The sequence below is a fragment of the Rattus rattus genome, chromosome 1 (assembly GCF_011064425.1).
Source record: "Rattus rattus isolate New Zealand chromosome 1, Rrattus_CSIRO_v1, whole genome shotgun sequence".
Taxonomy (NCBI): domain Eukaryota; kingdom Metazoa; phylum Chordata; class Mammalia; order Rodentia; family Muridae; genus Rattus; species Rattus rattus.
In genome coordinates this window covers 156556304-156628392 of record NC_046154.1, presented here as the reverse complement: position 1 = coordinate 156628392, position 72089 = coordinate 156556304, and the positions used below count along the sequence as shown (strand labels likewise).

The following is a 72089-nucleotide window of genomic DNA, read 5'->3' as shown; positions in this document are numbered from 1 at the left end:
AGATCGGAGACCGAGGGAACTTCTAGCGAGGGAGATATGTCGAAAGATGATCTGGAGAGCATTGCAGACAGCTTAGAGAAAGTAAAATTGAAGGTAGAGCCATCAGCTCCGGGGCCGCCTCATCCACCGCCCTACATTCTGGTGGGGCAGAAGGACATAGTCTACACCCGGAAACCTGGAGGGAACTGCGAGCCCAATGCTTCCCTGTATTTCAGGATGCTCAGGGCAATCGCACACATGAGCCGCTAGATTGGAAGATCGTCCAAAGACTGGCCGAAGGAGTTCGCACATACGGTGTTACTGCTGCTTATGTAGTGGCGCAGTTAGAATCCTTACATCGCTTTTGTATGACTCCTAGCGATTGGCAGAATCTGGCTCGTGCCTGTCTGACATCAGGCCAGTATTTGGACTGGAAAGCATACTTTATTGAGTTTGCCGCCGAGCAGGCTGTGGTCAACGCTCGTAACGGGCAGCAAGCTTGGGATCAGGACATGTTGCTAGGACAAGGGAGATTTGCGGCAGCTCAGATCAATTATCATCTTCAAGTATATGAACATCAAGTATATCAACATCATAGGGACCAGGGCATGGAAATCCCTTCCTAATAGAGGAGAGGTGAGCGGAAACTTGACTAAGATCATCCAGGGACCCACTGAGCCCTTTGCAGATTACGTGGCTCGTATAGTGGAGGTGGGAGGCTGGGTCTTTGGGGATCCTGATACCGCCATGTCACTGTTGAAACAGCTTATCTTTGAGCAGTGTACTAAAGAGTGCAGACAAGCTATTACTCCGTATAAGGGAAAAGGCTTAGAGGTGTGGATGAAGCTCTACAGGGACTTGGGGGAGGGGGGCTTTGTCTAATTCAGGCTGCTGCCGTCATGCAGATGTCCCAAGGACGGAATGGCCAAAAGAATAATAACTGCTTTAAATGTGGGCAGCCTGGCCATATGAGGCGCCAATGCCCACAGCTAAAAGGAACAGGGGATCAACGGCCTAAGATGCCTGGACTATGCCCCAAATGCAGAAAAGGTAATCACTGGGCCAATGAGTGCAGGTTGGTTAAGGACATTCACGGGCAGCCACTTTGGCTGGTGCCCGGCCAAAAACTTGAGGAGGGGCCCCCAACCACAGGGCCCCCAAGTATATGGGGCGGTGTTGGAAGGATGGCCCAACCTGAATCCTCCGATGCACTGGGCCGCCCCGGAGAGCAACAAAAGGAAGTGCAGGACTTGACCTTAGTTCCACCACCAGACTCATATTAATGCCCCTAATGGGAACTCAATTAGTGGATACAGATTTTAAGGGCCCTTTACCTGCTGATACAGTGGGATTGACTTTAGGAAGAAGCTCTGTTAGCATGCAAGGGTTAATAGTTCATCCCAGGGTGATTGATCCGGATTTTACTGGGCAGGTTAAAATAATGGTGTCTTCCCCTAGAGGTATCGTTGCGATATCTCCAGGGGAAAGGATAGCTCAATTGCTCCTTTTACCTAGCTATCACTCTAAATTTCCTGCTAAAGATTTGAAATGAGGAAGTAAGGGCTTTGGCTCAACCGGGGTCTCTAACATCTTTTGTTCCTTGGACCTTGACACCCAACTACTGTTAAAACTGTCTATTGAAGGGAAATCCATATCTGGCCTCCTAGAAACTGGTGCTGATCGTAGTATCATCAGCATCAAGGATTGGCCCATTGGGTGGCCAAGACAACAGTCAGAGCAAACACTGAGAGGACTAGGATATGCTCAGATGCCAGAAATGAGCTCTCGTATCCTACATTGGAAAGATGACGAGGGACATTCTGGTGAATTTCAACCATATGTATTGGCCATTCCAATGTCCTTATGGGGTCATGACCTGATGAAAGAAATGTGCTTTATTTTAACTAATGAGGGGTGCTACAGCACGCAGGCCCGGGATATGATGATGGGAATGGGCTATGTCCCTGGAAGGGGGCTAGGCTGCTTCACAGGGCAAAGCCTCCCCTGTGACGGTCCGCAAAAAGACTGATCGTGGTGGGCTGAGTTTTTCATAGGGGCCACGGAGGGAGCTTTACCCATTACATGGAAAACTGAGGATCCGGTGTGGGTTCCTCAGTGGCCACTTCCCTCAGAAAAGTTGAATGCTGCCCAGGAATTGGTACAAGAAGAGCTAGAATTGGGCCATATACGCCCTTCTACTTCCCCCTGGAATACTCCTATATTTGTTATAAAGAAAAAATCAGGAAAATGGAGACTTTTACATGACCTGAGAGAAATAAATAGACAAATGGTTTTGATGGGCTCGGTATAGAGAGGGCTGCCATTGCCATCTGCTTTGCCCAAAATTGGCCTATAATAGTTTTAGATATTAAAGATTGTTTTTCTCAATTCCTTTGCATCAGAATGATATGGTTAGGTTTGCCTTCACTGTTCCTTCTCAAAATCATGAAGAGCCTGATAAAAGGTTTGAGTGGACGGTTCTGCCACAGGGTATGGCAAATAGTCCTACTATGTGTCAACTCTATGTTGATACAGCCTTAAAAGGGGTTAGTCAGAGATTTCCTAAGGTGAAATGTTATCATTACATGGATGACATCCTTATTGCGGCTCCCAGAGAGGAGTTGCTTGATTAAGCATATAGCTTCGTGGTTACACAGCTACAGGAAAGGAACTTAGTTGTGGCCCCGGAAAAGGTACAAAAGGACTTAGTAGTAAACTATTTAGTGACAAAAATAACTGAAGATTCAGTGACCCCACAAAAGATCCACATTCGTACTGATAAGTTATGTACCTTCAATGATTTTCAAAAATTATTGGGAGACATTCAGTGGGTTCGACCTTATTTGTCTTTAACCAATAAACAATTGCAGCCACTATGTGACCTTTTGCCAGGTGATACTGACTTGAATTCTCCCAGACATCTTACTGACGCTGCCAGAGCAGCTTTGAGTTTGGTGGAACAGGGCATTCAAGTTGCTGCTTTGAAGTGCCGAGATGAGTCACAGCCTATTGCATTGTGTATCCTGCCAACAGAATTACAGCCAACGGGGGTCTTATGGCAAGGGGCTCCCTTGCTTTGGATACATCCAAAGATCTCCCCAGCTAAAACGCTTGTTCATGATCCCACCTCGGTGGCCCAATTAGCTTTGCTTGGTATTCAGCAATGGGTACAATTTTTTGGCATCCCCCCAGGAACTTTGATCATTCCTTATAATGTTAAACAGTTACAAGTGTTGTCAGCCACAGTAGATGATTGGGCTATTGTGAGGTGCAGTTTTCAAGGTAACATTGATAATCATTTTCCCAAGGATCCAATATTGTAATTGATTACAGCTCATCCTGTGATTTTTTTCCCCTCATATTACTTCTAAACATCCCTTAACGGATGCTCTGCTCATCTTTACAGATGGTTCCAAGACAGGTTGTGGAGCATAAGTAGTTGCAGGAGCAGCACCAGTTACTATACAATTTCCCCCTGCATCACCCCAAATTATTGAGTTACAAATTGTGATTAAGGTGTTTGAATTATTTCCAGGCCCTTTTAATTTGATCTCTGATAGCCAATATGTTGTTAATATGTTACAATGTTTGGAGGTGGTGGGCAAAGTTAATTTAAAATCTACCATTGGAAAATAGTTCTAGCATTACAAGACTTAATTTTGCATAGGTCTTCGCCTTTTTTTTGCACAACATATCCGTGCTCATACCGGGTTGCCTGGACCCCTAGCTGAGGGGAATGATATAGTAGATAAAGCCTCAAAGGCATGCGTGGCCTTTTTCATTGCTTCACCTGTTGTATTGACTCAAGATTTTCATTCACATTTTCATGTTAATTCAAAGACCCTGTCATCCCGCTTTAATATTTCTCGAGCAGAGGCAAGGGATATTGTAAAAATGTGCCAAACATGTGCCCCATTATTGCCTCAGACTGGAGTGGATGTCAATCCACGTGGGTTGCGCCCTCTACACCTATGGCAAATGGATGTTACCCACTTTCCAAATTTGGAAAGTTAAAATATCTTCATGTTTCCATTGATACAGTTTCTGGAGTTGTTTTTGCCTCTCTACATACAAGAGAGAAGGCACGTCACGTGATTGCACATCTCTTTGAAGCTTGGAGTGCCTGGGAGCAGCCTAAAGAATTGAAAACTGATAATGGGCCGACTTATACCTCTGCCTCTTTTGTGTCCTTTTGTAAAATGATTGACCCATGGATTACTTTATAACCCTCAGGGTCAGGGCATTATTGAACGAGCCCATCGCACCCTAAAGAATGTTTAATTAAACAAAAGGGGGAAATTGCCTCCGCTGGCTTCACCCCTAGGGAAAGATTAGCCGTTGCTCTCTTTACCTTGAATTTTTTTAAATGAAGATAAGCAGGGTCGGGTTGCAGCCAAGTGTCACCTCAATCCTGATGTTTCTCCTAAGGGCCTGGTGATGTGGAAGGATGTTTTAACTGGTTGTTGGAAGGGCCCTGACCCAGTGTTGGTCTGAGCAAGAGGGTCTGTTTGTGTGTTTCCCCAGGATCATCGACAGCCACTGTGGGTCCCGGAGAGGCTGACCAGAGCGGTCCAAGATGAACGGAAGGAGGATACTATGGATGTTCCTAGTGTTGCCAATGCTTCCTGCAGTGATGACTGAAGACCTACTACGCTGAGGACTTTTATCTGTATTTCCCAAACCCCTGCCACTGACGCATTCCGCACAAGTGTTTCCCCAGTTTTTCTCTTCTAATGCTTCGTTACAGTCACCCTTTTTGCCATGGGATGGAGAAATAGCACCTGTCAATGATTCATTGCAGCTTCAGCTGAAATGATAATCAATCAGCTGCATGGTTTGACATGCCTATCAATAGTTCTACCAAAGCTAATGCCACATGGATTTGAGGGGTGTTGCCTGCCAGTATTTCCAAAGGCAATGATACCATGCCTTCCCAACCTAGATGGGCTCCCTTTTGCAAGGGTACCCATGAGTCACTTCCGCCATGGACTGGGTGTCAGGCTAGAAAGGCAACATGGGCTGTAAAGAAGTATTTTACCTTTTATCCTTATATTAGCACAGCCCATAATGGCTCGTTTTCAGGGTATAATTGGACCTATCAGGATCCTGCTCAGGCAGTAACTAGTAATCCTTTCAATGTGTGGTTGTTATGTGGAGTGAATGGTATTTACACAGATATCTCTCCTCTGAGCATGTTAGTGGGAGGGGGTTGGGTTAATGTAAGCTTTCATTGGAATGGATCTATAGGGTTTGAAACCTCTGTTTCTCAGCTTGCTTATGGGCTTAATGTTTCCTTTAAGGCTACGCCTGTCTGTATGTGGTCTCCTTTTGTGTTTATTGTACTGGTTCAGGAGCTTAGACAATCTATCATCTATATCAACTCCACCCGTGTGGCCATGTCTTTAGCTGGAGGACTGGCCGATTGGATCATCACAGCTGCCTCTCGACTAAAAGAATGGGCAGGACTCGCTGGACTCGCCCTGTGCCTGATTCTTATGAGCGTCCTGGCCTTTTGGTGCATTTGCCATATGCGGTTTCATCAACGCAGAACTCAAGCCTTAATGATTCAGGCTTTTGCAGCAGTGGGGACAGAACAGTCTCCTTAAATGTGGCTTGGCATGCTAGAGAAGTAGTCAATGACGGGTAAGACTCCCTGGGCGTGTCACCAACCTAAGACAGGGATCAAACCTAAGCTGTTTGTCTCCCGATGACGGGTAAGGGGCATTGCTGCAGGGGGCAACCTAAGACAGGCATTCTCTCTGCCAAAAATATAAAGAAGGGGGAGATGTGGGGAGCGGGCGTAGCGGCAATCCCAAGATAGTGCCCGGGACTGCTGCCGAGTCTTTCGACTAGCACCTGAAAGTAAGCCATGCCCCATCGTGAGAGCTGCGCAGGCACACCATGATGATAGATCAGGCCATGTGACGTGGACCTATGAACGGAGGTTACACAGACTGGACGGTTGAGGCAGTTGAGGGAGGTTATAAGGGAGTGCACTCGGGGGCTGGAGAGAGATTGTTGCTGCTTGCATGCAAAAATGGTTCCTGAATAAACTGCTTTGAGAAGAACGTCGTGGTGTTGCTCCTTTCCTGCTGGTCGGGGTTGGAAGCGACACACCCCCACTCCACCATCCTGCCAGGCTTCGCCATTCCCAGGGGCCTCAAGTCTCTTGAGGGTTAGTCTCTTTTCTTATTGAGGCCAGAGCAGTCAGTGCTCTGCTGTGTATGTGTCCAGGACTTCATACCAGCAAGTGTATGCTACCTGGTTGGTGGCTCAGTATCTGAGACATCTCAGAGATCTGGGTTAGTTGAGACTGCTGGGCTGTTAGTTGATCCTATGGGATCGCTCTCCTCCTTGTTTTCTTCTAGCTCTTACCCAATTCAACCAAAGGTGTTCCAGACTTCAGTCCACTGGCTACATGAAATTATCTGTGTCTGTCTCAGGCAGATGCTTGTTGGGCCTCTTGCATGACAGCCATGCTAGGCCCCTATCTGTAAGCACAACTTAGCATTAGTAATAGTGTCAGGCCTTGGAGCCTTCCCTTGAAATAGATCACAACTTGGATCTCCTTTCTCTCAGTCTCTTCTCCAACTTTGTCTCTGCAGATCTTTTAGACGGCAACAATTTTGGGTCAGTGTTTTTGACTGTGGGATGGCAACCTCATCCCTTGATGCCCCGTCTTTCTACTGGTGGTGGACTCAACAAGTTCCTTTTCCCCACTGTTGGGCATTTCATGGAATGTCCCTCCCTTTGAGTCCTGAGAGTCTCTCACCTCCCAGTTTTCTGGTACATTCTAGAGTGTCCCCCCCCCCACCTCCCACACCCAAGGTTGCATATTTCCATTCTTTTTGCTGGCCCTAAGGACATCTCTCCTGTTCCCTCTCACCCCTAATATCTGATCATGTTCCCCCTTTCCCCTTCTGCTCTCCACTTCCATCCAGGTGCCTCCTTGGCTCCCCCATCCCCATGAATGCTTTTGTTTCCCAAGTGGGATTGAATCATACTCACTTGTGCCCTTCAGTGCTTCTTTACATTCTTGAGCTCTGTGGATTGTATACTGGGTATTAATGTACTTTTATGGCTAATATTCACTTATTAGTGAGTGCATAGCATGCATGTCCTTATGGGTCTGAGTTACCTCACTCAGGATAATATTTTCTAGTTCTATCCATTTGTACCCAAAACTCATGATGTCTTTGTTCTTAATAGCTGGGTAGTACTCCATTGTGTAAATGAACTACATTTTCTGTATCCTTTCTTCAGTTGTGGGACATCTGGCATGTTTCCAACTTCTGGCCATCACAGGTAAGGCCACTGTGAACATAGTTGAGCATGTGACTCTTTGGTATGGTGAGAATCATGCATGCTCAAGAGTGGTATAGCTGGGTATTCGAGTTTCCAGAGTTTTGTACTAGTTTGCAATCCTACCAGCAATGGAGGAGTGTTCTTCTTTTTCCACATCCTCACCAAAATGTGCTGTCACCTGAGTTTTTGATGTTTGCCATTCTGATTAGTGTAAGGAGTAATCTCAGTGTTGTTTTAATTTGTATTTCCCTGAAGACTAAGTTCTTTAAATATTTCCTTAAGTGTATCTGGGCCATTCGAGATTTCTCTGTTGTGAATTCTCTGTCCAGCTCTATACTCCATTTTTGCTTAGGTTGTTTGGAATTTTGGAGGTTGCTTCTTGTGTTCTTTATATGTTTTTTATATTAGCCCTCTATCGGATGTGTGGTTAGTGAAGTTTTTTTCCCAATCTGGAGGTTGCCAATTTGTCCTACCGACTATGTCCTTTGTGTTACAGAAGTTATTTTCAGTTTCATGAGGTCCCACTTGTCAATTCTTTTCTTAGCAACTGAGCCATTGGAGTTCTGTTTAGGAAATCCACCCCCACCCCTGCCCGTGCCCATGAGTTTGACACTCTTTATGAATTACTCTTCTGTTTGTTTCAGTGTATCTGATTTTATGTTGAGGTCCTTGATCCACTTGGACTTGAGCTTTATGCAAGGTAACAAATATGGATCTATTTTAATTTTTCTCCATACAGACAGCCTGTTAGACCAGCACCATTTATTGAAGATTCTTTCTTTTTTTTCTGTTTTATATTTTTGCTTTTTTGCATTTTTATTTTTCAAATAATAAGTATCCATAAGTATGTGGCTTTATTTCTGGGTTCTCAATTCTCTTCCAATGATCAACCTGTTGCCTCTATAAAAATACAATGACATATTTTTATCACTATTGCTATGTGTATAGCTTGAGGTCAAGGATGTTGATTTCCCCAGAAGTTCTTTTATTGTTAAGGAATATTTTTGCTATCCTGGGTCTTTTGTTTTTCAATATGAAATAAAGAAGTGCTTTTTCCATATCTTTGAAGAATTGCATTGGAATTTTGATGAGGATCTCATTGAATCTAAAAATTGCTTTTGGTAGGATAGCCATTTTTACTATGTTAATCCTACCAGTCCGTGAGTGTGGGAGATATCTCCATTTTCTGAGGTCATCTTTGAATTCTTTCTTAAGAGACTTGAAGTTCTTGTCATACAGATGTTTCACTTGTTTGGTTAATGTCACCCCAAGACATTTTATATTATTTGTGATTATTGTGAAGTCTATTTCACTATTTTCTTTCTCAGATCATTTAGTATTTGTATAAAGGAAGGCTACTGATTTGTTTGAGTTAATTTTATATCCAGCCACTTGGCTGAAGTTGTTTATCAGCTGGAAAAGTTCTCTGGTAGAAGAGTTGGGGTTGATTATGTATACTATCATATCATCTGCAATTAGTGATACCTTGACTTCTTTGCCAATTTGTATCCCTTTGATCTCCTGTCATTGTCTTATTGATCAAGCTAGAAATTCAAGTACTATATTGAATAGATACAGGGAGAGTGGGCAGCCTCTTCTTGTCCCTGATTTTACTGGGATTGCTTCAAGTATTTTTTCCATTTAATTTGATATTGGCATTTGGTTTACTGTATATTGCTTTTATTATGTTTATGTATGGGTCTTGAATTTCTGATCTGTCTAATACTATTAACATGATAGTATGCTATATTGTGTCAAATGTTTTTATAGCATCTAATGAGATGGCCATGTGACATTTTTAAATTTATTTATATAGTGGATCACACTAATGTACTTTCATGTATTGAATCAACATTGTATTCTTGGGATGAAGCCTGCTTGATCTTGGTGGATGATGGCTTTGATGTGTTTTTGGATTACCTTTGCTAGAATTTTGATGAATATATATCCATTGATATTTATAAGCGAAATTGGTCTAAAGTTCTCTTTCTTTGTTTTGCCACTGTGTGGTTTAGCTATCAGAGTAATTGTGGCTTCATAGAATGAATTAGGTAGTGTTTCTTCTGGTTTTATCCCTAAAGTGATCTGGTCCCAGGCTTTTTTTTCAGTTGAGAGGTTTCTAATTTCTATTTCCTCAAGGGATATGGATCTGTTTAGATAGTTTACCTGTTCTTGATTTAACTTTGGTACCTGGTATCTGTCTAGATAATTGTCCGTTTCTTCCAGATTTTCCAGATTTGTTGAGTATAGACTTTTGTAGTAGGATCTGATGATTTTTTTAATTTCCTCAATTTCTGTTGTTATGTCTCCCTTTTCATTTCAGATTTTACTAATTTGAATTCTGTCTCTGTGGGCTGTAGTTAATTTGGCTAGGGTTTCTCTAACTTGTGGATTTTCTCAAATAACCAGCTTTTGTTTTTGTTGATTCTTTGTTTATATTGTGTTAATTTCAGTCCAGTATTTGACTATTTTCTCCAGTCTAGTTTCTCTTGGTGTGTTTGCTTTCATTTGTTCTAGGGCTTTTAGGTATCCTATTAACTTTGGGGTAAGACCCCAAAGTTTCTTTAAAAGTGAACTTAGTGCTACGAATTTCCCTCTTAGCACTGCTTTCATTGTGTCCCATATGTCTTTGTAAACTGTGTCATCATTATTATTGAATTCCAGGATATCTGTAATTTCCTTCTTTATTTTTTTCCTGACCAAGTTATAATTGCATAGAGTGTTGTTCAGTTTCCATGGAATTTCTGTTGTTTTTGTTGTTATTGAAGTCTTCTTTCTCTTGTATTCTGTCGTGATGCTTACTTCCGTAATTCCTGACATCATTCCTAGGTTCTCCATTTCAATGGTTGCCTCCATTTTGGCTTTCATTATTGTTACTAATTCCATTTTAAGGTCTCGGACTGCTTTATTCAATTCCTTCACTTGTTTGATTGTATTGTCATGTATTATTTGAAGAGATATGTTTGTTTCCTCTTTAAGGGCTTCTACCTGTTTATCTGTGTTTTTATATATTTCTTTCAGTGAGTTATTTGTATCCTCTTTTTTTCATCTGTGACTCCAGACAGGATCCAAAGAGGAGGTGCAGTTTTTCTCTCTGGGTTTTATGGAGACTTCCTTTACCCTTCTGTGTTAGCCTCTTAAAGTACTGGGGCAATATTTATATCCTCTTTAAAGAACAATATTATCTTCACGATCTAGGATTTTAGATCAGCATTATTGTTCTCAGGTGTTTTGGGTTATCCAAACTATTCTCCACAATAAAAGTACTTCTGGGGAATCACCATCTCTGACCTTGAGTGGTATTACAGAGAAATAATGATTAAAAACTGTATGGTATTTGTACAGATATAGGCAGGTAGATCAAGGGAATAGAATAGAAGACCCAGAAATGAATACACATGTCTATGGTCATGTTATCTTCAACAAAGGAGTTGAAATCATCCAGTGGACAAGTTAGAGCATTTTTTAACAAATTAGACAACAAAAGAAAGTCAAAGGGATACAAATTGGAAAGGAAGAAGTCAAAATATCACTATTTGCAGATGGTAGGATAGTATACTCAAGTACTGTGACTCCAAAAATTCCACCAGAGAAATTCTACAGCTGATAAACAACTTCAGCAAAATGACTAGATATAAAATTAACTCAAACAAGTCAGTAGACTTTCTTTACTCAAAGGATAATCAGGTTGAAAAAGAAATTAGGGAAATGACAGCCTTCACAATAGTCAAAAATAACATAAAATACCTCAGTGTGACTGTAACCAAACAAGTAAAAGATCTGTATGACAAGAACTTCAAGTCTCTGAAGAAAGAAATTGAAGAAAGTCTCAGAAGATGACAGTTCTATGCTCATGGATTGGCAGGATTAATATAGTAAAAAGGGCCAACTTGCCAAAAACAATATACACATTCGATGCAATACCCATATAAATTCAAACTCAATTATTCACAGAGTTAGAAAGAGCAATTTGCAAATTCAATTGGTATAACATAAAACCCAGAATAGCAAAAACTATTCTCAACAGAAAAAAAGAACTCCTGGGGGAATCACTATCCCTAACCTCCAGATGTATTACAGAGCAATAGTAATACAAAAAACTGTATGATATTGGTACAGAGACAGGCAGGTAGATCAATGGAACAGAATTGAAGACCCAGAAGTGGATCCATACACCTATGGTCACTTGATTTTTGACAAAGGAGCTAAAACCATGCAGTAGAAAAATGACAGCATTTTCAACAAATGGTACTGGTTCAGCTGGAGGCCAGCATGAAGAAAAATGCAAATAGACCCATTCTTATTTCTTTGTAAAAAGCTCAAGTTCAAGTGGATCAAGGACCTCCACATCAAACCAGATACACACAAACTAATAGAAGAGGAAGTAGGGAAGAGCCTTGAACCCATGTGCACAGGGGAAATTTTCCTGAACAAAACATCAATGGCTTATGCTCTAAGATCAAGAATCTACAGATGGGAACTTATAAAATTGCAAAGCTTCTATAAGGCAAAGCACACTGTCATTAGGACAAAACAGCAACCTACAGATTAGGAAAAGATCTTTCCCACCCTACATCTGATAGAGAGGTAATATCCAATATATATAAAGAATTCAAGATGTTAGACTCTAGAGAATCAAATAACCTTATTAAAAATGGGGTACAGAGCTAAAAAAGAACTCTCAGCTGAGGATTTCAAATGGCTGAGTAGCATGTAAAGAAATGTTCAACAATCTTATTCATTAGGGAAGTGCAACTCAAAACAACCCTGAGATTCCATCTCATATAAGTCAGAATGGCTAAGTTTAAAAACTCAGGTGACAACAGATGTTGGCAAGGATATACAGAAACAGGAACACTCCTCCATTGTTGGTAGTATTGTAAGCTTGTACTGCCACTCTGGAAATTAGTCTGGTGTTTCCTCAGAAAATTGTACATAGTCCTACCAGCTATACCACTCTTGGGTATACCCAAAAGATGCCCCAACATAAAACAAGGACACATGCTCCACTATGTTCATAGCAGCCTTATTTAAAATAGCCAGAAGCTGGAAAGGATGAAGATGTCCTTCAACAGAATAATGGATACAGAAATTATGTTACACTTACACAATGGAGTACTACTCAGCTATTAAAAACAATGACTTCATGACATTCTTAGGCAAATCAATGGAACAAGAAAATATCATCCTGAGTAAGGTAACCAAATCACAAAACAACACACATGGTATGCACTCACTGATAAGTAGATATTATTCCAAAAGCTCAGAATACCCAAGATGCAATTCACAGACCATGAGAAGCTCAAAAAGAAGGAAGTCCAAAATAGGGATGTTTCAGTCCTTCCTAAAAGTGCAACAAAAATTTTCACAGGAAGAAATATGGAGACAAAGTGGGGAGCATGGACAGAAGAAAAGGTCATCCAGAGACTGCCCCACATGGGGATTCATCCCATACACAGTCATGAAACCCAGACACTATTGTGGATGCCAAGAAGTGCATGCTGACAGGAGCCTGATGGCTGTCTCCTGAGAGGCTTTGCTAGAGCCTGACAAATTCAGAGGTGGATGCTCGCAGCCAACCATTGATTGGAGAATGGAGTCTCTAATAAAGGAGTTGGAGAACTGAAGGAGCTTAAGGGCTTTGCAACCCTGTAAGAAGAATATCAATATCAACCAACCAGACTCCCAGAGCTTCCAAGGACTAAACCACTCTCCCAAGAGTACACATGGATGGATCTATTACTCCAGCAGCATATGTAGCAGAGTATGGCCTTGTCAGGCATCAATGGAAGGAGAGGCTCTTGATCCTGTCAAGGCTCAATGCCCCAGTGTAGGGGAATGTCGGGCAGGGAGCTAGGGAGGTGTGTGGATAGGGAACACCCTAATAGAATTAGAGGAGATAGTGGGTTCTGGATTGGAAACTGGGAAAGGGGATAATATTTAAAATAAAAATCAAAAAGTATCCAATAAAAGAAAAATGTAAAAACAAATCAAATATAATGTCTGTGTATGAGTATGTTTCATTTGTAAACATAAACTTTTGAGGCAAGTAGCAACACTGGTCAGGATTTGTAATTAATATTTATTCAACAGTTGGTCCCGAACATGTCTGGCAAGAACTCACTATTAAATGTTACTTTGAGAGCCTCCTGGACACAGGAACTTAGGAGCAGTTGAAAGAATAAAGATTTTAAACTATCCCCCACTGACCCTACTGTGAGTACAAGTGCACCTCACAGCAAAGAATAACATCACATGTTATGGGGAAGTAGTCCAGCCACAGACCACCTGGCCTCGATAAGGTCTGGCTCAACATAAACCATCCGGCCTCGATAAGGCCTGACTCGATGTAAACCATCTGGCCTCAATAAGGCCTGACTCAACAGTGCTGAGAAAATCAAGAGTTGGGGTCAGCTCGCCCCAGATGCAGGGTGGCCTGGAGTTGAACTGAGCCCAAGTTAGATCATGTGCGCCAATGTAAACAAACCAATAAAATTGCTTTGCTTTGTGTAACTGTTGCCAACTACCTATGTAATTTTCCCTATAAATACCTTCCCCTAATTGGGCTCGGGGTCGACTCCTCTGTCTCCTGTGTGAGATACGTGTCATCCCTGAGCTCTGGTTCCTCAAATACACCTCTTGTTTATTACATCAAGACTGGTTTCTAGTGAGTTCTTGGGGGGTTGTGTCACCTCGAGATTTGAGTGGGGGTCTTCCCCACCCTGCTGGTCTTTCACAGCCAGGGGCAGGATTATATCTGGCCTGCAACCAGATCAGAAAGCAAGTTGACAAGGGCGCTGCCACATCTGAGAGCAGAGGTAAGACCACCTCTTCTGCTCTAAGGGACCTGCCTAGAGCCCTCAGGACATAGCAACCCAGGAGCAGTCTGGGATGGGACCCTTCTGGTTTCTGCCTGGGCCTGGAGATGATCCGGTCCCACAGCTCTCTGTATCAAGATCCTGCTGGAAGAAAGCCAGTCTCCAAGAGTACTGACACACAGTCTTACAGGAGAGTCCAGGCACTGTCAGAGACGGCAAGACCAGGCAATATCAGAGACAACTAGATGGTGAGAGAGGCAAGTACAGATACCTAAGCAACAGAAAACAAAACTAACTGGCATCATCAGAGCCCATTTCTCCCACCAAAGGAAATACTGGATATCCAAATACACCAGAAAGGCAAGATTTGGATTTAAAATCACATTTCAAGATGATGATAGAGGACTTTAAGAAGGACATGAATAACTTTCTTTTTTAAAAAAAATACAGGTAAACAAGTAGAAGCCCTTAAAGAGGAAACACAAAAATCCCTTAAAGAATCATAGGAAAACACAACCATACAGGTGAAGGAACAAACAAAATCATCCAGGATCTAAAAATGGAAATAGAAACTATGAAGAAATCACAAGGGAGACAACCTTGAAGATTAAAAACCTAGGAAAGAGATCAGGAGTCATAGATGAATGTATCAACAACAGACTACAAGAGATAGAAAAGAGAATCTCAGAGGCAGAAGATACAATAGAAAACATTGGCACAACAGTCAAAGAAAGTGCAAAATGCAAAAAACTCCTAACCCAAAAGATCCAGGAAATTCAGGACACAATGAGAAGATCAAACCTAACGACAATAGACAGAGAAGAGAAAATTCCAAATTTCAAGGCCAGTAAATGTTGTGGTTTGCCCTGGAGTTATTATATTTTGATGCTGATTCCACTGCCCCAAGGACAGCTGCCTAGTCACATACTCAGGAATCAGGTGACTTCACCAGAAACTTCTCCCCCACTGAATTTGTAAAATACAGGTGAGGGGCAGGTACAGGATAGAAAGAGGCCTGTCATTGGAGGAGAAGGATGGGTGGGAGAGAAGTTTGAAGGAAGAGGAGGAGACTGGGATAGAAAAGGAAGAGAGAGAGAGAAGGGGAGAAGCCGTAGCAGGATGATGGAGGCTGACTTAAAGATCTCGCTCTGTGTATTTACAGATTGTTATTAATGGTCTCAAGGGATGGATACTGGGATTTGTATGTTTAAGTGGGCAATTATATCTTACCAATTGGGTCAAACATTATTGTGTTGTGTGTTCTTTTATGTGACAGTTTGAATGTAGGAAAGTGTGTGGTGGCAAGAGACACTGGGCCACCATGGAGTTGGGATGTGTTTCCACCCAGATATCTTGGGGCACTGCGGTGTTGGGAGCGATGCCCTTGAGGCCCTCCATTATTAATGTTATTATTATGGTTAGAACTAAGTATGACTAGGTTCTTGAAAAATCCCCAGCCAGCTGCAGAAGACTAATACAAATCTGGTGGTCAAAATAAATAAAAATACGATAAAGCTGTGACCTTGCTGAGAAATACATCTGACGTCAAGAATGTGATGATCTGTAACCTTTCTGAAAGACCAATATCCTGCTGACTAATAGATATGACAAACCTGTGACTTTTCTGACAACCTGTCAACACCAGCCCACTCCAAGACTACATGAATATTGTGTCCTTGGCCTGCATAAATGTTTCTTACTTTCCCCCTCCCTCTGTTACCCATGTTATGGTATAAATTCAGCGTTGGGGAAAAATAAAGTTGTTGCCTTGATCAGACTCTTGTCTTGGTGTCCTTCTTCGCGACCCTTGTCCCCCATTCTCTTCCAGGTACCCCAGACCCCTCATTAACTGTCCTGTAGGACCTGACACTGCAGCATGACCTAGTGGGAGAAAAGACACCTTACTTTTTTTATTTTTATATTTTTACAACAACAAGTAAATATCTTCAACAAAATTATAGAAGGAAACTTCCCTAACCTAAAGGAAGAGATACTCATAAATATACAAGAAGCCTAAGGAACTCCAAATAGATTGTACCAGAAAAGAAACTCCTCCTGTCACATAATAGTCAAAACACCAAATGCACAAAACAAAGAAAGAATTTTAAAAGCAGTAAGAGAAAAATGTCAAGTTACATATAGGGGCAGACCTGTCAGAATTACATCAGACTTCTCACCAGAGACGATGAAAGCCAGAAGATCCTGGGCAGATGTCATATCTACCCTAATAGAACACAAATGCCAGCCCAGGCTACTATATCCAGCAAAAGTCTCAATTAACATAGATGGAGAAACCAAGATATTCCACGACAAAACCAAATTTACATAATACCTTTCCAGCCCTACAAAGGATAATAGATGGATAACTCCAACACAAGGAGGGAAACTACATCCTAGAAAAAGCAAGAAAGTAATCTTGCAACAAACCCAAAAGAAGAGAGCCACAAAAACATAATTCCACCTCTAACAACAGAAATAGCAGGAAACAACAATGACTATTCCTTAGTATCTCTTCACATCAATGGACTCATTCCCCAATAAAATGACATTGAATAACAGACTGAATACTTAAAGAGGACCCAGAATTTTGCTGCATACAGGAAACACACCTCAGTGACAAAGGCAGAAACTACCTCAGAGTAAAAAGCTGGAAAACAGACTTGCAAGGAAATGGTACCAAGAAACAAGCTGGAGTAGCCATTCTAATATCAAAAACAAACAAACAAACAAACAAACAAACAAAAAACATCGACTTTCAACCAAAAGTTATCAAATAAGATAAGAAAGGACACTTCAGGCTCTCTTGCTCCTGCTCTTCCCCTCTTCCCCTTTGTCCCTTCTCTCCCCATTCCCCTCCCCCTGCTCATGGCCAGCCTTTACTCCTCTCCTCTTCTACTCTTCTTCTCTCATTCATATTCATATTCTTCATATTCATCAAAGGAAAAATCCACCAAGGTGAACTCTCAATCCTCAGAGCACACATCGCTACTCACACAATAATAGTGGGAGTCTTCAGCACCCTATGCTTATGAATGGAAAGATTATGGAAACAGAAACTCAACAGAGACACAGAGAAACTAAGATAAGTTTTGAAACAAATGATGTTAACCTATCTACAGAACATTTCATCCTAAAACAAAAGCATATACCTTCTTCTCAGGTCCTCATGGTACCTTCTTCAAGATTGACCGTATAATTGGTCACAAAATATGCCTCAATGGGTACAAGAAGATTGAAATAATCCCATCTGGTCAGATCACTACTGACAAAGTTGGTCTTCAATAACAACAAACAACAAACAACAAAAATGACAGAAAGCCCACATACACATGGAAGTTGAATGATGTTCAATGATAACTTTTTAGAATATAATGAAAATGAAGGAACAACATACCCAAACTTATGGGACATTATGAAAGAAATGTTAAGAGGAAAACTCATAGCTCTGAGTGCCTCCAAAAAGAAACCAGAGAAAGCATACACTTGCAGCTTGACAGCACACCTAAAAGCTCTAGAACAATAAAAAAAAAAAAAAAGGAAATACACCCAAGAGGAGTAGATGGCAGGAAATAATGGAACTCAGGGATTTAATCAACCAAGTAGAAACAGAGAAGAACTAAACAAAGAATCAATATAACCAGGAGCTGGTTCTCTGAGAAAATCAATAAGATAGATAAACCCTTAGCGAGACTAACTAGAGGGCACAGAGAGTACCCAAATAAACAAAATCAGAAATGGAAAGGGAGACATAACAACAAAATCTGAGGAAATTTGAAAAATCATCATATCCTACTACAAAAGCCTAAATTCAACAAAATTGGAAAATGTGGATGAAATGAACAATTTTCTAGACAGATACCAGGTGCCGAAATAAAATCAGGATCAGATAAACCATCTAAAAAGAAACCCCATAACTCATGATGAAATAGATGCAGTTATTAAAAGTCTCCCAACCAAAAAAAAAGGCCCAGATGGGTTTAGTAGACAATTTTATCAGACCTTTCTTAGAAGACCTAATACCAATACTGTCCAAACTATTCCACAAAATAGAAACGGAAGGAACACTACCAAATATCTTTTATGAAGCCACAATTATACTTATACCTAAACTACACAAAGACCCAACAGAAAAGAGAAATTCAGGCCAATTTCCCTTAAGGACATTGATGCAAGGGTTTGGGGATTTAGCTCAGTGGTAGAGCGCTTGCCTAGGAAGCGCAAGGCCCTGGTTGGTCCCCAGCTCAAAAAAAAAAAAAAGGATATTGATGCAAAAGCACTCAATAAAATTTTCAGAAACTGAGAGAAACAAGCCGAGAAAGAAATTAGGGAAACGACACCCTTCATAATAGTCCCAAATAATATAAAATACTTTGGTGTGACTTTAACCAAGCAAGTGAAAGATCTGTATGGTAAGAACTTCAAGCCTCTGAAGAAAGAAATTGAAGAAGACCTCAGAAGATGGAAAGATATCCCATGCTCATGGATTGGCCAGATTAACATAGTAAAGATGGCCATTTTACCAAAAGTGATCTACAGATTCAATGCAATCCCCATCAAAACACCAATCCAATTCTTCAGAGAGTTAGAAGAATTTACAAATTCATCTGGAATAACAAAAACCCAGGATAGCTAAAGCTATCCTTAACAATAAAAGGACTTCTGGGGGAAATCACTATCCCTGAACTCAAGCAGTATTACAGAGCAATAGTGATAAAAACTGCATGGTATTGGTACAGAGACAGACAGATAGACCATTGGAATAGAATTGAAGACCCAGAAATGAACCCACACACCTATGGTCACTTAATTTTTGACAAAGGAGCCAAATCCATCCAATGGAAAAAAGATAGCATTTTCAGCAAATGATGCTGGTTCAACTGGAGGTCAACATGTAGAAGAATGCAGGTCGATCCGTGCTTATCACCCTGTACAAAGCATAAGTCCAAGTGGATCAAGGACATCCACATCAAACCAGATACACTCAAACTAATAGAAACTAATAGAAGAAAAAGCGGGGAAGCATCTTGAACACATGGGCACTGGAGAAAATTTCCTGAACAAAACACCAATGGCTTATGCTCCTAGATCAAGAATCGACAAATGGGATCTCATAAAACTGCAAAGCTTCTGTAAGGCAAAGGATACTGTGGTTAGGACAAAATGGCAACCAACAGATTGGGAAAAGATCTTTACCAATCCTACAACAGATAGAGGCCTTATATCCAAAATATACAAAGAACTCAAAAAGTTAGACCGCAGGGAGACAAATAACCCTATTAAAAAATGAGGTTCAGAGCTAAACAAAGAATTCACAGCTGAGGAATGCCAAATGGCTGAGAAACATCTAAAGAAATGTTCAACATCTTTAGTCATAAGGGAAATGCAAATCAAAAGAACCCTGAGATTTCACCTCACACCAGTGAGAATGGCTAAGATCAAAAACTCAGGTGACAGCAAATGCTGGCAGTGGATGTGGAGGAAGAGGAACACTCCTCCATTGTTGGTGGGATTGCAGACTGGTACAACCATTCTGGAAATCAGTCTGGAGGTTCCTCAGAAAATTGGACATTGAACTACCTGAGGACCCAGTTATACCTCTCTTGGGCATATACCCAAAAGATGCCCCAACATATAACAAAGACACGTGCTCCACTATGTTCATAGCAGCCTTATTTATAATAGCCAGAAGCTGGAAAGAACCCAGATGCCCTACAACAGAGGAATGGATACAGAAAATGTGGTACATCTACACAATGGAATATTACTCAACTATCAAAAACAATGACTTTATGAAATTCAGAGGCAAATGGATGGAACTGGAAAATATCATCCTGAGTGAGGTAACCCAATCACAGAAAAACACACATGGTATGCACTCGTTGATAAGTGGCTATTAGCCCAAATGCTTGAATTACCCTAGATGCACAGAACACATGAAACTCAAGAAGGAAGACCAAAATGTCAATGCTTCACTCCTTCTTTAAAAGTGGAACAAGAATACCCTTGGGAGGGAATAGGGAGGCAAAGTTTAGAACAGAGGCAAAGGAACACCCATTCAGAGCCTGCCCCACATGTGGCCCATACATATACAGCCACCAAACTAGATGAGATGGATGAAGAAAGTAGTGCAGGCCGACAGGAACCAGATGTAGATCTCTCCTGAGAGACACAGCCAGAATACAGCAAATACATAGGCAAATGCCAGCAGCAAACCACTGAACCGAGAACGGGACCCCCATTGAAGGAATCAGAGGAAGGACTGAAAGAGCTTGAAGGGGCTTGAGACCCCATATGAACAACAATGCCAAGCAACCAGAGCCTCCAGGGACTAAACCACTACCCAAAGACTATACATGAGTCCATGGAACCCTGGGTTCCAACCTCATAGGTAGCAGTGAATAGCCTAGTAAGAGCACCAGTGGGAGGGGAAGCCCTTGGTCCTGCCAAGACTGAACCCTCAGTGAAAGTGATTGTTGAGGGGAGGGTGGTAATGGGGGGAGGATGGGGAGGGGAACACCCATAGAGAAAGGGAGGGGGAGGGGTTAGGGAAATGTTGGCCCGGAAACCGTGAAGGGGAATAACAATCGAAATGTAAATAAGAAATACTCAAGTTAATAAAGATGGGGGAAAAAAGAAAAAAAAAACAAAAAAGTGTCTAAAGCAAAAGACAGACAAAATATTTATATGCAGATATGTATGTGTCATAATTGGAATGGTCGCTGAATCTTCAGACACATACTTATTGTAATATCATTAACATTAAACATGTCTCTTTAATGTAGATTGTGAATATCTTCATAGGTCTTTCCTTGCTTGTTCATCTTATTTTTTTTCAATCATGTCTTCCTTGGATTTGATATGTCTGCATTGTCCTCAAGGACTCTCACATTAACTTTTTCTTGCTAAATCATTTTGTCCCAATACACAGAAAGGGAGTCCAACCCTGCCATCATTCAGTCTTAAAGGAAATAACTGAGATTTCTTTCCTGGGGAAGAACATAAGTCATCTTGTGTAATAACTTGTTTTCCACTGAGTGAGTTGCGTCAGATGCAGAGCCTGAAGGAGAAAGTGACACAGAATTCTCAAGGGGGTGGAAAAAGAGTCCTTGAGTTTATGTCAGGATGAATAGACTGACATACTCAGTCATAAACCACATTATAAACAGACATACGCAACTCACAAGAATATTAATCGTATATATACCGTACAATATACTTCACCAACTCAACACTTATGGGTTGGCACAAACATCTAATATGATCTTCTCCTGGCTTTTTATCTCCTGGTTTCTGCAGATGCCAACTTCCTTCTATATCACTGTAACCTCTTCTTGCCTCTCCAAATCAAAATACCAGTTGCACTACGACGGGGATGTGGTGATTGCTGCCTTTTTCCCCATTTTTTATTCATTATCACTGAATAAAACGGTAGACTGGACAACATTATCTTTTGATACAGATGATGAGTTACAGTAAGTGTTTCGTACTGATTTGTTTTAAAGATACGTGTGTCCTAGGTTCAGTGTCATTGTGTGTATTTACCATCATGAAGCTGCCTATCTTCCCTTCCCAGATCCTCTCATTGATTTTATTTTCTGGTTGCCTGTTTTTGTGCTCTGACGTGGGAATAAAGAGGCTTAGTTTCAGTGCTTCATGTTCCATACCTGAGAGTTGCAATTTGTCCACTTTTCTTTGTGAACAATTCCTCTAGTTCCCCAGACTCTTAGCACATAAGGTGCTAGTTCTGCATGAACATGTGTGTGTGTTTCTCTTTTTCTTTTTTTAGATTTTTTTCTCCATCTTTATTAACTTGGATATTTCTTATTTACGTTTCAATTGTTATTCCCTTTTCCAGTTTCCGGGCCAACATCCCCTTAACCCTTCCCTCTCCCCTTCTATATGAGTGTTCCCCTCCCCATCCTCCCCCCATTACCGCCCACCCCCCAACAATCACATTCAGTGGGGGTTCAGTCTTGGCAGGACCAAGGGTTTCCCCTTCCACTGGTGCTCTTACTAGGCTATTCATTGCTACTTATGAGGTTGGAGCTCAGGGTCAGTCCATGTATAGTCTTTGGGTAGTGGTTTAGTCCCTGGAAGCTCTGGTTGGTTGACATTGTTGTTCATATGAGGTCTCAAGCCGTATGTCCCTTTTAAAAAGATGTTATTGTCATTTGTTACATCTTGGAAATTTGTGCATCTTCCCTTAAGCCCTCCTTGTTAGATAGCCTCTCTGGGTCCTTAAATTGTTGCTTGATTATCTTTACTTCGTAGTTACTATCCACTTATAAGAGAGTACATGCCATATTTGTATTTCTGGGTCAGGGTAACATCACTCAAGGTTTTTTTTTTCTAGTTCCAAATTCCATGACATCATTTTTAACAGCTGATTAATACTAAATTCCATTCTTTGGTTGAGGTACAATTAGGTTATTTCCAGATTCTGGCTATTATGCATTAAGCTGCTATGAATACAGTTGAGCAAATATCTTCTTGTAGAATAGAGACTACTCTTAGTATGTGGTATGGTAGGCTCTTGAGATAAATAAACTCCAAATTTTCTAAGGAACTAACATATTGGTTTGTGAGGTGGCTGTACAAGTTTTTTCTTCCAGCAACACTATGGTCCCTATGCACCACATCCACAACAGCCTGAACTGTCAGTTGGGGTCTCAATCTTACCCCTGCTCACATGATGAAATCTCAAATAGACATTTCGATTCAGATTTTCCTGATGGATAAGGATATTGAACATTTTTCTAATTGTTTCTCGGACATTTGTGATGCTTCTCCTGAGAATTTTGTTTAGATCTCTACCACATTTCAATTTAAGTATATAGTTTGACGTTATCTAATTTCTTGAAATACTTAAATATTTTGGATATCAGGTCTATATCAGATATAGATTTGGTGAAAATCTTTTTCCACTCAGAAGACTTTTTTTTTTTACTACTGATAGTGTACTTGCATGAAGTAAGCTTTTCATTCTGGTGAGGTTTCCTGTTATTAACTGCTGATCGTACACCCTTGATGACTGCTGCTCTGTTTAGAAAATGGGGCTCGAGACCCCATATGAACAACAATGCCAACCAACCAGAGCTTCCAGGGACTAAGCCACTACCCAAAGACTATACATGGACTGACCCTGGGCTCCAACCTCATAGGTAGCAATGAATAGCCTAGTAAGAGCACCAGTGGAAGGGGAAGACCTTGGTCCTGCCAAGACTGAACCCCCAGTGAACGGGATTGTTGGGGGGAGGGCGGTAATGGGGGAGGATGGGAGGAAGCCCATATAGAAGGGGGGGGAGGGTTAGGGGATGTTGGCGGAAACTGAGAAAGGGAATAACAATCGAAAAGTAAAAAAGAAATACTCAAGGTAATAAAGATGGAAAAACATAAGAAATACTCAAGTTAATAAAAAAAAAAAATCTATAAAAAAAAAAAAAAAAAAAGATGGAAAAAAAAAGTTCTCCTGTGCCAATGCATCTAAGGCTGTTTTCCAATTTTTCTTCTATCACATTCAGAGTTTCTGGTTTCGTGTTGATGTCTTTGATCCACTTGCACTGGAGTTTTGTGCAGGGTGATCAATGAGCATTCTTCAGCCTACTGACATGCAGCGAGATCAGCCATACTTTTAAGTTTAAAGTCTTTTTTTTCCAGAGCCGAGGACTGAACCCAGGACCTTGCGCTTGCTAGGCAAGCGCTCTACCGCTGAGCTAAATCCCCAACCAGCCATACTTTTAAAATGGATCCTTTTTTCCATTGTATATTTTGCTTTCTTTATCAAAAATCAGTTGTCTGTAGGTGTGTAGATTTTCATCACGGACTTCAATGCAACTTCGTCAATCAGTATGTCTGTTTTAATGCCTGCATGCCATTTTTATTACTATTAATCTGCAGTGCACATCGAAATCGTGGAGATTGTTACACCGGGATGCACCTTACTATGTAGGATTGTTTCATATTCCCTGTTTTTTTTTTGTTTGGTTTTCCATATGAAATTGAGTATTTTTTTTTACTGTCTGCAAACTATTGTGTTGGAACTTGATGGGGGTTGCATTGAATCTGTTGATTGCTTTTGGTAAGATGGCCATTTTTATTTTGCTGACTCTTCAAATCCATGAGTTGGGGAGATCTTTCTGTCTTCTGATTCCTTTTTAAATTTCCTTCCTCAAAGACATGAAGTTTTTTACTCACTTGGTTAACATTAGCCCAAAAATATTTTGTATAATTTGTTGTTGTAAAGGGTGCTGTTTCCCTCTCTCAGTTCATTTGTTGTTTCTATAAAGGAGGGTTGGTGATATATTTTTTTGAGTTTACGTTTTATTCTGCTTCCCCCATGAAGGTCTTTATGAGCTAGAATAGTTCCCTGGTACACGTTTTGGATGATCTATGTATATTACTATCATATGAAAGTTATATTTTCACTTCTTCATTTTCAATTTGAATTATGTTGAACTCCTCTAGTTGTATCATTGCTGTATCTAGAACTTTAAGTACTAAATTGAAAAGATATGGAGACAGTGGAGTGCTATTTCTTGTTCCTGATTTTAGGGGAATTGCTTTGGGTTCCTCTCTGATGTTGGCTATAGGGTTGTTTTTTATATATATATTTTCTCCTGGAGATTTTTACCGTAAAGCAGTGTTGGATTTTTGTCAAAGGCTTTTCAGTATCTATTGAGATGAACATGTGCTTTTTTCTTTCACATAGTTATTATAGTGGATTATATTGATAAATTTCCATATATTGAACTATTACTGCATCTCTAGGATGGTTCATAATTGGTCATAGTGGATGATTTTTGATGTGCTCTTGGATTCATTTGCAACCACTTATGGAATATTTTTGCTTGTGTGTTCATGAGGGAAAATAGTGTGTAATTCTCTCTTTGTTGAGTCTTTGTGCTGCTTGGATGCGAGAATGTGTGTGGCATCGTAATGTGAATTTGACAATGTTCCTTTTCTTGTCCATTTTGAGGAATAATTTGAAGAAGTTTGGCATTAGCTCTTCTCTGACAGACTGACAGAATTCTGCTACCAAATCTTCTGGACCTAGTTAGTCCTTTTTTCAGTCATGAGGAGTCTTTTAATGGCTCCTTTTATTTCTTCAGGGGTCATAGGTCTATTTAAATTGTTTAAATGTCCTTTATTTAACTTTGGTAATTAGTATCTTTGAAGAAAACTGCCCCCTTCTTTTAAAGTACTCAATTGTGTGGAATACATGTCTTTAATGTGTGATTTGTGGATTTCCTTGGTATCTCTACTTGTGTGCACTCTTTTGTTTCTGATTTTGTTCTTTTAGGTATTCTTATAGTGATTTTGGATAAGTGTTTGTCTATCTTGTTGGTTTTTAGATAATCAATTTAACTAAGACCTTTTATTGTTCTCTTTGTTTCTATTTTACTGATTTCAGCCTTGAGTTGGATTATTTTCTGCTATTCATTTCCTCTTGAGTGTGTTTGCTTCTTTTTCCCTAACTTTTTCGGGTGTGCAGTTAAGTTGCTAGTATAATTGCCAAATTCTTTATTAAGGTACTTATGTCATAAATTTCCTTTTATCACAACTTCATCGTGTTCCATAAGATTGGTTATGTTATGCACTCACTTTCACTAAATTATATTAAATTTCCTGTTTTTCTGCTTTGTCCCATTAGCCATATGTTAGAGTTGTTTGGTTTTCATGAATTTGCGTGCTTTCTACTCTTTTTGTTATTGTTGATATTGATATTGAGTGGCTATTTGATAGGGTTTGGGGGATTATTTCAATTTTCTTGTATCTGTTACCCCTTGCTTTGTGACTGGGTACATGGTCAGTTTGGAAGAATGTTCTGTGAAATGCTGAGAGGAAAGCACACTCTTTTGTGTTTGAGTAAAATAATTTTTAGATATCTGTTATGTTCATTTGGTTCACATCATCTTTTCCTGTATTATTTCTATGTTAAGTTTTTGTCTGGTGACCAGATTATAGGATAAAGTCGGGTACTGATGCCTTCCAATATCAGAATGTGACAGTTGATGTGTGATTTAAGTGTTAGTAATGTTTCATTTCAGGTATGTGTGGCATGAATGTGGGACTTAGATTTGAGAATTTAAGTGTCACCTTCTGAGAAGTATGAAGTGGCTTTCCCATCTCTTTTGATTAATCAATTTTGTTTTGAAATCTATTTCGTTAAATATTAGAATAGCTAAATTAACTAGCTTCTTGGTGCCATTTTCTTGGAAAAACCATTTTCTAGCTCCTTCTCTGAGATAATATCTTTCATGTTCAGGTTATTTACTATAAGCAGAAGAAGGATGTCTGCTGTTTGTGAAGGGATTGTGTTAATCTGTTTTTATTTGGGGAGATTTATGATCAATGATTGTCAATACTTTTATTTTGTTATATGTCATGGTATGGGTTGGTGTGGTAGGAGTGTTAAGGTGTCTCCCTTCTTTGGTTATACCTGTATGAAATTATTTATTGCCTGAGACTTCTTGGCTGTAGATAACCTCCTTAGGTTGGAGTTTTTCTTCTAGTGCTTTCTGTAGGACTAGACATAGATAAATAATGTGCAGTTAAGCTTAGGCTGGAGTGTTCTTCTAGCATATTTTACAACATACAGAGGGCTTGATATGTGCAAAGACCATGTTTGAATTTGACTTTAACCATGAAATACCCTCTTTGCTTCTTTGACTGATGTCATTTATTTCTTCTTTTGAGTCTTCACTTGAGATTCCCTCTTGCATTTCCTGGATTCTGTTAGTGTTTCTTTCAACTGTAGTTCCTGATGACTTACCTAGATTGCCCATTTCCAGAATTCCCTCACTTTGTGTTTTCTTTGTTGCTTCTGTTTCCATTTTTAGAATTGAACAGATTACTTAATCCCACTCAACCTTCAACTCTTTGTTCATTGTTTGTTTTGTTTGCTTTTCTTGGCTTGTTGACATTTTTACTGTATTTATTAATTTCCTCCAATTTTTCATTGTCTTTTCCTCGATTTATTTCAGGGACTTATTCATTTCCCCTTTAATTTCATCTGCTATCTTCATAAAGTTTATATTAAGGTTGCTTTCTTGCACTTGAGGCAAGTTGGAATATTCTGACCTTGCAATAGTGTAATGGCTGGGCTCTGATAATATCATGTTTCCCTGGCAATTTAATTGTGTTCTTACTGTGATATCTACACATCTGGATTTGGAATTATTGCTAGTCTAGGCACCTATTTCTGGCTTTGTTATTGGTGGACTCTGTGTATCTTTGTTCTCATTTTGTTTCCTCATTAGTCTCTGGTCTTCCAGCTGAAGTGGCCTGTTCCTGAGTAGTGGGTTGATGTCCCAGTTGGTGATTACACTTCTGATGTCATGAAGCCTCTGGTCCAGCAGAGGGTTTTCTGCCAAGTTGGGTACTATAACTCTGGTGAGGTGTGTGGCCTCTTATATGGGCAAGGTTCCTATGGAGTTCAGATTACTGACCTGACCACTGAAAGAGTTAGAGACCCCCTGGAGAGCTGTCAGATAGTATTGTGATAAGAAGAGGAAGAGCCATGGCACTACACTGAGTGGGTTTAGGCAGGCCATGTGGGAGGCTTACCTGGATCATAGTAAGTTGGCCAAGATTCTGGTTGTATATAAACCTTCTTCCAGAAGTGTGGACCAGGAAATAGTGATGAAAGAAATGGTGACTGGGATTATGCTGAGTATGGTCACCATGGGACAGTAAACTTAGGTGGTGTTCAGAAATCTGGCTGGCTACTGGTTTGGTAGGAGGCTTCTGCCAGAGTTATAGGTTAGAATATGGGAATTAATACTAAACTATACCTTCTCAAATTATCAATGAAGAAAATATTTATTTTTTATTAATTTATTAATTATTTTATTTACATTCCAAAGGTTGCACCCCTCCTATTCATCCATTCTAGAGTGTTTCATCCATTTACCCTCCCCTTCACCTCTAAGGGGGTGCATCATCCCCCTTCTCCATCCAGGCATCCCACCTCCTCAGGGCATCAAGTCTCTATAGGAGTAGGCACATCCACTCCACCTGGGGTGAGACAAAGCATTCCTCTGCTACATATGTGTCAGGGAACTTAGAAAAACTTGTATGTGGTATTTGGTTGGTAGCTTAGTCTTGGAAAGCTCATAGGGTTCCAAGTCAGTTGACACTGTTGGTCTTCCTACAGCATTACCATCCTCTTCAAACTCTTCAATACTTTCTCTAACTCTTCTATAGGGGCCCCTGAACATAGGCCATTGGTTGGCTGTAAGTATCTGCAATTGTCTCAGTCAGTTGCTGGTAGAGACTCTCAGAGGACAAACATGCCATGGTCCTCTCTGCCAGCACCACATAGCATCAGTAATAGTGTCAGGGTTTGGTGACCACCTATGGAAAGAATCCTAATTTGGGTCAATCCCCTTTTCTTCAATCTCTGCTCTATTTTTGTCCCTTCATTTTACAAGGAACAATACTGTGTCAAAAAATTTGAAGATGAGTTGGTGATCCTATTCCTTCACTGAGTGCCCTATCTATCTCCTGGAGGTGGTTTCATCAGATTCACTCTCCCCGCAGTTGGGCACTTTAGCCTAGGTTACCTCCATTATGTCCTGAGAGCCTCTGGAATCCCAGGTCTCTGGGAATTTCTAGAGGTTCCCCACTATCCCCACTTAAACGAAATGCATATTTCCATTCATTCTTCTGGCCCTCTGGGCATGTATCCTCTTTCTTGACATATATCATCCTGCCTCCCTATTCCATAAACTGTTTCTTCTTCCACCCATCTCTCTCCAGCCCTCTGTCATCATTTTTGGTTCCCCTTCAAAGTGGAATTGAAGCATTGGCACTTGTGCCTTCCTTCTTCTTCAATGTTCTACAATATGTTAGTTATATCATGGGTATTCTGTACTTTTTGGCAAAAATCCACTTATCAATGAGTGGATTCATTACCTGTTGGTTCTAGGTTACCTCACCCAGGAGATAATTTTTAGTTCCATCCAGTTGCCTGCAAAATAAAGGAAGTCCTCATTTTTAGTAGCTGAATAGTATTCCATGGTGTACACAAACCACACCTTCTACACCTACACTTCAGTTCATGGGTATCTGTTTGGTTTTTAGTTATGAATAAGGCTGCTATGCACATAGTGGAGCACATGTCCTCATGGTATTGTGGAGCACTCTTTGGGTATATGCCAAAGAATGGTATACATGGGTCTATTTCCAAAGATCTGAGGAAGTGCCAGGTTGGTTTCTAGAGTGGTTATACCAGCTTGCAATCATATTAGCAGTGGAGGAATGTTCATTTTTTTTCATCACATGCTTAAAAGCATGTACTGTGACTTGAGAAATACTTTTTTCTTTTTAAAAGATTGTTGCTCTTTTATCCTTTTTTATAGTCCAATTGTTATCCCCTTCCTGGTCTGTCCTCTGCCTGTTCCTCATCCCATTCTTCCTCCCCCATCTCAAAGAAGATGTCCTAATGTCCCAACCCCAACCCCACCAAATCTCCTCATTCTTTGTGGCCTCAAGTCCCTCAAGGGTTAGGTGATTTTCTCTCACTGAGGCTGGACCAGGAAGTCCTCTGCTGCCAGGGGCCTCTGACCAGCTCATGTATTCTGCTTGGTTGGTGACAGGCAATCTGAGAGTTTTAGGGGTTCAGGTTAGTTGAGACTGCTGGTTTTCTTATGGGGTCACCCTCATCCTCAGCTTCTTCCAGGTTTTCCTTAATCAATCACAGGGGTCCCAGGTTTCTGTTCATTGGTTGGATAAAATTCTCTGCACTCTTTCAGCTGCTCGTTGGGACTTTTAGAGAGCAACCATGCTAGATTACAGTTTTAAGCACACCACACCATCAGTAATAGCCTTGGAGCCTCCACTAGAGCTGGATCCAAATTTAGACTGATCATTCGACCTCTTTTCCCTCTGTCTCTTCTCCATTTTTTTCCTACAGTTCTTTTTGACAGAAACAGTTCTGGATCAGAGTTTTTGACTGTGGGATGGCAACCATCTCCATTCCTCTTGATGCCCTGTCTTTCTACATGAGACTGACTACAAATTCTTTCTCCCCACTGTAGGGTATTTAATATAAGGTACCTCACATTGAGTCCTAAGCATCACTCACATCTCAAATCACTGGTACGTTCTAGAGGGTCCCCATACTTCCTAACTCTCAAGGTGGTCCATTTCCATTCTTTCTGCTGTCCTTGTGGGCTTCACTCCTGTTCCTTCCAATACCTGATCATGTACCTCTCTCCCCCCACACACTTTCTTACTCAGATCTCCCTCTTTCCCTCCCCCATTGTTGCTTTCTCCCCTCCCCCACCAAGTGGAATTGAGGCATCCTCACTTGATCCCTTTACTTTGTTAACTTTCTTGAGTTCCATTGATTGTGTCCTGTGTCTTCTGTACTTTTTGGGCTAATATCTACTTATTACTGAGTGCATACCATGCATGTTGTCCTGCGTCTGGGTTACTTCCCTCAAAATGATATTTTCTAGTTTCATACATTTGCCTATAAAACCAATGATGTCATCAATAATAGTTCAGTAGCATTCCAATGTGTAAATAAAACAAAGTCTCTGTATCTACTTTTCCCTTGTGGGACATCTGGGTTGTTTCCAGCTTCTGGCTATCAAATAAGGCCTTTATGAACAGAATGGAGCATTTATACCTATGGCGTGGTCAGACATCTTTTGGGTATATGCCCAAGACTGTTATGGCTGGGCCTTCAGGTAGATCTATCCACAATTTTCTGAGTAACCCCCAGATTGATTTCCAGAGTAGTTGTACCAGTTTGCAATCCCAGGAGCAATGGAGGAATGTTCCTCTTTCTCCACATTGTTGCCAACATAGGCTGTCTCCTAAAATTTTTATTAAATATTCTATTTATTTGCATTTTAAAATGTTATCTCTTTTCCCGGTTTCCCTTCCAGATATCCCCTATTCCCTCCTCCTTTCCCCAGTTTCTATGAGGATGCTCCCCAAACAACTCATGCACTCCTGCCTCTCCACCCTGGCATTCCCCTACATGGGAGCATCTAGTCTTCCCATGACCAAGGGACTCTCCTCCCATTGATGTCTGACAATGCCATCCTGTGTGACATATGCAGCTGGAGCCATGGGTCTCCTGATGTGTACTCTTCAATTGATGGTTTAGTTCCTGGAGGCTCTGGGGCGTCTGGTTGGTGGATATTGTTCTTCCTATGGATTACAACCTCCGTCAGCTCCTTCAGTTCTTTCTCTAACTCCTGCACCTGGAGCCTGTTCTCAGTCCAATGGTTGGTTGTGAGCATCGGCCTCTGCGTTTGTCAGGTTCTGGCAGAGCCTGTCCAGAGACAGCTATGTCAGTTGCCTATCAGCAATCAGTTCTTGGCATGAACAATAGTGTCAGGGTTTGGTGTCTGTGTATGGGATGGATCCCCAGATGGGGCTATCTCTAGAAAGCCTTTCCTTTAGACGCTGTCCCATGCTTTGTCTCCATATTTCCTCCTTTGAGTATTTTGATTCCCCTTCTAAGAAGGACTGAAGTATCCACACGTTGGTCTTTCTTATTCTTGAGCTTCATGTGGTCTGTGAATTGGATCTTGGATAATCTGAGCTTTTGGACTAATATCCACTTATCAGTGAGTACAAACTATGTGTGCTTTTTGGGATTGGGTTACCTCACTCAGCATGGTATTTTCTAGTTCCATCCATGATGAGAAGGGGTTAGGGGCATGTTGGCCAGGTAACAGGGAATGGGAATAACAATCAAAATGTAAATAAGAATATCTAAGTTAATAAAGATGAATAAAAGATTGATGAAGGTAAGAATTGCATACCGTCAAGAACCGGACATATATGTATCCTAGAGACACAACCAGAGCATGTCAAATATAGAGGCACCCCTCATGGGGAGGGGTGCTCGCCTCCCCATCCTTCCTCCATTACTGCCCTCCCCCCAAAAATCACATTCGCTGGGGGTTCAGTCTTGGCAGGACCAAAGGCTTCCCCTTCCACTGGTGCTTTTACTAGGATATTCATTGCTACCTGTGAGGTTGGAGCCCAGGGTCAGTCCATGTATAGTCTTTGGGTAGTGGCTTAGTCCCTGGAAGCTCTGGTTGCTTGGCATTGTTGTTCATATGGGGTCTCAAGCCCATTCAAGCTCTCTCAGTCCTTTCTAAGATTCCATCAACGGGGGTCCCATTCTCAGTTCAGTGGTTTGCTGCTGGTATTCACTAAGTATTTACTGTATTCTGGGTGTGTCTCTCAGGAGAGATCTACATCCGGTTCCTGTCAGCCTGCACTACTTTGCTTCATCCATCTCATCTAGTTTGGTGGCTGTATATGTATGGGCCACATGTGGGGCAGGCTCTGAATGGGTGTTCCTTCTGCCTCTGTTCTAAACTTTGCTTCCATATTCGCTCCCAAGGGTATTCTTGTTCCCCTTTTAAAGAAGGAGTGAAGCATTGGCATTTGGTCATCCTTCTTGAGTTTCATGTGTTCTATGTATCTAGGGTAATTCAAGCATTTGGGTTAATAGATACTTATCAATGAGTGCGTACCATGTGTGTTTTTCTGTGAGAGGTTACCTCACTCAGCATGATATTTTCCAGTTCCCTCCATTTGCCTATGAATTTCATAAAGTCATTGTTTTTGATAGCTGAGTAATATTCCATTGTGTGGATGTACCACATTTTCTGTATCCATTCCTCTGTTGAAGGGCATCTGGGTTCTTTCCAGCTTCTGGCTATTATAAATAAGGCTGCTATGAACATAATGGAGCATGTGTCTTTGTTATATGTTGGGGCATGTTTTGGGTATATGCCCAAGAGAGGGATAGCTGGACCCTCAGGTAGTTCAATGTACAATTTTCTGAGAAACCTCCAGATTGATTTCCAGAATGGTTGTACCAGTCTGCAATCCCGCCAACAATGGAGGAGTGTTCCCCTTTCTCCACATCCTCGCCAGCATTTGCTGTCACCTGACTTTTTGATGTTAGCCATTCTCACTGGTGTGAGGTGAAATCTCAGGGTTGTTTTGATTTGCATTTCTCTTATGACTAAAGATGTTGAACATTTCTTTAGGTGTTTCTCAGCCATTCGGCATTCCTCAGCTCTGAATTCTTTGTTTAGCTCTGAACCACATTTTTATAGGGTTATTTGTCTCCCTGCGGTCTAACTTCTTGAGTTCTTTGTATATTTTGGATATAAGCCTTCTATCTGTTGTAGGATTGGTAAAGATCTTTTCACAATCTGTTGGTTGTCGTTTTGTCCTAACCACAGTGTCATTTGCCTTACAGAAACTTTGCAGTTTTATGAGATCCCATTTGTCTATTCTTGATCTTAGAGCATAAGCCATTGGTGTTTTGTTCAAGAAATTTTCTCCAGTGCCCATGTGTTTGAGATGCTTCCCCACTGTTTCTTCTATTAGTTTGAGTGTATCTGGTTTGATGTGGAGGTCCTTGATCCACTTGAACTTAAGCTTTGTATAGGGTAATAAGCATGGATTGATCTGCATTCTTCTACATGCTGACCTCCAGTTGAACCAGCACCATTTGCTGAAAATGCTATCTTTTTTCCATTGGATAATTTTGACTCCTTGGTCAAAAATCAACTGACTATAGGTGTGTGGGTTCATTTCTGGGTCTTCAATTCTATTCCACTGGTCTATCTGTCTCTGTACCTATACCATGCAGTTTTTATGAATATTGCTCTGTAATACTGCTTGAGTTCAGGCATAGTGATGCCCCCAGAATTCCTTTTATTGTTGAGGATAGTATTAGCTATCCCGGATTTTTTTGTTATTCCACATAAATTTGCAAATTGTTCTATCTGACTCTCTGAAGAATTGGATTGGTATTTTGATGGAGATTGCACTGAATCTGTAGATCGCTTTGATAAAATGGCCATTTTTACTATATTAATTCATCCAATCCATGAGCATGGGAGATCTTTCCATCTCCTGAGATCTTCTTCAATTTCTTTCTTCAGAGGCTTGGAGTTCTTATGATAGAGATCTTTCACTTGCTAGGTTAAAGTCACACCGAAGTATTTTATATTTTTTTGGGACTATTATGAAGTGTGTTGTTTCCCTAATTTCTTTCTTGGCTTGTTTCTCTTTTGTGTAGAGGAAGGCTACTGATTTATTTGAGTTAATTTTATACCCAGCCACTTTCCTGAAGGTGTTTATCAGCTTTAGTAGTTCTCTGGTGAAACTTTTGGGATCATTTAAATGTACTATCATATCATCTGCAAATAGTGATATTTTGACTTCTTTTCCAATCTGTATCCCCATGATCTCCTTTTGTTGTCTGATTGCTCTGGCTAGAACTTCAAGAACTATATTGAATAAGTAGGGAGAGAGTGGGCAGCCTTTTCTAGTACCTGATTTTAGTGGGATTGCTTCAAGTTTCTCTCCGTTTAGTTTAATGTTAGCGACTGGTTTACTGTACATGGCTTTTACTATGTTTAGGTATGGGCCTTGAATTCCTATTCTTTCCAGGACTTTTATCATGAAGGGGTGTTGAATTTTGTCAAATGCTTTCTCAGCACTAATGAAATGATCATGTGGTTTTGTTCTTTCAGTTTGTTTATATAATGGATCACGTTGATGGTTTTCCGTATATTAAACCATCCCTGCATGCCCTGGGGATGAAGCCTACTTGATCATGGTGGATGATTGTTTTGATGTGCTCTTGGATTCGGTTCTTTAGAATTTTATTGAGTATTTTGTGTCGATATTCATAAGGGAAATTGGTCTGAAGTTCTCTTTCTTTGTTGGGTCTTTGTGTGGTTTAGGTATAAGAGTAATTGTGGCTTCATAGAAGGAATTTGGTAGTGCTCCATCTGTTTCAATTTTGTGAAATAGTTTGGATAGTATTGGTATGAGGTCTTCTATGAAGGTCTGATAGAATTCTGCACTAAACCTGTCTGGACCTGGGCTCTTTTTTTTTTTTTAATTTTTTTTTTATTATTAACTTGAGTATTTCTTATATACATTTCGAGTGTTATTCACTTTCCCGGTTTCCGGGCAAACATCCCCCTCCCCCCTCCCCTTCCTTATGGGTGTTCCCCTCCCAACCCTCCCCCCTTGCTTCCCTCTCCCCAACAGTCTAGTTCACTGGGGGTTCAGTCTTAGCAGGACCCAGGGCTTCCCCTTCCACTGGTGCTCTTACTAGGATATTCATTGCTACCTATGAGGTCAGAGTCCAGGGTCAGTCCATATATAGTCTTTGGGTAGTGGCTTAGTCCCTGGAAGCTCTGTTTGGTTGGCATTGCTGCACATATGGGGTCTCGAGCTCCTTCAAGCTCTTCCAGTTCTTTCTCTGATTCCTTCAACGGGGGTCCTGTTCTCAGTTCAGTGGTTTCCTGCTGGCATACGCCTCTGTATTTGCTGTATTCTGGCTGTGTCTCTCAGGAGCGATATGCATTCACATTTTGATCATCCATCTTGAGTTTCATTTGTTCTAGGCATCTAGGGTAATTCGAGCATTTGGGCTAATAGCCACTTATCAATGAGTACATACCATGTATGTCTTTCTGTGATTGGGTTAGCTCACTCAGGATGATATTTTCCAGTTCCAACCATTTGCCTACGAATTTCATAAAGTCATTGTTTTTGATAGCTGAGTAATATTCCATTGTGTAGATGTACCACATTTTCTGTATCCCTTCCTCTATTGAAGGGCATCTGGGTTCTTTCCCGCTTCTGGCTATTATAAATAAGGCTGCGATGAACATAGTAGAGCACGTGTCTTTTTTATATGTTGGGGCATCTTTTGGGTATATGCCCAGGAGAGGTATAGCTGGATCCTCAGGCAGTTCAATGTCCAATTTTCTGAGGAACCTCCAGACTGATTTCCAGAATGGTTGTACCAAACTGCAATCCCACCAACAATGGAGGAGTGTTCCTCTTTCTCCACATCCTCGCCAGCATTTGCTGTCACCTGAGTTTTTGATCTTAGCCATTCTCACTGGTGTGAGGTGAAATCTCAGGGTTGTTTTGATTTGCATTTCCCTTATGACTAACGATGTTGAACATTTCTTTAGGTGTTTCTCGGCCATTCGGTATTCCTCAGCTGTGAATTCTTTGTTTAGCTCTGAACCCCATTTTTTAATAGGGTTATTTGTCTCCCTGCGGTCTAACTTCTTGAGTTCTTTGTATATTTTGGATATAAGGCCTCTATCTGTTGTAGGATTGGTAAAGATCTTTTCCCAATCTGTTTGGTTGTCGTTTTGTCCTAACCACAGTGTCCTTTGCCTTACAGAAGCTTTGCAGTTTTATGAGATCCCATTTGTCGATTCTTGATCTTAGAGCATAAGCCATTGGTGTTTTGTTCAGGAAATTTTTTCCAGTGCCCATGTGTTCCAAATGCTTCCCTAGTTTTTCTTCTATTAGTTTGAGTGTATCTGGTTTGATGTGGAGGTCCTTTATCCACTTGGACTTAAGCTTTGTACAGGGTGATAAGCATGGATCGATCTGCATTCTTCTACATGTTGACCTCCAGTTGAAGCAGCACCATTTGCTGAAAATGCTATCTTTTTTCCATTGGATGGTTTTGGCCCTTTTGTCAAAAATCAAGTGCCCATAGGTGTGTGGGTTCATTTCTGGGTCTTCAATTCTGTTCCATTGGTCTATCTGTCTGTCTCTGTACCAATACCATGCAGTTTTTATCACTATTGCTCTGTAATACTGCTTGAGTTCTGGGATAGTGATTCCCCCTGAAGTCCTTTTATTGTTGAGGATAGTTTTAGCTATCCTGGGTTTTTTGTTATTCCAGATGAATTTGCAAATTGTTCTGTCTAACTCTTTGAAGAATTGGATTGGTATTTTGATGGGGATTGCATTGAATCTGTAGATCGCTTTTGGTAGAATGGCCATTTTTACTATATTAATCCTGCCAATCCATGAGCATGGGAGATCTTTCCATCTTCTGAGATCTTCTTCAATTTCTTTCTTCAGAGTCTTGAAGTTCTTATTGTACAGATCTTTCCCTTGCTTGGTTAAAGTCACACCGAGGTACTTTATATTATTTGGATCTATTATGAAAAATGTCATTTGCCTAATTAATTTCTCAGCCTGTTTTTTCTTTATGTAGAGGAAGGCTACTGATTTATTTGAGTTAATTTTATACCCAGCCACTTTGCTGAAGTTGTTTATCAGCTTTAGTAGTTCTCTGGTGGAACTTTTGGGATCACTTAAATATACTATCATATCATCTGCAAATAGTGATATTTTGACTTCTTCTTTCCGATCTGTATCCCTTGACCTCCTTTTTGTTGTCTGATTGCTTTGGCTAGAACTTCAAGAACTATATTGAATAAGTAGGGAGAGAGTGGGCAGCCTTGTCTAGTCCCTGATTTTAGTGGGATTGCTTCAAGTTTCTCTCCATTTAGTTTAATGTTAGCCACTGGTTTGCTGTATATGGCTTTTACTATGTTTAGGTATGGGCCTTGAATTCCTATTCTTTCCAGGACTTTTATCATGAAGGGGTGTTGAATTTTGTCAAATGCTTTCTCAGCATCTAATGAAATGATCATGTGGTTTTGTTCTTTCAGTTTGTTTATATAATGGATCACGTTGATGGTTTTCCGTATATTAAACCATCCCTGCATGCCTGGGATGAAGCCTACATGATCATGGTGGATGCTTGTTTTGATGTGCTCTTTGATTCGGTTTGCCAGAATTTTATTGAGTATTTTTGTGTCGATATTCATAAGGGAAATTGGTCTGAAGTTCTCTTTCTTTGTTGGGTCTTTGTGTGGTGTAGGTATAAGAGCAATTGTGGCTTCATAGAAGGAATTCGGTAGTGCTCCATCTGTTTAAATTTTGTGGAATAGTTTGGATAATATTGGTACGAGGTCTTCTATGAAGGTCTGATAGAATTCTGCACTAAACCCGTCTGGACCTGGGCTCTTTTTGGTTGGGAGACCTTTAATGACTTCTTCTATTTCCTTAGGAGTTATGGGGTTGTTTAACTGGTTTATCTGTTCCTGATTTAACTTCGGTACCTGGTATCTGTCTAGGAAATTGTCCATTTCCTGCAGATTTTCAAGTTTGGTTGAAAATAGGCTTTTATAGTAAGATCTGATGATCTTTTGAATTTCCTCTGAATCTGTAGTTATGTCTCCCTTTTCATTTCTGATTTTGTTAATTTGGACACACTCTCTGTGTCCTCTCGTTAGTCTGGCTAGGGGTTTATCTATCTTGTTGATTTTCTCAAAGAACCAACTTTTGGTTCTGTTGATTCTTTCAATTTTCTATTCATATTTGGATGTGAGGTTATGTTTGTGTGCTTTTCTTCTCTTTGTTTTGTTGCCAAGGCGATTAGTTTCTTGCTTCTTCTAGGGTATAGCTTGCCTCCTTATGTTGGGCTTTATCATTTATTATCCTTTGTAGCGCTGGATTTGTAGAAAGATATTGTGTAAATTTGGTTTTGTCATGGAACATCTTGGTTTCTCCATCTATGATAATTGAGAGTTTTGCAGGATACAGTAACCTGGGCTGACATTTGTGTTCTCTTAGGGTCTGTATGACATCTGTCCAGGATCTTCTGTCTTTCATAGTCTCTGGCGAGAAGTCTGGTGTGATTCTGATAGGTCTGCCTTTATATGTTACTTGACCTTTTTCCCTTACTTCTTTTAATATTCTTTCTTTATTTTGTGCATTTGATGTTTTGACTGTTATGTGACAGGAGGAGTTTCTTTTCTGGTCCAATCTATTTGGAGTTCTGTAGGTTTCTTATATGCTTATGGGCATCTCTTTCGTTAGGTTAGGAAAGTTTTCTTCTATGATTTTGTTGATGATATTTACTGGTCCTTTGAGCTGGGAGTCTTCACTCTCTTCTATACCTATTATCCTTAGGTTTGATCTTCTCATTGAGTCCTGGATTTCCTGTACGTTTTGGACCAGTAGCATTTTCTGTTTTACATTATGTTTGACAGTTGTGTCGATGATTTCTATGGAATCTTCTGCTCCTGAGATTCTCTCTTCTATCTTTTGTATTCTGTTGGTGATGTTTGTATTTACGGCTCCTTGTCTCTTCCTTTGCTCTTCTATATCCAGGGTTGTTTCCATGTGTTCTTTCTTGATTGCTTCTATTTCCATTTTTAATTCCTTCAACTGTTTGATTGTGTTTTCCTGGAATTCTTTCAGGGATTTTTGTGATTCCTCTCTGTAGGCTTCTACTTGTTTATTTATGTTTTCCTGCGTTTCTCTAAGAGAGTTCTTCATGTCTTTCTAGAAGTCCTCCAGCATCATGATCAAACATGATTTTAAATCTAGATCTTGCTTTTCTGGTGTGTTTGGATATTCAGTGTTTGCTTTGGTGGGAGAATTGGGCTCCAATGATGCCATGTAGTCTTGGTTTCTGTTGCTTGGGTTCCTGTGCTTGCCTCTCGCCATCAGATTATCTCTGCTGTTACTTTGTCTATTTCTGATAATGGCTAGACTGTCCTATAGGCCTGTGTGTCAGGAGTGCTGTAGACCTGTTTTCCTGTTTTCTTTCAGCCAGTTATGGGGACAGCGTGTTCTGCTTTTGGGCGTGTAGTTTTTCCTGTCTATAGGTCTTCAGCTGTTCCTGTGGGCCTTTGTCCTGAGTTCACTAGACAGGTCACTTGGAGGAGAAAAGTTGGTCTTTCCTGTGGTCCCGAGGCTCAAGTTTGCTCGTGGGGTGTTGTTTATTAGCTCCGCAAAGGCAGCAACCAGGAGGGCCTGCGCCGTCTTTTCTGGGAGCCCCCGTGCACCGGGGTCCCAGATGGCGTTAGGTGTTTTGCTCTCGAGTCAGTAATGTGGGCAGAGTGTAGTCTCTTGGCTTCCCTGGCGTGTCTGCCTCTCTGAAGGTTTAGCTCTCCCTCCCACGGGATCTGGGTGCAGAGAACTGTTGATCTGGTCCCTTCAGGTTCCGGTGGTGTCTCGGGCACAGGGGACCTGCAGCTCCAGTGCCCCTATCTTCCGGTTCCCAGAGGCCGTATACAGTTTCCTCTTGGGCCAGGGATATGGGCAGGGGTGGGCAGTATTGGTGGTCTCTTCCGCTCTGCAGTCTCAGGAGTGCCCACCTGTCCGGGCAGTAAGCTCTCTCTCCCATGGGTTTTGGTAGCAGTGAGCTGCGGGCGGGGATCAGCGAGGTTGGGAATCCCGCTAATAACCAGAAGTGTCCGGTCCCAAAGGAATTTTGCCTCTGTGTGTCCTGAGGCCACTAGTCAGGTCGCTTGGAGCAGAAAAGTTGGTCTTACCTGCGGTCCCACGGCTCAAGTGTGCTCGTGGGTGTTGCTTTTGTGCTCTCCATTAGGGCGGCAACCAGGAGGACCAGCGCCGCCTTTTCCAGGAGCCCCCATGCACCAGGGTACCAGATGGCGTTTGGTGTTTTCCTCTGGAGTCAGAAATGTGGGAAGAGTGTAGTCTCTTCTGGCTTCCCAGGCATGTCTGCCTCTCTGAATGTTTAGCTCTCCCTCCCATAGGATTTGGGTGCAAAGAACTGTTGTTCCTGTCCCTTCAGGTCCACACAGTGTCTGGAGCGCTGAGTATTTATTTCTTTATGTGCTTCTATGCCCCTGTATTGGGGCATAGACGTTCAGAATTTAGACTTCATCTCCATAGATTTTTTTCCATCTATGAGTAGGAAATATTCTTCCCCGTCTCTTTTTATAACTTTTGGTGTAAAGTCTATTTTGTTGGATATTGGAATGGCTACTCTATCTGGTTTTGTGGGGCCATTTGATTGGCAAAATTTTTTCCATGACTTTACTCTGAGGTAGTGTCTGTCTTGTCCCTGGCCTATGTTCCTTGTATACAGCGGAATGATGGATTCTGCTTACATATCCAATCTATTAGCCTATGTCTTTTTATTGAGGAACTGATTCAATTGATGATGAGAGTTATTAAAGACAAGTGATTGTTCGTGCGCGCATGGACATGTGTGTGTGTTTCTCTTATTGTCAAATTGTTTTGAGTTGATTAATTCTGTGTCTTTTGTGGGGGGTATAGTTGCCCTTCATGTGTTGGAGTTTTCCTCCTCTGTAGTTCTGGGTTAATAGAAAACGTTTGTTCAAATTGAGTTTGTCATGAAATATCTTGGTTTATCCAGCTATGTTGGCTGAGATTTTTTTCTGAGTGTAGTAACCTAGGTTGGTATGTGTGATTTCTTATGGTCTGTGACATCAGACCCAGATCTTCTGCCTTTTAGAGTCTTTTTAAAAAGTCTAGTGCTGTTTCAATGGGTCTGCCTTTATTTGTTACTTGATTTTTTTCCCTTATGGATTTATGCAGTGCTGTTTCTTGTTAAGGAGGGCATGCATTTGCCTTAGAATAGTCCTTCTGTGTCCTTTTTAGGGCACACCTCCTTTGTCCCTGGTTAGGGCATACCTCATGGGATCCAGGCCAAATTTGGGATCTCTTGTAGGTAGAGTCTGAGGTGTAGACATGAAAGTCAATGCGGCTCAGGCACAATGGGTTAGATCCCACTTCTGTAGGCTTTGTGGAGGCTCAAGTTATTGTAGCTATTGCGGCAAGGTTCACACTCATGTCTCTGGTTACTGGGGACCTCGTTGAGAGACTGGCACACTATGAGGTATGTGGGAGTAGGCATGTGGAGATGGAGGAGGAGGTGGAGTTGTGGGTGAAGGTATAGGTGGAAGTGGAGGTGCAGACACCAAGGATGATGGGGCTCAGGTAGAGCAGGAGAGAATCCCTTACTGCTGGGTTCAGTGGTGGTCTCAGCTGGCATATGTATTTGGGTGAGGGTCTCACCTGTGTCTCACAGTATGGCAGAACTCCTGGGAGACAGACATTCTTTCGGTTTCAATATTTGTTGAGCCTCTCTACCCTAGATAGCAGTAGAGTTCAGAAATATTTATTAACACAGAGGATATTTTCAGTTTCCACTCATTTTCTACTAATTTATCTCTATATCTTGGTTCCTGTATTGATCTATATTTTATGGGAAAGTAATATCAAGTAAATAATCAGATATTAAATTATTATTTCTGCAAAAACATATATTTCATTAGCTTCCTATCCTATTTTCACTAATTTTAAGAGTTTTCCTAATGAAAAAAAATTGTATCTGTTCAAAAAACGTTTAGTAAATTTAAGTTAAACTCAGCATTTTGTCATTTTTATTTATTTCCATGATCCTGCATGATAATCCATCATATTTCTAATGTGTAATGAGCAAATGTACATTGTTAAATATGTGATTTATTAAGCATATAATTTATTATTTATATTAATAAATATGTAATTTAAAAGAAATCCTCAATTCTTTCATAGTTATATTTATGGTATACAATGAATGGTTTGTAAGCAGAAATTTAAAGATAATAATCAAGTCTGGATGTTTGATTTGTCTACATGATTATCATTGCTTTGTTTTCAGAGAATTGAAGTCTTACCTAGTATTTATTTTCTGTATTAGATGCTCTAATTCTCTCAGATTATGCTCAAGTCAGAACGCTACAGTGTTAAGTTTATCTCTTCAGTCTTAACAGTTCCTCCCATCCAGAAATCATCCGATCAATCTGACCGCTGTATCTCAGCACATATGATTGCTTACTGTGATTATGAAATGCATTTCCCTGACAAATAATAATAGAGCAAATATTCTCAAACATTTTGAATATGGGAAATTTTCTTTTAGAATATGACTGTGCTTTTGGTTTCTGTCAATTTCACAAATTGGAGTGAACTGAGGAGAAGAAAAGAGCCCTGGAGGGCAAGGTAGAAATCAGCATTTCTCTGCTTTCTACTTCAGTCTCTACCTCCATATATCTTCCATGAGTTCCTGATTAGACTTCCTTCAGTCATTAAATGTAAATTGTAAAGTGAAAAAGAGTATTTTTTTTGTCTATGTTACTCTACTTCATGGAATTCCTCAAAGCAGCACAAATAAAAATCTGATACTGATCTTTTAGAAGAAACTCTGCTTTGATTTGTATTAATTTGTAAATCTGGCAGCTGGATCCTGTAACAGTTCTTTGTGTCTTAATTATTTAGTAGATGATTAATGAGGACTAGCCTTTCATATCCAGCAGGTGTTTTCTTCTGTCTGTGACTTCTGTGACTAGATAAAAGGGTTTTAGTCAGCTTCTTAGTACATGTTTAGAATTGTTTATTCTGTGATATATAAATCTATTAAGACACTCTGCCTCCAAAAAGATTCTGCATATGTTGCATAGCTTGACGTTTTCATTTTAGCTATTTGATATAATTTGGAAGAGTTTACATTAGGTGAGAAAAACGTTTAAAAAGCTACTTTTGAATTGTCTTCATTTCATAATACTAGTAATGATTTAGAAACTCCGATATAATTTTATCTTTATACTTATAAAAATTTCTGAAATATTTATATAATTGCAGTAGTTATGTTCTTATGTTAATTACCACTCTTAGAAAATTTTTCAATTTACCAAATAATATTGATTTTTATTGAAAATAAATTTTATTGTAAAGACAGTGAATGGTTAAGTATATATCTTAGATGGCAGAGGACTTGCCACACATGACCAAGACTTGTGACATGTGTGTGAGTGTTTGTGTGTGTGTGTGTGTATATATATATGAGATCATCCTAAGTTATAAATATGAATCACTGTCTCTATGGTGAAAAAAAGGTTGAGGTCTATCAGTTGATTTTCTTCATTTGCTTTTATGTATCTCTCAAGACTTTCATATTTTTTCTATAAAAAGGTTTTGCCTTACAAAATCTGCTATTTTTTAATTTTTACCCCTTCTTTTCTCTGAAGTAACTATGTATGTGACACAATTGGAAGTCAAGTAATGTAGCAATCATAGTATTAGACTATGTTCTTATACTCCATGTTGTTTTAATGTGAAAACTTATGAGCCATATTCTTTAGGCATCTTCCTTCTACAACATGCAAATATTGTCAAAAATAGTGAGGAGAGGGGAGAAAGTGCAATGGTAGAGCATTTTCCTGTCATGATGAATCAAAACCAAGTGAATTACTGTTTTCACAACAGTATCATATCAGTGAGCACATCTTTGTATGAATATGTAATTTGAAAAGAATATGCATTTTTCTAATTCAGAATAATACTTATCAAATTGATATTCATGCATTCAGAGGGAATGTGATATCTATAGATCAGTGACAATGTGCAGTGATTTTGTTTACTAAGCCTTTCAGCTCAAATAGGTTTCCCAATGTTTAGTGATGGGGAAATTGCTATTCAAAACATATGGTTCTGGAATCGCTTTCTATATAATTTACAAACTTATTATAATTATTTAATTATAACATTAATTATTTATTTAATTATTATTAAAATCATTCTCAGTAGTATTTTTATTAGACTTATAATGTAATTCTATTATTTGTCTCCTAGCTTTCCTGATCCAAGATCTCCCTTGTCATTCCCGTAATTATCATTTCATGCACTGCCATATTCATGCATCTCATATACATGTCCTGCTTTCCTATATTTATTACTGATTACAAATATGTGTACATGTATATAATTATATAACTCTAACCTAATGTGTTGATTTCATGTTGCTTGTATTCATATGGTTTTAATACTGAGTACTTAAAATTGGATAATTGATAGGATGTTCATCTCTAAAAATGAAAGTTTCCCACCTTTTCAGCAGTAGTTAGTTGCCTGTGGACTTAATTTTTCTGGGTGGGTCTCTATGAGAATCTTCCATTTGTTGAAGCAAGTCTATTATTATTTTTCTAGTTGAATTGTCCCATTGTCGACCATATTATTGGAGTACCATGTGTGTATCTTTTCTGATATTAATAGGACACAAAGTCTCACATATGTCTTGATCATTTGAAACTTACCACACTTTTTGGCCCAACTTTCTGCAATGTTTCCCGAGGTTAGTAACAGGTGTATGGTAGACATGTAAACTCAACCTGGGCACCCATAAGCATTGCTAATTCTACTTCGAGCAGTTCCATTATTCTGTACTTATCATCAATTGTAAAGAAAAAGTTATTTCATGAGCAATGGGAGGCACCATTATCTTTGGGTATAAGGAAAATATTTAGAAGACATTTAAATATGGTTCAGGTTTAAAAAGCTTAAAACAACTTTTAAAATTGTAGGAGACTAAATATGAATATACTGTTGTACAATATTAGGTAGTAAAAACAGTGTCTGCATTCTTTACACGTGAATGTCAATGAATTAATCTCCTTGACAAGGTTATTACACACATTAAGAAAATAATATGGCTTAAATGAAGCAAAGAAGGGGTCTTCAGATGAACAAATATTTTAGGTCTCCCCCAAAAAAATGATTTGAAAATTTAACAATGATGAAGGCTTTTTTTGAACATTACATCTTGAGATCATAATTGTTTGCTTCTTTTTATGTGTAGTTTTTTGACTTCCCAAGTATAAGTTATATTCTTCACTAGAAGTCATACCTTTACAAAGAGATACCGCATTATATAAAACAGTCACAGAATAAGTGAGAAACTTAAGCTCAGATTCACAGAGCCCAGATCACACTGGGAATGGCAGTGCCCAGTTATCATAGTCTTACAAGAATATGGGAAGATGATACAGGAAAATTCCCAGAAGCTTCCTAGCATGAGTAGGAGTGACAACATAGACACATAACTTGAAAAAGGCTGAAAATGAAACCTGTCTGAGCATTTATCATGCACACTTCCTGCATAAGCATTGACATGTGTACTCCAAAAGCTATGTCTATATAAACACAGCATAGCCAGAAATCCTAAGACACAGCATACACAAATGCAAGGTTTGATACATATGCAAGGGCATAAAAGGCAACTGTTTCCGTGGATAGATTGAATTCAATAAGTGAGCTCCTTCTTAGTAATGTCTCTTAGGACCCTTATTGGAGAAACAATTGTTTTCCATGGTTTTGCTTACTGGACAACCAGATGAGAGGTCATTTTGCTACAAATCGCCACCTCATTCATGGGTAGAATTATGTTATTGTTCCAACATCTGGAGATCAGAGAACTGAGAACCCCTTGGGTCTATAGTTAATAAATATGCCACTTGAGTATCTCACAAACTGTAAATGCCATTGCACACCATTTTAATTGAAGCCATTCTTTTGTGGAAATAAAAGTGTGTTTGAAGAAAACACAAGTGCTCAAACTGTAGAAACACTTGAACTAAATTTTTAGATAGGACAGTTATGCGTTTCCCATTTAAAAGCTGTAATACTTCTTTGCAGGATGTGTACATATAACTACCAGCTTGTATTGGCCCTGTTATTTGCCATTGAGGAGATCAACAAAAACTCCCATATTTTACCAAACACCTCTCTGGGACTTGAAGTATATAATCTCCCGCATTTTGAAAGGAATGTTCTGAGAGGTGTGTTTTATTGGCTCACAGGTTTGGGCATCTTCATCCCTAATTACAGCTGTAGAAAAGAGAGCAAGTCAGTTGCTGCCCTTACAGGAATATCATGGAAAACATCTGAACTTATTGGGACAGTGCTGCATCTTTACAAGTTTCCTCAGGTGAGTGATGTGTGACCATGTAGCTTTTGTCAAATATAGCTGTGTGCAAAACAGAAGGGGGGGGTTTAATTACTTACTACAGAAGAGCAACAGCAAAGACAAAGACACATCCATATATTTTACTTTCAAGTACACAAACGAGGGTGAAGAGAGTACAGAGGAATTTGAAAAGATGAGGTACTTATATAATTTTTGGGAAACTCTCAGGAAGTGAGATACGAATTTAAGAAGGGCTTAGCCCTTCTTAAAATCTTTATCTCTTCAACCTGTTGTTTAAAACTAAGACTGTTTTTATTGCAATTCTTCTCCTGTTTAAAATACTGTATTTCTTTTAGCTTACTTTTGGGTCTTTTGGTCATCTTCTGACCGAGCAAAGCCAGTTCCCATCTCTGTACCAGGTGGCCCCTAAAGACTCATCTCTGATTCATGGCATTGCCTCTTTGCTACTTCATTTCAACTGGACCTGGGTGGGACTCTTCATCATAGATGACCACAGTGGTTCTCAGTTTCTATCAGACTTGAAAAAGGAGATGGACAAAAGTAGAATCTGCATAGCTTTTGTAGAAACAGTGTCAGTCATCGGGGAATCACTTTATTCTTACTACTTCTTTAGTCAGGTACATATTGTGGAATCATCAGCAAATGTAGTTGTCATTTATGGAGACATCGTTTTTCTACTGAATGCAATAGCAAATAAATTGAAGACTTATATAACAAGGAAAGTTTGGGTCATGTACTCAAAATATAGTAGCCATGAATTTAATGCATATAGCCTATTAGATGTACTTCATGGGACTCTGACTTTTTTACCTCACCACGGGGAGATTTTTGGTTTCACACAATTTATTCAGGAAGCCACCCCTACCAAGTACCCAGAAGACATTTATCTCCATTTCATGTGGAATTGGTATTTCAATTGCCCACTTTTGGATTCTGGTTGCAAAGTATTTGAAAACTGTCTACAAAACGCCTCTTTGGAACAGTTGCCAGGAAATATTTTTGACATGGTCATGACTGAAGAGAGTTATAATGTATACAATGCTGTGTATGCAGTGGCCCAAAGTATGGAAGAGATGTCTCTCAGCAAAGTTCAAGTTGAACCACAGGCAAATAAAGATAGGACTATTCTATATCCCTGGCAGGTATATTTGTTTCATTGTATTAGAACATCAGAAATGTGACACCAGCTGTTAAACTGCTCTCAAACTAGTTATTGTAGATTATAGTTTTTATTTCAGGAAAGTTTATGTGATTCTATATATTTAATACCTTATATGTCAATACATGCTGATATCTATGCACACGATGTGTGGCTTTTATAAGTTTCCATTTAAATTAATAATTATCACTTTGGTTGCAACGACAGCAATATTTCTCATGACAATATCTCAGTATGATAATCCAGCTTTTCCTGCTAATTTCTCACAAATAAAAGATTAAAACTACACGCTGAATATTGCTATACACTACTAGAATTTTTGTGGTCTGGAAACAACTCCTGACTATCCACCAAACTCAAATAATATCATGTTCTATGCAGAGGCTCTGCAAAATTCAAAACACAGAAGGAGGTAGCTGGGTTTTACACTAGTTGAGATTTTTTGCTGTATATCTCTTGATCATTTGATAATGCTTGGGTTAGTAAAGTCTCCAGAAACATGTGTTTTTAGAAACCAAATATTAGTTAATTCCTCCTGAAGTTTCCTTTGTTTAACACCATAGATACATAGTTTAAAACAGCACTTACATCATAAATTCCATTTAGGAAACGATTTGATACTCGTAGTTCTGTTAAAACTCCATGACTCCAACTTTATCGAAGAATTTCACATATTTTTAGCTTCAGCCATTTCTGAAGAACATTCACGTGAAAAATACTGTTGGTGATCATGTGTTTCTGAACTGGAAATGGAAGAGAGATACAGAGTATGATATTTACAACCTTTGGGATTTTCCAAAATATCTTTCACTCTATGTGAAAGTGGGAACATTTTCTCCAAGTGCTCCTAAAGGGCAACAATTGTTGATATCAGAAGATGTGATCCAATGGCCCCTAGGATTTACAGAGGCAGGTGTTGTTCTTACTTAAAAGATTCTAATGCATGTAAATAACAAAACTGTGCTTCTGTGTCTAGCAACCTTTGGTTGTTTATTTGAGCCTCATGAATATACCCATAGCTATCAATATAACGAAATTTACTAATTGTTTATTCTGATGGATTTTTTTTCAAATATTTTCCAATTATCTATTTTTTATTTAAAGATGGGATATGAATTAATATTTTTTACACTGTTACCACAAAATATCTGACAGGAAGTTTATTTTTACTCCCAGTGTTTTAGTTAGTTTTTCCCTACTTGACATAAAGTAGAGTTATTGGGGAAGAAGAATCTCCATAGAAAAAATATTTTCAAACTAATTGACTAAAGGGAGTCCTGTCAGGCAGTGTCCTGATAAAAGACTGACATGAATGGACTTATAAAAATGAGAGTGGTAGGAAGTGACTCTGAGATTTTTTAAGAAGCAAAATAAGAAAGCCATGATTTGTAAGCCAGTAAGCAGAAAAACTACATGATCTTCATTTTAATTATTTCCTCAGGTTTTTCACTTTTAACTCCTGTCCTTATTTCTATTGATGATAAATAGCAAGTTAGATGTGTAAGATAAAATAAACCTTTCTGTGGATACCTTGGTATTGGCATGTTGTTTTACACAATAAAGGAAAATCTAAGTAAGACAGCTAGCTTAGACAGTTACAGTGAACCTTCCTGTAGCCTTTTGCTTTTACGCCTATGGAAAACAAGACAGCAAAGTGAAATGTTGCCCATTCTTCACCTAACTGTCTCGTTGGAATAATGTAGTTGACAAAAATTAGTGGAAGCAAAGAACGATCTTGTTTTAATATCACAGTTTTAGAGTAACGCCCATCATATTATGAAAACATGACAACACCAATTTAGGAAACTAAGATTTCATTCAAAGTCAGGGAAAAGAGATGATGGCTGCTCCTGATGCAATTTCCATTCCATTCAATTGCCAAAAATATTACCAGCGATTTTGAACTAGTCATCAAAACACATCTAATGGAATGTAGAAATGCCCAAAATATTTATTTATGGTGACTGTGGTGGATTGAATATGCTTGGCCCAGGGAGTTCACTGTTCGTAGGTGTGGCATTGATAAGTTAGGTATAACCTTGCTGGAGAAAGTTTATCATTGTGGGCATGGGCATTAAGACCCTTCCCTGTCCTAGCTACCTGAAAGTCAGTCTATTCATAGTGGCTTTCAGATAAAGATAAAGAACTGTCAACTGCTCCAGTACAAAGTCTGCCTGGACTCTGCCATGTTCCTACCTTGATGATAATGGACTGAACCACTGAACCTGTAGGCCAGCCCCATTGTCTTTATAAGAGTTGTCTTGGTCATGGTGTCTGTTAACAGCAATAAATTTCTAACTAAATAATGATATTAATTAACATCAAGCTTATAATACAGATCAAAGACACAATGGCAGATAAGACTCTTTTCTGCAGCCAGGAATCTAAAGGATAGGGTCTGTCTGTAGCCCAGTATGCCCTCCTTAAACATTTCCCAGTGCCCTATCTTATCCTTCTTCATTCTACCTTTACATTTTTCTACAGATCTAAAAGATGTTATAGTCTTAGTACCTAGCTGAAGAAAAAAGTGAACTTTGTAGGTCATTCCACATGGAAATGTAGAGTAACACAGAAAATACCTAGATTTTAAAACATAAAATTTAATTAATAAATATAAATATGTTATATTCTGAAACGCATCATTTAAGTTGACTTCCATGAAGAGCTAGGCATTTTGTATTCTGTATTAAACTTTTTTTTTTTCAGATTCCCCAGTCTGTATGCAAAGAGAACTGTAATCCTGGGTCAAAGAAAGTCATCATGGAGGGCAAGGCTGCCTGTTGCTTTGACTGCATACCTTGCCCAGAGAATGAGATTTCCAATAAGACAGGTGAGTGAAAGTTAAAAAAAATCTCAAAGAGCTACTTTTAAGGGAAAAAAGTAAGCATGTGAACCACATGAGCATTTCTTTACTTCAACTTAGTGATTTAAATCTTTTATGTATACTTTCTCTTAAAATCATGAATATAATTGATTCAAATTTTTGATCCCTTCTGGGCATTATTTCCTCACAAACCCACTTTTACAGGGGGAGAGATGAAAGTTTCATTTAATCACAGAATTTAATTGACAATATTCTGAATATTTTGTCTTCATATTCCTGAAACAATATTTCAGTCACAGTTATCACCCATGCAAAACTGAGTGTTTTTAGCCACGCTATCGTAATTTCCTCACAGCCTTGATTTACTCCTGTGGCCAGGAAAGAGATGTCCTCTAGTGGGATTGGTTTTTGCTTGGTTCTTGTTAAATGGCAACAAGTAAACTTCTAAAACAACTTACTTACAAAATTTTACTGCTAGGTCTTGTGTACCACAATATAGAAATGGAAAAAAAATATGCTACAAAATAAACTTGAGGTATTGTGAATAATATGTAATACAAAGAGGGTAATAAACCTGTGGAATATATTTGGAACCGGAACTCAGTTTTGAATAGTATTTTATAAATGTATTCTCATTCTTCCATCAAATATTACTGAAATATTAGAAATTTAATATTATGTGTCTACTAATGAAATTGAAAGTATAATTCCATAATAACCGAATTTTTTATTACAATTGTAGCAAAACTGGTGGTGTTCTCAATGTTTAAAATATGTGAAGTTAGTCACATATGTGATTAAATAATCAATGTCCTAAATCTAATAGAGTATTAACAATCCCGTTAAAACTGTTAGAAACAAAAATCATAATGTGGATCAAAGTCATTTTACTGCTTTTGAAATAAGAAAGCCTGGCATATGGCCATCCATTTTAAATTGCTGAAGTAAATATGCCAAACTCCGCTGCACACCCTCGTGACAATGCTAACTTGGCATCAGTGATAATTTGTTCCATGCAAACTTGGATGAAATTGACAGTCTCTGTCAAAATAAGTTCAGCAAACAGGAAAGTCACACAGCAACTGTAATCAGGGTTGTACAGGAATCACTGTGCCACTCACGTTGAAGAGGAAAGGTAACTAGAGATGATTAGTTATTAGCATTTGCTATTTTACATAATATAAGTCTCACTTCCTAAGTATGCCTAGCATTAAAAATATCTCATTTCTGAAATAGATATGATACCCTAACTTTATCTATTAATTCATATTGTTTAACATTAAGCAAAGGAGACAAGTTCTTTCTGTGGGACATATTAATACTTAACGTTGAGCTTATGTAAACTTGCTTATAATTATACCAGTCAGACAGAAAACATAATAGTTCACTTATGTGTCTGATGTGGCTACAGAAGGAGCATCTCACAGATCACCTCAAAAACCTTCCATGGTTACAGAGTAAGATATAACTCTACAGGGACGTGTACATTTGGAAAGATTTAAGAAACTGAAGAACCTATTTTCTTATCTAGAATTTTCAATTTTTATTGGTTTAAAAAGCTTTTTTATTAGATTTTTCTATTAACATTTCAAATGTTATCCACTTTCCTCGTTTCCTGTCCTTAAACCCCCTATCCCATTCGCCACCCCCCTTCTTTTATGAGGGTGTTCCCCCACCCACGCACCCACCTTTTCCTGCCTTCCTGCCCTGACATTCCCCTGCACTGGGGTGTCGATCCTTGGCAGGATCAAGGACTTCTCCTCCCATTGGTGCCCAACAAGGCCATCCTCTGCTACATATAGAGCTGGAGCCACGGGTCTGTCGGTGTGTACTCTTTGGATGGTAGTTTAGTCCCTGGAAGTTCTGGTTGGTTGGTATTGTTGTTCTTTTGGGTTGCCACCTCTTCAGCTCCTTCAATCCTTTCTCTAACTCTTCCAATGGCGACCCCCATTCTCAGTTCAATGGTTGGCTGCGAGCATCCACCTCTGTATTTGTCAAGCTCTGGCAGAGCCTCTCAGAAGACAGCTCTATCAGGCTCCTGACAGGTACTTCTTAAATAAATAAATCTAAAGCTTTACATAACTTTTACTTTTCAAGGGACATATTATACATATGAATAAAGAATAGACTTCATGTCAAACTGAAATCACTAATTCTATTTTCCATCGCCACTCATGGCTATATTTTAACCAATGATTTTATTAGTGTTGGGTTTGACATATCAAAGGATCCCAGGTAACACTTGTGCAAATAATAGTCCTTTTCTTTTTAAATATTCAAAACCAAACCATCTGTGAGGAATATAGCTGTTATTTACTGCTACTTGTATTCTGCTATCTAGGCAGTATTATTTTTTAAATTAAATTCCTAATCTATATTTAACAATACTCCAAATAATGATCATTTCTTCTAGTTATTACATTTCTTTTTAAAATATTCAAATTATGTCTTTATTCAAATTATCCTCTTTGTGTCCCATAACAAATCTAAAGATAAAAATTTCTAGAAACTAACACTATGAAACTTATAATAGCTAACATCCAACCAAAATTATATGCAAAACCTTTAAAAATTACGACTTATAAGAAGAAAACACAAACAATATTTTTTCCATCTTTTGTTTTTAGGATTTTTTTCCCATCTTTATTAACTTGAGTATTTCTTATTTACATTTCGAGTGTTATTCCCCTTCCCAGTTTCTGGGCCAACATCCCCCTAACCCTTCCCCCTCCCCTTCTATATGCGTGTTCCCCTCCCCATCCTCCCCCCATTACCACTCTCCCCACAACAATCACGTTCACCGGGGGTTCAGTCTTAGCAGGACCAAGGGCTTCCCTTTCCACTGGTGCTCTTACTAGGCTATTCATTGCTACCTATGAGGTTGGAGCCCAGGGTCAGTCCATGTATAGTCTTTGGGTAGTGGCTCAGTCCCTGGAAGCTCTGGTTGGTTGGCACGGTTGTTCATATAGGGTCTCACAACCCTTCAGACTCTTTCAGTCCTTTCTCCTTCATTCCTTCATGGGGGGTCCTGTTCTCAGTTCAGTGGTTTGCTGCTGGAATTCGCCTATGTATTTGCTGTATTCTGGGTGTGTCTCTCAGGAGAGATCTACATCCAGTTCCTGTCAGCCTGCAATATTTTTAATCCATGCCACCAAATGACAGAGGTAGGGATGTTGTAATAGCTTTTGCTGGATTAGTCTCCATGCTAATTGTCTCTCTACAAGGTCTTTGGTGTCAATTCGCATGAAATTAAACTTAATGTGCATACAAAAGAAATGCAAAACTTCACATTTTTACTTCTGAACACTGACTTGACCAAGGGCAAACATTCGAAGTCTAGAAAATACTGTGTAGCAAAATTACAGCTCATTATTGCCAACCCAAATTTATCAAATGAAGCTTCTGTAACCACATGTATATCTCTAATTTTGTTATTTAATTCTTCTCATATGAACTCAGTCTGTATTGATTTGAGATTGGAATCCATGACGGTATGCTTCGACGAAAGAATAGGCACTTGGAACTCTGTTTTCTTCATTATTTAGAGACTTTATTAAGATCACCTCCATATATTTTAGGAAATTTCCATTGCACTAAATTTCCATATGACCCCTCAAATGCCACTCAGTTACACCTGTCACTCTCCACATTTTCTTGCTCAATTGCATCTGCCTGTCCCTTCTTTTACATAATACTCATGTTCCCAATCCCCTTTACCCTTTGCCCACCAACAATGTTTATTCCATATTCCCCTCCCAGAGAGATCCATGTTTTCCGCCTCCCTTCTTCTATACCTAACTTCTCTGAGTCTATGGAGTGTAGCTTATTTATCATTTGATTAATGAATAATAGTCAAATATAATATATATCATCATTTTTATTTCAGAATTTGGATTACCAAACTCGTGACTTTTTTAGGTTCCAGACATTTTCCTTCAAATTTCATGTCAGTTTTTATACAGATGACTAATACTCAGTTGAGTAAATGTACCACATTTTTGCTTTCTATTCTGTTGAGGAATATAACAGTCATTTTCAATTTCTGGATATTTTGAATAGATCAGTGATAAATCTAATTGAGCAAAGATCCTTTAAGTAAGACAAATAACCCTTTGGTCATATCTCTCAGAGTGTTATAGCTGAATCTTGAGGTAGGCCTATTTCCGTATTTGTGGGGAACCAACATCCTGATTTCCATAGTGTCTATACATGATTTTGCTCCCAGTAGCAATAGACAAGTGTTCTGTTATTCCATATCCTTGAAAGCATGAGGTATTATATTTCTATAAATGTTTCTCAGCCATTCAAGTTTCCTCTGTTGAGAATTCTACTAGATCTGTACCTCATTTAGTGTGTGAATGAGTGAGTCTCTTATTTTTCATGACTTCTCTTTGAAGCTCCTTTTCTTCCACTGTTTTGCCATGTTCAACTTCAATGTCATTGTTTTTGTTTTACTTTATTACATTTTATTTTGTTGTTTTGTTGATATATCTTAGAACGCTGTTCATTTCTAATGAAAGACAGAAAGGAAATGGGTTCAGATGGTATGGAGGATGGGAAGGAACTTGAAGGTAGAGGGGGTAGGAAAACTATAACCAGCATATTTTGCATGAGAAAATGTCTTTTCAACAAAAGAGGCTAAACAAGCACATCAATTTTTTAGCTAATAATTTGTCTTATGTGTCTATTCTTTTCTTCCTGCTATAAACCTTATCACTTTAGGAATAATGTAAAAAGCTTAACTTTTGCTACCCTAAAATTATTTAGAAGTCAAACTATCACTATTCACAGATGATATGACAGTATACTTAAGTGACCCCAAAAATTCCACCAGAGAACTCTTAAATGAGATAAACAACTTCAGCAAAGTGGCTGGATATAAAATTAACTCAACCAAATAAATAGCCTTCCTCTACTCAAAGGATAAACAGGCTGAGAAAGAAATTAGGGAAATGACACCCTTCACAATATTCCCAAATAATATGAAATATGGTGATGTGACTCTAACCAAGCAAGTGAACAATCTGTATAACAAAAACATCAAGTCTCTAGAGAAAGAAATCACAGGAGATAGCAGAAGATGGAAAGAACCTCCATGCTCATGGATTGGCAGGATTAATACAGTAAAAATTGCCATCTTGCCTAAAGCAATCTAAAGATTCAATTCAATCACTATCAAAATTCCAATAACTATCCCTGACCACAAACTGTATTACAGAGCAATAGTGATAAAAACTGTATGATATTGGTACAGAGACAGGCAGGTAGATCAGTGGAATGAAATTGAAAACCCAGAAATGAACCCACATACCTATGGTTACTTAATCTTTGACAAAAGAGCTAAAACTATTCAGTGGGGGGGGCAACATTTTCAACAAATGATGCTGATTTAACTGGCCTCCACATAAAACCAGATATACTAAAACTAATAGAAGAGAAAGTGGGGAAGTGACTAGAAAAAATGGGACCTCATAAAATTGCAAACTTCTGTAAGGCAAAGGACACTGTTAATAGGACAAAATGGAAACCAACCAATTGGAAAACAATCTTTACAAATCCTTCATCCAATAGAGGGTTAATAGCCAATATATACAATGAACTCAAGAAGTTAGACTCCAGAGAATCAAATAACCCTATTAAAATTTGATACAGAGCTAAACAAAAAATTCTCAACTGAGAAATATTGAATGGCCACGAAGCACCTAAAAAATGTTTAACTTCCTGAGCTGTCAGGGAAATGCAAATAAAAACAACCCTGAGATTCCACCTCACACCAGTCAGAATAGTTAAGGTAAAAAACTCAGGTGACTACAGATGCAGTTAAGGATGTGGAGAAAGAGGAACACTCCTCTATTGTTGGTGGGATTGAAAGCTGGTACAACCACTCTAGATATCAGCCTGGTAGTTCCTCAGAAAATTGGACATAGCTATACCACTGAGGACCAGCTGTATCACTCCTGGGCATATAACCAACAGATGTTCCAATGTATAACAAGGACATAGGCTCCAGTATGTTCATGGCTGCCTTATTTATTTCATCCAGAACCTGCAAAGAATCCAGATGACCTTCAACAGAAAAATGGATACAGAAAATGTAGTACATTTACACAATGTACAAGCTACTAAAACAATGACTTCATGAAATTCTTAGGTAAATGGATGGAACTAGAAAATATCATCCTGAATGAGGGAACCCAATCACAAAGAACACACATGGTATGCACTCACTGATGAGTGTATATTAGCCCAATGGCTTAGAATACCCAAGATACAGTTACACATCATGTGAAGCTCAAGAAGAAGGAAGACAAAAGTGTGGAACTTCAATAATCCTTAGAAGGGGGAAAATTCTCACAGGAAGAAATACAGAGACAAAGTGGAGCAGAGACTGAAAGAAAGGCCATCCAGAGACTGTCACACATGGGAATCCATTCCACATGCAGTCACCAAACCCATTTACCACTGGGGATGCCAAGAGGTGCATGCTGACAGGAGTCTGATATAGCTGTCTCCTGACATGTTCTGTCACAACCTGAGAAATACAGAGGCAGATGCTCACAGCCAACCATTGAACCGATAATGAGGTCCTGTATGGAGAAGTTAGAGAAAGAACTGAGGTAACTGAGAGGGTATGCAATCTCATAGGAAGAACAACAGCAACCAACCAGACATTCCAGAGTTACCAGGGACTAAACCACCAACTAAAGAATACACATTGAGCAGCCCATGTCTCAAGCCACAGTATGAGGCAGAGGATGGCCTTGTTGGGCATCAGTGAGAGGAGAGGCCCTTAGCTCTGTGAAGTCTTGATGCCCCAGTGTAAGGGAATGCCAAGGTGGGGAGGAAGGAAGGAAGGAGTGGGTGAGTGGATGGGTGGGGAAGCAACCTCATGGAGGCAGGGGTGGGGGAGTTGGGATAGGGGATTTCTGGAGGGGAAACAAAGAAAGGAGATAACATTTGAAATGTAAATAAATAAATATTCAATAAAAGAAAAGAAAAAGGAAATCCAATATTAAAAATAAGAAAATAAAGAAATAATAAAACACCATCCCAACTACTAGTTAATATTTACAGTATTAAAATTACATGAGCATGTTTTATGTCAGGACTCTGTAAACTTTTTATATAAGTTATTCTGTTTAATGCTACAGAGCTGGAAGACTTTTTAATTGTTCTACTTGAAACTAAGTTTCACAAAGTAAAATAAACTACCTGTGATATTAGATTTGGTGATAGTATTGACAAAGATGACATAATGGCCACTTATATGGAATATTTTAAAATATTGTATGGTTGACATACTGAATAACTGGATTTAAAAATCTGGATTTAAAGAAGATAAAAAAAAGTTTAAGAAAGTTTATATTGATTATGTATCTTCCTTTATTTCTTTCACAAGTTTAAAATGATCACTGTACATGTTTATTTTATATGTTACTGTTATGTAGGGAATTTTTGACAGAAATGTGGGTTTTATCATGATCTTAATACATCTTTGACCATTTTCATTGACATTTCTCCTACTAAACGTTTCTGCTTCTATTTTCATGTTGCTTCTTGTGTGTGTGTATGTGTGTGTGGGTGGGTGGGTGGGTGTGTGTGGGTGGGTGGGTGTGTGTGTTTGGTGCATGAATGTGAAGGTTAGAGAATAACTTGAGGGGATCAGGACATCTACCAAATGAATGGCTTCCAAGTGTTGACAGTGGGCATCTCTCTCGATTGTACCATTTCTCTAAAATTCTGTTTGATGATCAAAATGCATCCTGTGCCTTGATGAGCAGTTTTCCCTTATATTTGGAGAATTTTCTAATGTGAATTTTATGTAACATATTTAATAGCTTTAAAAATCAAAATAAAAAGACAAGTACACAAATATTTAACACTCAAAATTTAAAGAAATTACTGTTCAAATATAGTAGAAATGGTAAATCTTTATTTCAAGACAAGTCTTAAATCATATACCTAGTAACTTTTTCTCTTACATGTCAATTGCTATTATGAATGGATCAAAATTCCTTAATTTTAATTAATATATTTTCCTTATATATTATACTCATTAAAAGCTAAACTATTATAGCAAAAAATACAAAGATAGAACAGAATTGGATAACATGAGCAATTACATTAACATAAAAATTATATTGAGAAAATGATATCTATTTTGACAGGACTGTATAAGAAAATATAAGAAAGATACACACAAATAAAGATAATTGTAAAAGGCAGTAAATGTATAGTCTTCCTATATGTTTTATGAAAATATAAAACTAAAATAGTTTTTTGAAAAAAGCATTTACAAAAATATTGACAACTACATTCTGAGTGAAATGTGACATTATATAACATAAGGGACACTTTTTTTACCTGTGAGTTCAACTCACAAGAATTAATATTCAAATCTGTTCCAGAAAGAACAAAGAAAATCTAATCTGTCGTTTTAAGTAGATGTTTTCCTGATAAATATTCTACTAATGGAATTTTCCAAAATTTAATAATCATGGATTTGACTCAGTATGTACAGGGACTTAAATCCCATTACAGTGGCATGATTAGAACCCAGAAATAGACAAAGGGATTATATCCTGTTAGTTTTTTCTAGCATCAACACTTGGACACTAGCATATGTAATTCCCCCTTGCCACCAAAGATGAAATGAGATACAGAAAGATCAGAAAAGCTTTCAACAAAAATTAGTGGTAGCAAATGAACTTTTTCTTGAGAAGCTCAACAGAGAAATATCAATAAAATATACATGAGTTTCATACCTTTGAGACAATGATCATCAGGTAAGAAATTCACAGGGCAATATTTTTCTTAAAATTGAATTCATGTGATCTATTGGAAATTAAGAATTGGGAAGTTTGCAATATAATTTAGTATTCTCATTAATAGAGTGTATGTTTCAACAATATTACAAAATATAAACAAAACATTTGGGTAAAAACAGAGAAAAGCATTAGAATAGTTAATATACAACTAAATTAAATCGGCTAATTGATGGCAGTATCTTGATTTTTCTTTTATCTATTTGACACAAGGTAGATTTTTGAGAAAAGAAATCACAATTAAAATATCCTTTCAAAAACTGGTCTGCTGGCATACCTATTGTTCATATTCTTGATTAATAATTGTTGTGGGTTGGCCTATCCCACTATGGTGGTTCCAACTCTAAGAAGGTGACTCTGGGTTATACAACAAAGGATCTTGAGCAAGACAGTAGAGACAGATCAAGAAACACCACACCACCATGGTCTTACCTCCATATCCTACCTTGAGATACTTCCTGTTTTCTCATAGTGATCCATTTATAAACTGTACTGTGTAAAAGAACCTTCCCTATATAAGTTGCTTTTGCTTATGGAATCTTATGAAAGAAATAGCAACTTTAACTTGGGGGATTATTTACCTTAGAACACTCATTTATTTTTTTGCCTGTGTGACAAGGCAACTTGGTTTTAATAACAATCTAATGAGTTGTTAATGTAAAATATACTAGGGTAAAAGCAAAATTAGACACGAATTCATGACCAACTGTCTTTCTACCAGGTATGGATCAGTGTGTAAAGTGTCCAGAAACTCATTATGCAAATGCAGAGAAGAGACGCTGCCTCCAGAAAACTGTGACCTTCCTAGCCTATGATGACACCTTGGGTAAGGGAATCACACTCATATCCCTGGGATTCTGTGCACTCACAGCTCTTGTTATTGGCATCTTTGTAAACCACAGAGACACTCCAATTGTTAAGGCCAATAACAGATCTCTCAGTTACGTCCTGCTCATCACTTTAACCTTCTGTTTCCTCTGCCCCTTGCTCTACATTGGCCTTCCAAATACTGCTACATGTATTCTGCAGCACAACTTATTTGGACTTCTGTTTACTGTGGCTCTATCCACTGTCTTGTCCAAAACCATCACTGTAGTTATGGCCTTCAAGATTACTGCTCCAGGGAGAAAGGCAAGATGCTTGCTGATATCAAAGGCCTCTAATTTTATCATTCCGTTTTGCACATTGATACAAATAATTCTCTCTGGTACATGGCTGGCAATCTTTCCTCCATTTGTTGACACGGATGCTCATTCTGAACATGGACACATAATTATTTTATGCAACAAGGGCTCAGCTATTGCCTTCTATTGCACCCTGGCCTACCTTGGAGTCATGGCATTTGGTAGTTACCTCATGGCTTTCTTGTCTAGGAATCTACCTGACACATTTAACGAAGCCAAATGCCTGGCTTTTAGTATGCTTGTGTTCTGCACAGTGTGGGTCTCATTCCTTCCTGTCTACCACAGCACCACAGGGAAGGTCGTGGTGGCTATGGAAGTCTTCTCTATCTTGGCTTCCAGTGTAGGAATTCTAAGTCTAATTTTTGCCCCTAAGTGCTACATTATTTTGTTCAAGTCTCATAGGAACACTGTTCATCACATCACGCTAGGAGTAAAACGTACTTAAAATATTGTTCACCTGAATCTACAAATTAAACTGAAATATGCTAATTCTATACCATTCTACCACTCACTGTAAGGTTATAATATGGTGTTCCTTAGTTGTCTCTTTGTATACTGGTCTTTTCTACCAATCTTATCCTTCTGAACTTTATTCTCGGGAACCTATATAGTAGAGCAACAAATACATTTTCTGAGTTTGAGCTAATGCTTTTCCCTGCCCCAAATTAACAAACATATATAATAAATTAACAAATATATAATAAATCTTTTTACAAATATTTTAGTTGGAGATATAGTTGGATGAGCTGTTCATGTTTACACTAAGTTATGACATTATTTTTTCCTCTTGAAATCTGTTACATTTTGGAACCATAACTGTATGCACAAAAGCATCTGGTTATTCTTGGCTTTTCCTCTTCCTATTTATTTCTGATTCTTACGCTAATATCTTGGACCACTGTAGTTTTTTATTACAGTTCTTTTCTGATGTTCCCAGGGCTTCCCATGCAATGTGTTTCTGAGGGTGCTTAATTCCTATCCTTCCAAATGTGATTAATTACAGTGTGATTGTTTCTAGAAAACATACAGGGATTACAGTTCTGGGATTGCAATTTGTGTCTTTTAATACAAACATTGTGCTCTAATGTTAATCTTAACTTGCAGCATATATGATTTTTTTTACGTTTGAAAACTATTCAGAGCACAGACATATATTTCAGTTCGAAATCTACTTGCCTAAAACCCACAAACAGCATCGTTTGATCACAGAATCACACGAATTGTGTATGCCGACTTTACATCAGCAGTCCTCAACTTTACTAATGCTGTGATTTTTTTTAATACCAGTTCTTCATAGAGTGGGGAACCACAATCATAATATTATTTTAATTGCTAATTCTTAATTTTAATTTAGCTGCAATCGTAAACAATAACATAATTATGTGATGGTCCCGATGGTCTTAGATGACCCCTGTTAAAGGGTCCTGTGACTCCAGAGTGATCACTACCCACAGGTTGAGAACCTATGCTCTAAATATATTGTTGGGCATTCAGAACTCCAAAGGCATACTTAGTTCCAAAGTAAAGTGAAACTACTTCCACTCAACCCTCTTTGGCTCCTTCCTTCCTTTTCTCTTTGTCTCCTCTCGTCTTTTTTTTTTCTGTTCTTCCTGTAGAATTTCCTTTAAGCCATGATTCTCGACCTTCCCTCCAATAAATGCTAGACGTCTAGATACTCATCACTGGTCTTGACCATCTCTTTTTTAAATTAAAAACTAATTTGTTCCTGTTGTTCTTGCTTTCAAGCCTCTGCTCTATCTTTTAAGGGGCTGTTTCATTGTGTTCATACTGAAGGGGCCTATTGTTTGCTATAATTTTCATGTACCCATTTATTTATTCTCCACTCATTCTATTTCAAGTTTATCAGTAACTCTCTTTTATATTCAGCTAATTTGTGCAATTTTCTATCTTTTATTAAAATATATTATTTTCCAAACTAAATATCCTGATTAACACTTACCACTTCATCACCCTCTAATCATCCCAGTTCCTTCTAATCATTCCTCCATTCTGGAATCACTCCAAATCTGTCCCTCATTAGAACAGAACAGGCATCTAAAAGATAACATCAAAATATAATGTAATAAAACAGAAACAAATACAATGAATTATGACAAGGCAAATCAATGGAAAGAAATTGATTTAAGAGAATGTGTTAGACTGATAGAACTACTCCTTCTCACACTTAGTTGTCTCATAAAAATACTAAAATGAAAGCTCCCCAATATATGAAGAGAACCTGGTACATTTTCTGAGTAGAACCTTCACTTGCCGTTTCATTCACTGAGTTCAAATGAGCTTTGCTTAGCAGATTTAGAGGGCTTTTACCCCTCATAATCTGAGAGTGTGAATTTCAAATAAGCATCCCAGCTCTCTCCTTCTCCTCCTCCTCCTCCTCTTCATCTTCCTCTTCCTCCTCCTCTTCCCCTCCTTCTCCATCTTCTTCCTCTTCCTCTTCCTCTTTCTCTTCCTCTACCCCCTTTCCATAGTATCTAATTGTTGGTCTCCATCTGTTCCCATTCGAAGGAAAAAACCTCTTTAATTGTGGATGAACGAGGCACTTATATATGAAAAGAGCACAATATCATTAGAAATCTAGTTATCTGTCCTCTGAGAGTCTCTACCCAGCACTGGACAAAAACAGATGCAGATACTCACAGTCAAATGTTAGAGTGACGAGAGTCTTGTGAAGAAATTGGGAGAAGGTTTGAGGGACACAAAAGGGATAGCAATGCCCCAAGAAGACCAACAGAGTCAGCTAACCTGGACCTTTGGAGGCTCCCAGGGACCAAACCACCAGTGAAAGAGCATACATGTGTGAACCAAGGTCCCCTGCACATATGTAGCAGAAGTGCAGCTTAGTCTTCATGTGAACCCCCAAATAATTAGAATGGAGCCTTATCCAGATTCTCTTGCACGCCAGGGGATCCCGTTTCCCCAACTGGACTGCCTCGTATGGCTTCGGTGCAATGGTGTATTGGTACCCAGTGGGAACATCCCCTTCTCAGAGATGAAGGGACCATGAAAAGGAAGGAAGGCCTGTGGGGAGTGAGGGGGAATAAAGGAAGAGAGGGAAGTCAGCAATCTGGATTAATTAATTAATTAATTAAGGATAATAGACATTAACTTCTACTTACAGCATTGTCGTTTATAATGAATATTGAAACATTTTATCTCAATTCCTATTTCAGTTTTGGCATCTACTTTGACTCAGGAAATATAGGCAAATACATAATTGTAGTCAGGACTTATATGTCATAATTTCATTGTGGTGAAGTTGATATATTTTTCAACACACCGAGAAGAGCCACAGAGCATTGCTGATATGGGCTGCATTATAATTTCATATTAAGTGATATAGGTATATCTAGGGTAGAATTTATGTGGTATGATGACTGATACCCAAGGGAATAAACCCATGAAGAATGATTAATGCATAATAAAATATACAGTACAACCAGAAGAAATTTCTCCTGGTTTTTAATTATGAATAACAGGTATAAAATTAACTCAAACAAATCAGTATCCTTCCTCTACTCAAAGGATAAACAGGCTGAGAAAAAATTAGGAAATCGACACTTTCACAATAGTCACAAATAACATAAAATACTTCCGTGTGACTCTAACCAAGTAAGTGAAAGATCTGAGCACAGATAGAAACCAGAAGGTTTATTTATTTTCACATGTGAATACACTGTTGCTGTCTTCAAACACAATAGAAGAGGATATCAGATCCTATTACCAATGCTTGTCTGTCACCATGTGGTGAATTGAACTCTGGACCACTGGAAGAGCAGTCAGTGCTCCTAACTGCTGAGTCATCTCTTGAGCCCCTAGTATAATGTTGAGACAGAAGTAGTCTTAAATAAACAAAGAGAACAAAATAGAGCTTGTTTGGCTGAAATATGGCAGGATTTTGGCTGGAGGGAGGGAACTCTCCTATATTACATCTTGTTTTTTATTGTGTTTTATTATGCGTTTTCTCCTCTAAGAAGGCTATGATTATATGAAATGCAGATATGTTATTTACTTCTGTCTCTAGAATCATATACCACATTTCTTTCAATGTTGTGGCTTTCAGTGAGAGTTTGTTGGTGGCAACATTATAGATTTGCACATGTTTTCTTATACGTGAAGAACAAAAACATATGCTTATGATACCTGTAACTGTACTTTCTCTAGAGAAAAAAAATCAGTTTTGCTAGCTGTTTTTAGGGACTGTGTGTGTTGCTGCACCCAATACCAATAAATTCTTTGGAATATGCAATATATATTTTTACACCATGGATACTAAAGTGTGATGTCATCAGCTACATAATGTCTCCTCCAGTATTAAATGCCATCGTTAACACAGAAACTTTAGTGTGGTTCCAAGAGCTAAGCTCAGAACCTCTTTGCTGGTTTCCATGCTGATTCTATTAACAACAATTTTGGAAATTGTATAAACAAAAGAAAAACATTATTTTTAAGGAACCTCTCAGTTCATACAGACTTTCAATGTAATCTAAATGCCGTTCACTAATAAAGATAAAATGTTGTTGGCATGGGGTGGAGAGATGGCTCAGTGGTTAAGAGCACCAACTGCTCTTCTAGAGGTCCTGAGTTCAAATCCCAGCAACCACATGGTGGCTCACAACCATCTGCAATAGGATCCAATGCCCTCTTCTAGCATGTCTGAAGACAGCTACAGTGTACTCATATACTAAATAAATAAATAAGTCTTTTAAAAAATAAAATTAAATTAAAAAATGTTGTTGGTAAGTAAAATCTCTATACTATAGTTGTCATTACTAAAACGAAGAGGGGTTGTAATTGTTTTAGAGCCACACAGCTCATAACTGAAAAGGTTTACACTAAGATCAAGCTGTAAAGATTGTAGCTCAATGGAGTTTCCTCATTTGTGTTATGGAACTTATTATACCTTCATCATCGTTATGTGTGACTAGTCAAAGGGTTGTCACTTCATAGAAAATATACATTGCATAAACCTTTTGGGGTACTCTTTTACATTGCACCATGAGTATTGGTAACATTGGTAATATGAATAATGATATCATCTTACAAAACAATTTTTTTCTCAAATTAAGTCTTGGGTTTTATTTATAATTCCACTGTGTCATATTTCCAGTTTTCCTTCCTTCCTTCCTTCCTTCCTTCCTTCCTTCTCTCCCTGTTCACTTTTCCCCTTTTCTCCTTCCCCCTTACCTCTTCTTTCCCTCCCTCACTTGCACTTTCCTTCCTTCCTTTCTTTCTTGCTTAATTTTTGATCTTACCACCCGTTTCTCTTTCTTTACATGCTTGATTATGATGATTTCTCTTCAGTGATGCTTATATAGAATCAAAACAAAAAGAAAGAAATTGTAGGGCTCAGGTGCTGAGGAGCTTTTCACAGCATTTCTGGCCCGTCAAGGTGTGCGGGTTCAGGCAAGGTGGAGAGAACTCGGGCAAAGAGGGGCGCAGCTTTTACTGCCCCCATCTGTTGGTCCTTCTCCTTTCTACCGCTGCTCTTGGATTGCTCAGGCTGAGCTGAGGCAGCAGGAGACTGACTAGCTGGCAAGGGGTATATCAAAGCTTCTGATAGCAATTGGTTCCAAGACACAGACTGGATTAGCCATTCTAACATCAAATAAAATGACTTTCAACCAAAAGTTATCAAAAAAAAAAAATAAGGAAGGACACATCCTACTCATCAATGGAAAAGTCAACCAAGATAAACTCTCAATTCTGAGCATGCAAGGGCACCCATATTCATAAAAGAAACTAAAGCTCAAAGCACACATTGCACCTCACACAATAATAGTGGGAGATTTCAACATCCCGCTCTCATCAATGGACAGATCATGGAAACAGAAACTAAATAGAGACACAATGAAACTAATAGACATTATGAACCTAATGGATTTAACAGATATTTATAGAACATTCAATTCTAAAACAAAAGAATATACCTTCTTCTCAGCACCCTATGGGATCTTCTCCAAAATTGACCATATAATTGCTCATGAAACGGCCCTCAATATATACAAAACAATTGAAATTATCCCATGCATGCTATCAGATCACCATGGACTAAGGCTGGTCCTCAGTAACAACGAAAATGACAGAAAGTCCACATACACATGGAAGCAAAACAACGGTCTACTCAATGGCAATTCAATCAAGAAAGAAATAAAGAAATTAAAGACTTTTTAGAATTTAATGAAAACGAAGACACAGCACATCCAAACTCATGGGATGCCTTTAAAGCAGTGCTAAGAGGAAAACACATAGGTCTGAGTGACTCCAAAAAGAAACAAGAGAGAGCATACTCTAACAGCTTGACAGCACACCTGAAAGCTCTAGAACAAAAAGAAGTAAATACATACTATAGGGGTAGACTTCAGGAAATAAACTCAGAGCTGAAATCAAACAAGTAGAAACCAAAAAAAGAACTATAAAAAGAATCAAGAAAACCAGTAACTGGTTCTTTGAGAAAATCAATAAGATATATTAAACCCTTAGACTAACCAGAGGGCACAGAGATAGCATCCAAATTAACAAAATCAAAAATGAATGCACAGACAATGAATGCACAAACAACAGAAACTGAGAAAATTCACAAATTATCTGATCCTATTACAAAAGCATATACTTAACAAAACTAGAGAAAATGGACAATTGTCTAGACAGATGCCAGATGCTAAAGTTAAATCAGGATCAGACAAACCATCAAAACAGTCCCTAAACATAATTCTTGAAGAAATAGAAACAGTCATAAAATATCTTCCATCTAGTGAAAGCCCAAGACCAGATCAGATTAATACAGAATTCTATCATACTTTTGTAATTTTAGTGGTGGGGTCCTGAGTAGGTTCCACCACAGGCCCAGGACCCTTGGGAAGGCAAGACATGGGAAGTTTGTCTGAACTTATCCCATGAAGCCAGGTGTTGGACTGTGAGAAGCCACAGGACACAGTTCTGAGGGTGCAGAAGTACAGTCTGAACGGGGCACAGCTGGAGCTGTCTTGATAGGTCCATGGGACTGTTAGGAGACCAGGGCCATAGGTTCTCAGATTCTTGGGCATCCAGGCACTGCTGGGATGCCACAGAAGAGCTGAGAAAGAATGGAGGCCCACAGGGGAATGGATCTAGCATGGGTCTGAGGGGGTAAAAGGGAAAGCACTCTGGCTGGGCCTACTGGGGAAAGTCTTTGGCTGGTCGGTTGTGGCTGGCTTCTACCTTGTGGCAGCCACTGCTGGGATGGTAGGGAGGCCTTCTGTGGGTGATTATTCAGTGTCTCTGTAGGCAAAGGGCTTATCTATTGCTCCCCATTGCATATTCCATAAAAAGAGGCAGTCCATGATTTCAAGATATTTATTGTCATGGCAGAAAGTGGATGTGTACCCCATTCATCAGAATGTGCCTGAGATTAAATACCTTTTGCAGGGAGGGTGTCTGGGAAGGAAAATTCATTGACTAAGCCCCCAGATGCCTAGGCACCTCATTATACTAGAGATCTATCTTGAGCCTACATGACCTGTGGTCATGTACTGTACCTGTGAAGGGGCTTGGAACATTGCCCTAACATGACTGATGGTCACAAATCAATGCAATGCTGTGGGCTAATAATGGGCCTGGTTTGCTGGGAGTCAGATGAAATGTCTACTATTCCTTTTAGGTTCTCTGGGGTTCAAGCCTCCTTAACAAGGAACCAGGGGCCCTTTCAGTGTCCCACAGACCTTCAAAGAAGACCTAATACCAATACTGTGCAAACTATTCCACAAAATAAAAACAGAAGGAAAACTAAGCAATTCATTCTTTAAAGGCACAATTACACTTATACTTAAACCACACAAAGATCCAACAAAGAAATATAACTTCAGAACAATTTCCCTCATGTATATTGATGCAAAAATACCCAGAAAAATTGTTGCAAACTGAATTCAAGAACACATCAAAACGATCACTCACCATGATCAGGTAGGCTTCATCCTAAGGATGCAAGGATAGTTCAATATATGGAAATCTATCAACATAATCTACTATATAAATAAACTCAAGGAAAAAACCATATGGTCATCTCATTAGATATGGAAAAAGCATGTGACAAAATTCAACACCCTTTCATGTTAAAAGTCCTGGAAAGATCAGGAATTCCAGGCCCATTCCGAAACATAGTAACAGCAATGTACAGAAAACTTGTAGCCAGCATCAAACTAAATGGAGAGAAACATGAAGCAATTCCACTAAAATCAGGGACTAGACAAGTCTGTCCACTCTCTCCCTACCTATTCAATAAAGTATTTGAAGTCCTAGTCAGAGAAATCAGACAACAATAGGAGGTCAAAGAGATACAAATTGGAATGGAAGATGTCAAAACATCACTATTTTCAGATTATATATGATAGTATTTTTAGTGACCCCAAAAATTCCACCAGAGAATTCTTAAACCAGAAAAAAAAACTTCAGCAAAATTGCTGGATATCAAATAAATTCAATGAAGTCAGTACCTCTTCTCTACTCAAAGGATAAAGAGGCTGAGAGAGAAATTAGGGAAATGACATCCTTCACAATAGTCACAAATAATATAAAATACCTTGGTGTGACACTAACCCAGCAATTGAAATTTCTATATGACAAGAACTTCAAGTCTCTGAAGAAAGAAATCAAAGGAGATGTCAGAAGATGGAAATGTCTCCCATGCTCATGGATTGGCAAGATTGATATGGTTAAAATGGCCACCTTGCTGAAAGAAACCTTCAGATTCAATTCAATCCCCATCAAAATTCTAACTCAATGTTTCATAGACTTTGAAAGAACAATTTGAAAATTCATTTGTAATAACAAAAAACCCAGGATAGTGAAAACTATTCTCAACAATAAAAGAACTTCTGGGGGAATCACCATCCCTGACCTCAAGCTGTACTACAGAACAATTGTAATAAAAACTGCACGGTATTGGCACAGAGACAGGCAGATTAATCAATGGAATATAATTGAAGACAGAGGAGTTGGGTATTTAGCTCAGTGGTAGAGCACTTGCCTAGCAAGCTCAAGGCCTTGAGTTCAGTCCTCAGCTCCGAAAAAAAAAAAAAAAAGAATTGAAGACAGAGAAAGGAAGCCACATACCTATTGCCACTTGATCTTTGACAAAAGAGCTAAAACTATCCAATAGAAAATAGACAGCATTTTCCAAAAGTGGTACTGTTTTAACTAGAGGTCAGCATGTAGAAGAATGTAAACTGACCCATTCTTTTTTTTTTTTTTTTTTTATAGGATGTTACTTTTTTTTAAGTTTTTTTTATTTTTTTTTATTATTATTAACTTGAGTATTTATATACATTTTAGTGTTATTCCCTTTCCGGTTTCGGGCAAACATCCCTCTCCCCCTCCCCTTCCTTATGGGTGTTCCCTCCCAACCCTCCCCCTTGCTTCCCTCTCCCCAACAGTCTAGTTCACTGGGGTTCAGTCTTTAGCAGGACCCAGGGGCTTCCCTTCCACTGGTGCTCTTACTAGATATTCATTGCTACCTATGAGGTCAGAGTCCAGGGTCAGTCCATGTATAGTCTTTTGGGTAGTGGCTTAGTCCCTGAAGCTCTGTTTGGTTGGCATTGCTGTACATATGGGGTCTCGAGCTCCTTCAAGCTCTTCCAGTTCTTTTTCTGATTCCTTCAACGGGGGTCCTGTTCTCAGTTCAGTGGTTTCCTGCTGGCATACGCCTCTGTATTTGCTGTATTCTGGCTGTGTCTCTCAGGAGCGATATGCATTCACTTTTTGATCATCCGTCTTGAGTTTCATTTGTTCTAGGCATCTAGGGTAATTCGAGCATTTGGGCTAATAGCCACTTATCAATGAGTACATACCATGTATGTCTTTCTGTGATTGGGTAAACTGACCCATTCTTATCTCCTTGTACAAAGCTCAAGTCCACGTGGATAGAACTCCACATAAAACCAGATACACTGAAACTAATAGAAGAGAAAGAATCAACAGAAACAAAAGCTGGTTCTTTGACAAAATCAACAATATAATTAAACCCTTAGCCAGACTAACCAGAGGACACAGAGAGTGTATCCAAATTAACAAAATCAGAAATTAAAAGGGAGTCATAACAACAGAATCAGAGGAAAATCCAAAAATCATCAAATCCTACTACAAAAGTCTATATTCAACAAAACTTGAAAATCTGGAGGAAATGGACAATTTCCTAGACAGATACCAGGTACTGAAGTTAAATCAGGAACAGATAAACCATTTAAACAACCCCATAACTCCTAAAGAAATAGAAGCAGACATTAAAAGTCTTCCAAACAAAAAGAGCCCAGGTCCAGATGGGTTCAGTGCAGAATTCTATCAGACCTTCATAGAAGACCTCACACCAATACTATCCAAACTATTCCACAAAATTGAAACAGATGGAGCACTACCAAATTCCTTCTATGAAGCCACAATTACTCTTATACCTAAACCACACAAAGACCCAACAAAGAAAGAGAACTTCAGACCAATTTCCATTATGAATATCAATGCAAAAATACTCAATAAAACCTTGCAAACTGAGTGCAAGAGCACATCAAAACAATCATCCAACATGATCAAGTATGCTTCATCCCAGGGATGAAGGGCTAGTTTAATATACAGAAAACCAACAATGTAATCCACTATATAAACTAACTGAAAGATAAAAGCCACATGATCATTTCATTAGATGCTGAGAAAGCATTTGACAAAATTCAACACCCCATCATGATAAAAGTCCTGGAAGGAACAGGAATTTGAGGCCCATACCTAAACATAGTAAAAGCCATATACAGCAAACCAGTAGCTAACATTAAACTAAATGAAGAGAAAATTGAAGCAATCCCACTGAAATCAGGGACTAGACAAGGCTGCCCACTCTCTCCTACTTATTTAATATAGTTCTCGAAGTCCTAGCCAGAGCAAGCAGAAAACAAAAAGAGATCAAAGTGATACAGATTGGAAAGGAAGAAGTCAAAATATCACTATTTGCAGATGATATGATAGTATATTTAAGTGATCCCAAAAGTTCCACCAGAGAACAAATGAACCTGATAAACACGTTCAGCAAAGTGACTGGGTATAAAATTAACTCAAGTAAATCAGTAGCCTTCCTCTACACAAAAGAGCAACAAGCTGAGAAAGAAATTAGGGAAACAACACCCTTCATAAGAGTCCCAAATAATATAAAGTACCTCGGTGTGACTCTAACCAAGCAATTGAAAGATCTCTATGACAAGAATTTCAAGTCTCTGAAGAATGAAATTGAAGAAAATCTCAGAAGATGGAAAGATCTCCCATGCTCATGGATTGGCAGGATTAATAGAGTAAAAACGGCCATTTTACCAAAAGCGATCTACAGATTCAATGCAATCCCCATCAAAATACCAATCCAATTCTTCAGAGAGTTAGACAGAACAATTTACAAATTCATCTGGAATAACAAAAAGCCCATAATAGCTAAAACTATCCTCAACAATAAAAGGACTTCTGGGGGAATCACTATCCCTGAACTCAAGCAGTATTACAGAGCAATACTGATTAAAACTGCATGGTATTGGTACAGAGACAGACAA

At 38.9% G+C, this 72089-nt stretch overlaps 1 non-coding gene and 1 pseudogene across 1 annotated transcript; one reads left to right on the top strand and one right to left on the bottom strand.

Annotated features, from left to right (window-relative positions):
* Window positions 1-10331: 10331 nt before the first annotated feature.
* LOC116890605 lies at window positions 10332-10447 on the bottom strand. The gene has a single exon (XR_004386756.1). It is a non-coding gene; the product is annotated as a small nucleolar RNA SNORA26 (small nucleolar RNA).
* A 10912-nt stretch (window positions 10448-21359) lies between these two features.
* On the top strand, window positions 21360-60990 carry LOC116906984 (annotated as a pseudogene).
* Window positions 60991-72089: the final 11099 nt, after the last annotated feature.